Source organism: Tachypleus tridentatus, chromosome 12 (genome assembly GCF_004210375.1).
Source record: "Tachypleus tridentatus isolate NWPU-2018 chromosome 12, ASM421037v1, whole genome shotgun sequence".
Taxonomy (NCBI): domain Eukaryota; kingdom Metazoa; phylum Arthropoda; class Merostomata; order Xiphosura; family Limulidae; genus Tachypleus; species Tachypleus tridentatus.
The window spans coordinates 55,696,291-55,768,379 of record NC_134836.1 but is presented as its reverse complement, the minus strand read 5'-3'; the positions used below and the strand labels follow the sequence as shown (position 1 = coordinate 55,768,379).

The window sequence follows — 72,089 nt, the reverse complement described above, 5'->3', positions numbered from 1 at the left end:
AATGTACACTATTGATAGACAATAATTCAGGTATGGGGTACTCAGTACCTTTAATAACACAATCACAGAATGTACACTATTGATAGACAATAATTCAGGTATGGGGGTATGATAGACAATAATTCAGGTACTCACTACCTTTAATAACACAATCACAGAATGTACACTATTGATAGACAATAATTCAGGTATGGGGTACTCACATGTACCTTTAATAACACAATCACAGAATGTACACTATTGATAGACAATAATTCAGGTATGGGGTACTCAGTACCTTTAATAACACAATCACAGAATGTACACTATTGATAGACAATAATTCAGGTATGGGGTACTCACTACCTTTAATAACACAATCACAGAATGTACACTATTGATAGACAATAATTCAGGTATGGGGTACTCACTACCTTTAATAACACAATCACAGAATGTACACTATTGATAGACAATAATTCAGGTATGGGGTACTCAGTACCTTTAATAACACAATCACAGAATGTACACTATTGATAGACAATAATTCAGGTATGGGGTACTCACTACCTTTAATAACACAATCACAGAATGTACACTATTGATAGACAATAATTCAGGTATGGGGTACTCAGTACCTTTAATAACACAATCACAGAATGTACACTATTGATAGACAATAATTCAGGTATGGGGTACTCAGTACCTTTAATAACACAATCACAGAATGTACACTATTGATAGACAATAATTCAGGTATGGGGTACTCAGTACCTTTAATAACACAATCACAGAATGTACACTATTGATAGACAATAATTCAGGTATGGGGTACTCACTACCTTTAATAACACAATCACAGAATGTACACTATTGATAGACAATAATTCAGGTATGGGGTACTCAGTACCTTTAATAACACAATCACAGAATGTACACTATTGATAGACAATAATTCAGGTATGGGGTACTCACTACCTTTAATAACACAATCACAGAATGTACACTATTGATAGACAATAATTCAGGTATGGGGTACTCAGTACCTTTAATAACACAATCACAGAATGTACACTATTGATAGACAATAATTCAGGTATGGGGTACTCAGTACCTTTAATAACACAATCACAGAATGTACACTATTGATAGACAATAATTCAGGTATGGGGTACTCACTACCTTTAATAACACAATCACAGAATGTACACTATTGATAGACAATAATTCAGGTATGGGGTACTCAGTACCTTTAATAACACAATCACAGAATGTACACTATTGATAGACAATAATTCAGGTATGGGGTACTCACTACCTTTAATAACACAATCACAGAATGTACACTATTGATAGACAATAATTCAGGTATGGGGTACTCAGTACCTTTAATAACACAATCACAGTACAATGTACACTATATGGGGTACTCACTACCTTTAATAACACAATAGATTGATAGACAATAATTCAGGTATGGGGTACTCACTACCTTTAATAACACAATCACAGAATGTACACTATTGATAGACAATAATTCAGGTATGGGGTACTCACTACCTTTAATAACACAATCACAGAATGTACACTATTGATAGACAATAATTCAGGTATGGGGTACTCACTACCTTTAATAACACAATCACAGAATGTACACTATTGATAGACAATAATTCAGGTATGGGGTACTCAGTACCTTTAATAACACAATCACAGAATGTACACTATTGATAGACAATAATTCAGGTATGGGGTACTCAGTACCTTTAATAACACAATCACAGAATGTACACTATTGATAGACAATAATTCAGGTATGGGGTACTCAGTACCTTTAATAACACAATCACAGAATGTACACTATTGATAGACAATAATTCAGGTATGGGGTACTCAGTACCTTTAATAACACAATCACAGAATGTACACTATTGATAGACAATAATTCAGGTATGGGGTACTCAGTACCTTTAATAACACAATCACAGAATGTACACTATTGATAGACAATAATTCAGGTATGGGGTACTCAGTACCTTTAATAACACAATCACAGAATGTACACTATTGATAGACAATAATTCAGGTATGGGGTACTCAGTACCTTTAATAACACAATCACAGAATGTACACTATTGATAGACAATAATTCAGGTATGGGGTACTCAGTACCTTTAATAACACAATCACAGAATGTACACTATTGATAGACAATAATTCAGGTATGGGGTACTCAGTACCTTTAATAACACAATCACAGAATGTACACTATTGATAGACAATAATTCAGGTATGGGGTACTCACTACCTTTAATAACACAATCACAGAATGTACACTATTGATAGACAATAATTCAGGTATGGTACTCACTACCTTTAATAACACAATCACAGAATGTACACTATTGTACTCAGTACCTTTAATAACACAATCACAGAATGTACACTATTGATAGACAATAATTCAGGTATGGGGTACTCAGTACCTTTAATAACACAATCACAGAATGTACACTATTGATAGACAATAATTCAGGTATGGGGTACTCAGTACCTTTAATAACACAATCACAGAATGTACACTATTGATAGACAATAATTCAGGTATGGGGTACTCACTACCTTTAATAACACAATCACAGAATGTACACTATTGATAGACAATAATTCAGGTATGGGGTACTCAGTATCTTTAATAACACAATCACAGGATGTACACTATTGATAGACAATAATTCAGGTATGGGGTACTCAGTATCTTTAATAACACAATCACAGAATGTACACTATTGATAGACAATAATTCAGGTATGGGGTACTCAGTACCTTTAATAACACAATCACAGAATGTACACTATTGAAATAAATACAGTAAAATATATTCCAAGATGACAGTGTGTCGAAAAAAAAACAACTTAAAATATGAACCTATTTAATACAGATAGCCTTAACCCACCTGTTCATGCCGGACCTAGTTCCGAACTCTATTTGTTTGCATAGTAATTATTATTTAATATAACTTAGGAATTTCTCTGTTAAAACATCACAAACACTACTGTTGCTTCCAAACTCTCATTAAAGAACGCGAAAAATCAGCTCTTGTGAAACTACCATGAATTAAAATAAATAACTAAAGTTCCTAAATGATAAAGTCATGAGCGAATAATTTAATTACCGTATTCTATAATTAACTTTCCTAAACAACAAATATAAGTAAATATATAAGCATTAATAAAAGATTGCTAGATATTATGTTTATAGAACAACTCTTTTAACTACTTGTTTTTCAATGTAACCAATTTGTAAAATTGCTAATTATAAAGTTGGATACCTTAAATGTAAACCGTAATATATATTAAATACTATTTTCAGGAATCTTTGCGTACCAGTGGAAATAATCAGGCAATCTGCTACGTTTATCTATTGAAGTAGGCTTTTTAATTAGAAGTGTTTATAATTTCCATTATACTAAGTATTTTTTGAGAGGTTATTTGGATCTACGTTGAACTTAAAAAGTTACCGCACTTTGAACTAAACTTACCAGTTATAATTAATTGATTATGACTGAACTGTAGCTAAGAATTTAACACAGGCTTCTTCATTTGTTTGTGTTTGAATTTCGCCCAAAGCTACACGAGGGCTATCTGCGCTAGCCGTCCCTAACTTAACAGTGTAAGACTAGAGGGAAAACAGCTAGTCATTACCACCCGCCGCTAACTCTTGGGCTACTCTTTTACCAACGAATAGTAGGATTGCCCATAACATTATAACACCTCCACAGCTGAAAGGGCGAGCATATTTGGTGCGACGGGGATCCGAGCTTGCAACCCTCAGATTACGAGTCGAGTGCATTAACCACCTGGCCATGCCAGACCTAACACAGGCTTCAATGGCAAAACTATAGGGAAATAATTTATTGCTTTTCAAGATAACATAACAGTAATTTTTGCATTAAACAAGTTCATATTTTAATTATTTCATTTTTTTCGACAAATTGTCATCTTGAAATATTTTGTACAGTCCGTGATTCTGTTCTTAAAGGTAGGAGCTAATCTATTCCAACATAAAAGTATAAAAAGATTGATCCGTATTATAACCACGTATTTACACGAACACGTTAGTTATAGTGTACCCCATACCTAAGTTCTTCTGTACATTCTTCATACATCATACCATAAACTCATTTAATAACAATTTCATAGAAAACAATTCTCACAGTGCCAAGCTTATTTGTACATACCTATGTTTGTTATTTCGTTATATATCTACAGCCTACGTTAGATAGACCATGCCCGTCCTGGCCAGGTGGGTTAAGGCGTTCGACTCGTATTTTGAGGGTCGCGGGTTCGAATCCCCGTCACACCAAACATGCTCGCCCTTTCAGCCGTGGGGGCATTATAATGTGACGGTCAATCTCACTATTCGTTGGTAGAAGAGTAACCCAAGAGTTGGCGGTGGGTGGTGATGACTAGCTGCCTTCCCTCTAGTCTTACACTTCCAAATTAGGGACGGCTAGCGCAGATAGTCCTCGGGTAGCTTTGGTCGAAATTCAAAAAACAATTAGATAGACCTTGGAAAGTTTCAATAACCTTTCTCTATGATAGCATAAAATACTGAATTCACCTGGTAGTTTTACAGAGTATTTGAATGGAACATATAAGAGCTCTTTGTTGAAAGATCTGTATAGTTAACAGTAAATCGTATTTTTTCAGCGTAAAATTCACAAATATTCTTAATATATATATCGTTATAAGCAAAAACAAGCCCAAACAAAAGTAAAAAACGCTGTACCAATTGAAGGATTCCCAGGATATAGGCTACAATGTGGAATATAAAAAATATATCCTACGTTTTGTAGGTGACTGTGGAAGTAGGACCCACATTACTACTAGCACTTATAATGACATACCAATAAATATTACTTGACTTTATCTAAAGATATGTCATTAAACAGATACCATATACAATGTCAATATTTCATATTGCCAGGAAATAATTTTAATAAACTGTGTTTTGAACAATTTCCCTTCCTGTTTGAGTTGTTTTTTAAAATTTTCTTCAACAGTTGATTATATATAATATAATAATATATATAATATATATTATTTTGTTTTAATAATAATTAAACTTTCTCTTATTTACAAGATATTTCCTACTATTCTCTAGTTATTCATAATTCAAAACTAGGTTTCCTTATTCACACTGTGTGTGACACAATGAATTTAGAGACTCCCCAGTGCTAGTGAAACATTTGCGATTGTTGTTGATGTATATCTGTGTGCTTTAATTGAAATTTAAATTGTCTCACAGTAAATAGAGAATATAATAATTTATTAATACTTTTATGTCCTAAATGTTTCTAATTTGATCTTTAATATCTGAAGTTTATTGAACTGAAGGCGGGATGGAACATTAATTCTGACCAATTACGCCCTCTCAAATCTTTATTGTGAACCTGAGCTTACAATTTTTGTTTTTTATGTAATTACAATCTAAATAAAATAATGATCTTGTTCTAAATAAAATTCATTTTATCGCTTATGGAACCTTATCTTTTATTACATATACCTATTATAAAGTATCAAAGTAAAGTCGACCGTATAGTATGTAAACAACACCATATATCCAACACCTACAAGAACAGTGATCCAACAACAGAACTCATCAGACCAGTTAGGATGAAACCGACATAGAAGTGGTCGAAACGTTATTTCATTATCATTTATTTCACAAGAACTATTTGGAATGAACAACGTTAAGTTTGTGTATTGTTATTTTTTATCGAAAAAAGGAATATAACTCAGAAAGAAGAAAAAAAACTGTGACAAATTTAACACTTTATAGCTGACACTGATCTCTCCAAGTGACTTAAAAACCGGGTTTTGATACCCCTTGTGGACACAACACAGACAGTTATTGCGTGCCTTTGTCCTTAACATTAAAACAAACAAACAAAACCGAACAAGGAATTTATACAATTCGACCAACTTAATTACAAAGAATGTTTATTTATCGTATCTTCAGACCATATGATGTAGATTTATATTAATTTCAACAGGAGTTACCATTAGTATAAAATTTTAATAAGAAATATAAAAAAAAATTGCACATAAATCACATATGTAGATATATTGACAATGTTTTGTTGCACATACGTCACACCTGGAGATATGCTGGTAAAGTTCTTTTGCACATAAGTTACACTTCTAGATATATTGGTAATGTCTATTGCACATAAGTCACACTTGTAGATGTGTTGCTAATGTTCTATTACGCATACCTCACACTTGTGGATATGTTCGTAATGTAGTTTTACTAACTTATTAAGGTTTATATGATATTATCGAGCATTTTTAGCCATGAAGTTGTATTTTAGATAAAGAATCTATTTCTCTAAACACACAGAAAATTAGATAGTTTTATATACATATATTTTTAATCGAACACACGGACTCGTAATATTAGTCAACAAAACTGAAAACTTTTACTTTTAATCTGGAACATTTTCCGTTTCCTTCCGCTCCGGCATGGCCAGGTAGTTAAAGCACACAACGCGTAATCTGAAGGTCGCGAGTTCGAATCCCCGGCACACCAAACATGCTCGCCCTCTCAGCCATGGGGCATTATAATGTGACGGTGAAGCAAACTATTCGTTGGTGAAAGAGTAGCTCAAGAGTTGGCGGTGGGCGGTAATGACTAGCTGCTTTCCCTTACACTGCTAAATTATGGACGGCTAGCACAGATAGCCCTTGAATAGCTTTGCGCTAACTTCAGAACAAACGAAACCGTTTCCCGTTACTCCAAGTAATGCTAATAGATGTTTACAAATAACATCTTATTTGGTAGAAAATAATTTATTCAGTGTTGAAAGATTTCATGGACAAAGTGGGTTTCTCCAACCACATTTTATTCCATGGTGTGAGAGACCCAATAACTTTCCTTCTAACGATCTTACAGTGTCACGACCTTTACAAGCTATCATTTTAACACTTTAATGTTTTAAATATTTATAAGGTTTTCTTTAACATATTTAATACGACTACAGTGTTTTATTAGTTGGCCTCATCTGTTGGTTTCTCATTCTAATTAACACAATACGTATAACGGTTCCTTCTACAATATAACATTGCATCATTATTGAAGCTGCTTTAGCCTTTGTAGCTACTTTAATTGTTATATTTACCATTGTTGTCACTTTGTTTAAATCTTACCATTGTTGCTTTTCGTATATTTTTACAACTTATACATTTCGGCTATTTTTTAACAATTAGGGGCACTCGACTCGTTATCCGAGGGTTGCGGGTTCGGATCCCCGTCACACCAAACATGCTCGCCCTTTCAGCCGTGAAGGCGTTATAACATGACGGTCAATCAAACTATTTATTGGTAAAAGAGTAGTCCAAGAATTGGCGGGGAGTGGTGTTGACTAGCTGCCTTCCGTCTGGTCTTACACTACTAAATTAGGGAGGGCTAACGCAGATAGCCCTTGTGTAGCTTTGCACGAAATACGAAAACAAACAAAAAAAACAAGCACACTTAACATTCATCTCTATACGTTACTTCTCACACTGCCGTCAGTAAAATAAACATAATTACAGAATATTATTCAAGTGAAATTATTTGTGTTAAATAGAACTCATAGTATGATTACAAACTATTATTCTTTCTATTACAGTTAAATTACTTATTTTAGTTAAAGCATCATATTTTAATGTTTATTTTCCGATTTTGTTATTAATTTATTTTTAATTTTTTAAACGTCGGTGTTTTCGTTGTTAGAGATTTATACACAATTTGAAGTATACATTTCTGTAAGTGTTTTCAAGAGATAACCAACTGGTGATAGTTTATGAAGTCAATAACTAGTTTTTATGTGTTTTATAAGTCATTTACATTACATGCTTTCTTTAATATTAGTTTCTTTTTCGGTACTGGTTAAATCGTTTGATATAAATAACACAACTATTTCGTCAGTTTTGGTTTTCGTTATATGTTTTTGTTTTGCAGTGTTTACACAAGGACTTAGGACTAACTTGAAACTTCTAAGCTGGTCGAACCTTATGTGATTAAGGTTTGAAATATCGCTAACAGTGAGAATAAGTTCATTATAATCTCTTCAGGTAAAACTGTATGTTAAATTAGCCATACTTATTACTGGCTTAACTTTAAGCTCTAATGTACGTGTGTAGCTTGATTTGATCAGAAATTAGCGGTAGTAAACAATACACATCAATATTTTAACGGTCCTACGATTCAACTCTTTTGTCAAAATAATTGAGCTCTTCCGAAAGCTTCTGTGATTCCCCAACTGAATGTTTCAAGTTGTTTAATACCATTGATTTATCATCACATTTTCTTTTCATTTAACAACTATTGAGCACTTAAAATTGTGAGACTCAAATATAGAGCACAAATTATACATTTAACACTAACTATATGTTACATGACTGAATCGTCATATTCGAGAAATAAAAGTATCTGCTTTATTTTGTAAGCTTAATATATAATTTTTTTTAAAATATACAAATATTACATTTACAAACAAAAACATTGTTTAGCAGTTTTAACTTATTTATAGAACACTTAATACAAATATTACAATTCACAAAAAAATAAACAGGATCATAGTTTAACACTATTAACTTATTTATAGAACACTTAACTGTACACCATATGCTTGTTTTTTATTTAAAATCAACGAGTGTTATTGTTTAGAATTAAGCACAAAGCTACACAATGGGTTATCTGTGCTCTGCCCACCATAGGTATCGAAACCAGTTTTTAGCGTTGTAAATCCGCAGACGTATTGCTGAGCCACTGGGGTGCAAAACCAACGGTAAAAGTTCATTACATGTTATACAGTCAAATTGACTACCTCAATGAGTAGAAACACGTTAACACGTTCAACAGCCATATACGTGGCAACCATAACAATGATTTTACAAAACGTAATTTTAAATTCCAAGAAAACGTACTATTTATAAAGAAAATATAATTAGTATATATTGTTCTTTAATGTATTTGGTAACTAAAACATTCTACTCACGGTGTAAATCATACACAATATTTTAAACCGTATTCTTAAGGTACAAGGTAAAAAATGTAATTCAAACTCAGTATCCATCCACTGATGTACCTTCCTCTTTTTATAACAAAGCTAATGAAACTTTTTAAGATATTCGACATTTTATATGAAATTTTTGTATGCCAAAAGTTTCATAAGTTTTATAATTGCGATATAATAAAATCTTATTTTAATGCATCAAAAAACAAACGCTAAGTTGCACTATTAGTAATTATACCAGTCTTAATTTTTTTTAATTTGGTTTGCTTTGAATTTTGCGCAAAACTACACGAGGTCTAACTGCGCTAGCCGTACCTAATTTAGCAGTGTAAGACTAGAGGGAAGGCAGCTGTTGGGCTAGTCTTTTACTAACGAATAGTGCGATTGACCGTAAAATTATAACGTCTCTACGGCTGAAAGGGCGAGCATGTTTGGTGCAACGGGGATTCGAACCCGTGACCCTCAGATTACGAGTTGAACGCCTTAACCCACCTGGCCATGCCGGACCTACATTAAACGTACACTGAAGTACCAATGTTTGTTTGTTTTTTTGAATTTCGCACAAAACTATCTTCGTCAGCCGTCCCTTATTTAGCAGTGTAAGACTAGAGGGAAGGAAGCTATTCATCATCACTCACCGTCAACTGTTGGGCTACTCTTTTACTAAGGAGTACTGGAAGTGACCGTCACATAATAACGCCCCCACGACTGAAAGGACGAGTCGAATACCTTAGCTACCTGACCATGCCGGGCAAATTTTTTAAGACTTATATCAAATGCTTTATTCTCAATTTTCCTACAAGTCGATACAAAGAAATTGATCCGTATAAATGTAATAGAGTAACTACAGAAACATTAATAATTCGTGATTAGAAATTATTTTAATTAAAGTTTTTCATATTTGTTTTTTTCATTTTAATAAAAGTTTTAATACCATACCAGCCGTCTTGAGATACAATATTAATAATTAAAAAATACGTCATTATAAGATTTTTTCTTTCATGTACAGTTACATCAGTATACTTTCTAATTTCTTATCTACTTTCTTAAACCACTCTGTATAGCGCAGATAGCCCTCGAGTAGCTTTGCGCGAAATTCAAAAGAAAAAAAAAAAGTCCCGAACTATAGTCATTTGTACAGGGATATACAGAAAGAAAAAAAACACAGGGTCATTAAGGTTTGTATATTAGTATTTCGTATTTTTGGCGAGAACATTAATCTGATCTACTGGACACGGTCAGTCAGCAGTGTCATGGCGCTCACTAAGTGAATCCAACGGATGAACTGGTATACTTATTACACATCCAAAACACAACCGCAGGTCCAACCCATGCTTAGATCGTTAAACCTGTTTATTGTTTAATGAAAATATTGGTAGAAACAGAATTAGCAAAAGTGGGAAAACTAATAATGGGTCTTTATATATCATTAGAACTGAAACTTGGTTCTCGAACTAAGGTCTATTTTCATAACGAACAGCGTTATAATGTCACGGTCAATCCCACTATTCGTTGGTAAAAGAGAAGCCCAAGAGTTGGCGGTGGGTGGTGATGACTAGCTGCCTTCCCTCTAGTCTTACACTGATAAATTAGGGACGGCTAGCACAGATAGCCCTCGAGTAGCTCTGTGCGAAATTCCAAAAACAAACAAACAAATCATAACGAACAAACTAGCTCAAATAAGACGGGGACAGTCGCATCAAAGAAGAATATTTATTGAATTTGAGAATTGTAAATATGTAAGATAAACCAAGGTTATTATATTACCCACAATTATTTCCAAATGTTCATGACTTCAAATTCCGGCATTCATACTTATGTGGCCTGTTTGATCATTAAGGTACTAAAATGACGCTGTTAGTTTCCTTTGTCTATTAATTCAGATAAAAAAATTGTCATGTAACATACTGTGTATTAGATTTCATAAACATTTAGTGTGTTGAAAATACACTGTATGTCGAAACCGTTGCGAGACAGCAAGCCAAGACTTATTTTTTTAAACACAATAAACATTAATACTCTTTATTGTGTTGTGAGCCACAATCTAACCAAGTCACAATATTAAATATTTGAGACCGTGTCTGTGTATTTTTTCTTATACCAAAGCCACATCGGGCCATCTGCTGTTTCTACCAAGAAGAATCGAACCCCTGATTTTAGCGTTGTAAATCCACAGACTTACTGCTGTCCCAGGGGAGACCATTTGAGACGCTTGTTTATGTTATATATATATATATAAACATTTGTGGAACTAGATATCTTTTTCTAAGTCACTATAGCCGAAGAATAATAAAGAAATGCATTGCGTTACGATTTCCTTGTCTAAAAGCAAAGCCATATTGGACTATTTGATGCGTTCAATGAGAGGAATCGATCCCGGATTTTACCCTTATAAATACGCAGACGTACTGCTTAATTCATGGAGCGTGTTATTTCAATAACGGGGGTAATTTTATATTTAATTATTACAAATGTACTTCCAAAAGCTACGTGTAGTTGAAGTTCACACAAGTATTTCGATTTTCTATGATGACATATTTTACTCCCTGAATGGTTTTAGTTTTGTGAATCACTGTCTGTAGATTGGTATGCTGTTTTGAAATAACTAGGCTTTCGCAACAAGCGTGAAAAATGAACTTCGGGGTTTCTGTGATATTACACAATATTTCCCACGATACTGAAGCTTACGTACTATGACATTAACTATACATCTTAACTTTGACAGGACTAGCAGGGTGCCACTATATTTAAATACGGTTCGCAAAATATTCTCAGTTTTTAGATAGTTTGTCTTATTTTCAGGTTGCCTGGAAACCACATTCGTCATCCAGCCACTTTTTAAATGGTATTATATTTCTATACCATTCTTTTGCAGTAACTTAGACACCGCGGGCCACGAATGTAGGATAGGACTTGAAACCTCAGTGTCAGGCTAAGACCTGTCACTCCATTTCCATATTTTGAATGAAGGATTGGATTCAGTTGACTGGACAATAAGTCGCATTAAAACTTCCATATTTATCTCTGAATAAACTTCAGTTGCCTCTTTTCTCGAGACACCTTATTTGGAAAGAAAATACCGATTTTTGAGCTCGCTCACACAAACAAACAAACAAATATATGAAAACGATATTTTTTTACTCTTAAATTCGTGATTTTTTCCTCAGTTTCATTTTCAGTATTTTTTGTTTGAACCCTGGTTCTGTGGTTCTTTCTTTTCCTATGCATACGTACTAGTACTAAAATGATGCGCAAAAAAAAATGACCAAACCCTTTGGACACAGATATATTGCAAGTATTACAAATATGAAAATCGTAATAGAGACACAAAAAAAATTACATTTATATGAAGGTTTTATCTTGTTTTTTTTACAAAACTATACTGAACCCAATCTGCAAAGCATCCAAAGATGCCACGTAATATAGACATCAATGAATATGTAACGGACATATCAAAATATTCCTCTATTATGTCACTGGTTTGAAAAATGGCAGAATAATGAGGTTTGTTTTAACATCGAATATTAAAGTTTGAACTTAAAAGTAACACGTGCTTTAGATGGATGACCTCATTTTATTTCACATTATGTGTTTTCCAAAGACATTCATTGTATCTACCAAAGCTACTAACAAGTTCCACGTAACACTTTTCTGTCTCACCAGTTTTAAATACGAGACTCATTTCCTCACTATTTATCTTAATAAATATTTTAATATGAGTAAAACACGTGGAAAAAAGAATGGAAAGGGGGTACTTCTAATTCATATATATTTATCCTTCTATGTTTTCTAGAATGTTCATCTCTGGTTGTATCCTGTCATTATTATTAGCTTCGTCATAGATAATGTTGTTGTATTTCTTTATTTACCACACACGTTATAATTTCATCGTACTTTATATGTTTGAATAACTCGTCCAGAAGTCAACCTAAAGCACGAGAGTCATCAAACATTTCTGATCTAACAGACCAGTCTCATGTTGAGAAACGACTGTTATCTTGAACTAGTTTGGTATGATAAGTAATGTGATTTATAGCTCAACATAAACATTCATCAATAGAAGAATTACATGACTGATATACTATATCCCACTAAACAAAATGTAACATAATCTCAAAATAAACAGGACCAGTCTCATGTTGAGAAACGACTGTTATCTTAAACTAGTTTGGTATGATAAGTAATGTGATTTATAGCTCAACATAAACATTCATCAATAGAAGAATTACATGACTGATATACTATATCCCACTAAACAAAATGTAACATAATCTCAAGGTAAACAGGAAGTGTTTAATCAGTATATGTGACTCCTTCTGCTCAGTGTAAACAAGGAAAATAGTTTATTTGACGGTTGTTTTAGTTTCAGGTGTGATGAAGAAGTTTTTATTAAGTTTCTCTGTGGTTCTAACTTTATCCGATTCTATTATCGTTATTTAACGAAAGTGAAATCGTATAGACTCGTTATTATATTCGTGCTTATCTCAAAATAGGTCAAGATACAGTTTCCTGATAATAGTGAAGATTTGAAAACTCTACTATTTGACAGTATGTGAGTATCATAGAAAAGATGAATAAGGCAAATCTAGTTTTGGTTTGTTTTGAATTTCGTCAAAGCTAACGATGGCTATTTGCGCAAGCTGTCCCTAATTTAGCAGTATAAGACTGGAGGGTAGATGGTCAAGCCATCACCATCCAAGGGCAACTCTGAGGGTATTCTCTTACCAGTGGATAGTGGGATTGATCGTAAATATTGTAACGACCCTACGGCTGAAAGGGCGAGCATATTTGGTGTGACGAAAATTCGAACCCGCGACCCTCAGCCTGCGAGTCGAGCACATTAACCACTTAGCCATGCCAGACCAAAGCAAATGTAAAGCACACAAAATCGATAATACCAGCTATTTTTACCACACATGTAAGATTAAAAGGAAGTGTCTCGAAAAAGCTTGTAGTTCATGAATAAGGCCCGGTATGGACAGGTGGGTTAAGGCATTCGACTCGTAATTCGAGGGTCGCGGGTTCGAATCCTGGTCGCAACAAACATGCTTGCCCTTTCAGCCGTGGGGGCGTTATACTGTACGGTCAATCCCACTATTCGTTGGTAAAAGAGTAGCCCAAGAGTTGGCGGTGGGTGGTGCTGACTAGCTGCCTTCCCTCTAGTCTTACACTGCTAAATTAGGGACGGCTAGTGCAGGCAGCCCTCAAGTAGCTTTGCGCGAAATTCAAAAAAACGAACAAAGTGCGAGCAAGTCTAACTCACCAGCTCGTTCATGAACTTTGTTTGTTTTTTTGCTTCTCTCTGGGATATAAAAACTATCTTGTTGCAGAATTAAGTTTAACTAAGAATAATTAAGAATAACTTAGTTTCGCATTACTGCTTTCTCCTTCCTGACGCTTAGAGGGAAGATACTCCTTCCTCCTTCCTGCCTGTTTGTCGCTCAGAGGGAAGAGTGTAGATTCACAACCCCAAAAATCGGGTTTTGACATCCAGGTTGCACAATGTGTAGCTTTGCGTCTAATAGTATACAACGAAGCAGATAAATTATAAAACTATTAACACACACCCTTTACTTATTGTGAATAAAATCGGACGTGACACTTTATGTTTGTTGTTTCTGTTTCACAACACAGATCTATTTGCGTGTTCTATATGATAGCATAAATCAATGAAAACGACCTCTGATGTAAAAACAAGTTGAATCAAAATCATCAACGAATTTTCGTTTGAACTAAATCGCTTTAACATCTTAACCATTCGATATATGAAAACATCGATAATACAAGCAATGAAAACAATGTAGTTCGCACAATCAAAAGAATGAAGAACTCGATGTAGTCCTTCTATCGTATGTCCAAGACCGACAATTCATCAAAGTGAATCATCTGATCAATAGATCGTGTGGAGTTCATCCATACAAATCGGAATTGTTTCCTATTTCTCATAGTGTAAGAAAAACAAAGACTTCACGAATGGCCAGCTGGTTCCTCGGATAAATGTCCAAATGTGTTTATTTCTATGATCAACAAGTCGGAAACAAATAAATCATCGCTATGCTCGCCTCGCTTCCTCTATTTCGATCTAAAATGAGATTAATATTATGAATATTTATAAATTATTAAATATGTTGCTGGACTCATCCCCCTGGTACTGCACTTTATCTTAATCAAGAATGTTTTTTTGAACTGAGTGAAGAGATGGATCTATCTTTCAAAAGCACATTTCATTTTCTAACTACTAATCAAAATTAGCTTCACGGTCGTGCGATGGTTTTTATTGTCTTGAAATTATTACATGTTCTATAGTAATTTCTGTATGTTTTATTGTCTTGAAATTATTACATGTTCTACAGTAATTTCTGTACGTTTTATTGTCTTGAAATTATTACATGTTCTATAGTAATTTCTGTACGTTTTATTGTATTGAAATTATTACATGTTCTATAGTAATTTCTGTACGTTTTATTGTCTTGAAATTATTACATGTTCTATAGTAATTTCTGTACGTTTTATTGTCTTGAAATTATTACATGTTCTATAGTAATTTCTGTACGTTTTATTGGTTTTGTTAATTGTTATCAATGTTTGTTTTTATATTTTCTTGTGGCGTTAAATCCAAGTCTACAACAGCGAGATTGGGTATCAAATGAAAAGGATAATGTAAACCCATCAGAATTTTCATCATAATTGGGTCTGGCATGGCCAGGTGGGTTAAGATGTTCGAATCGTAATCCGAGGGTCGTTATAAGGTTACGGTCAATTTCACTATTCGTTGGTAAAATAGTAACCCAAGAGTTGGTGGTGGGTAGTGATGACTAGCTGCCTTTCCTCTCGTCTTACACTGCTAAATTAGGGACAGCGAGCGCAAATAGCCCTCCTATAGCTTTGCTGAATTCAAAACGAAACAAATTAAATAACTATACTTGATATATATACCATTCGATCTCAAGATTTGTTGTTCTGTTCAATAAACAGGGTTTAAGAGTTGATAAATATTTGCATCAATTTTTTTTTATGATATAGAATGGATTGGATTTCCATCCACATTGGTGACAACAAAATTGATACTGTAACGTTTGAAATATCATCAAAGATCCATTAAAGTCATCTTTATATACTCAGCCAATCACACGACGTGCTTGTACTTGTTTCAGAAACTCTTTGTCCATAGAATCATCCATGTTCCCCTGAGGCACCGAAAATACTTTGCACTCTATTCGTTTTGGAGAATATTTAGTTGTACCGTACACCAGGACTGATTTTGTTCTTTTAGCGAAAAAGGCTCGTGTTGAAAATCGATTATGGATCTAATTTCATCATTTTATTTTACATTTATTTCATAACAGCCGGAGCCTTAAGCTCACACCGTTAAGTAGAAACTTGTAATGAGAAATAGTTTTGAATGAATTATATAACCATAGCAAGACCCACATACTCCAGATATATATAAAATAATGCTTCAGTCGTTCGTTCTTGCTTCTGTATATACAAGTTTACATTGTCAAAACTTCAAGTTAATCCTTCTTTCACAGCTAAGTAATCTCTTTGCTTCAACTTTATAATAATTGAGAAAGTTTTCTTGACGTACAGTTTATAAGCATACAGCTGTGAGACGAAGTGATTAGTTTGTTGGTTTTTTTTTATTTTGGTTTCATTTTGGCGAATATATGCTTGAGTTAAAATAGGACTGAGAAATAATTTGACAGGAGGCGCTGTGTATTCTTCTTTTTCAATTTATTTTCCATCTGATTAAACAGTTTTTGCTTTCACATAAACGTGAATTTGTGTTAGCAGCCATATACCGTACTTGAAGTCCCAAGCTGCTAGCTTATCTTACGTTATTTTGTCTAACATCTATATTTGATCATATCCTGCGTTGGAGGAAGAAACAGAGAGAGAAAATGAAAGATATATTGCTGATATTCTGCAGTGAGAAGGCTTTTCGTAAGTGTTATGATTACCAGTTAAGTGTATTTGGGGAACAATGAAAACGGTTTCTGTTGCTTGCTTTGGGCGATCATAAGTGTTGGACAGTTCGTTATATTGACCAGTTTCGATCAGTTTAAATACTGGTCTCATCTCTAGCAATGATTTGTATTGTTCATTGCATAGACCATTATACAGTCCATTGTATAGACCATTGTACAGTCCATTGTATAGACCATTGTACAGTCCATTGTATAGATCATTGTAGAGTCCATTGCATAGACCATTGTACTTCTGCTACTCTTATTTTTTTAATTGAATGATATCAGAATATCTTTTAATAATAAAGCGAAATGCCTGATTTCCAACAGTTGTTTTTATTTAAATCTATATTTAACTAATAGTTTATCTCAGAGAAACTAGATGCTCAAAACAACACTAAATATATGACCAAACTGTCACAAACCTGCAAAATAATATAATATGGACCTTTCATGATTTTACAATTAAGTTTGACAACGAATATAACTTGTTACGATCACGAGTCTTTGTTCAAGGATATATCAGCACATGTTATCTTTCCTATTGATTTCAACAACCCGAAACCTTGTACGTAACGCTGTATCTTAAGTCTATTGAATGTTGTGTTCTCATCTCTAGCTTGAACTTAAATAATTCGTAACAACGGAACACTAACTACAGCAAGTTTACGACGTCACTATACATATAAAGTTAATTAAATCCACAGTTCATGTTAATACTATATGGGTCTAATGGAAATTTAGCAACATGAAGATTATTACAGAATCTTAATGAGAAATAAACCACCAGAGCAAATGGCATGGTGGAACTATCTCTCACCTGCACATTTAAATTTCTAATGACTAATTAAAATTAACTACAATGGCCTGAAGTGATTCCATTTGTCTAAAAGTTTTTATATGTTTTACGATAATTCATGTACACTGAATCCGAAAATGATATCCATTATTTTCGATCATGTACAGATATTTCACAAAACATAATAAGTATTTTTAATAAATGAATCATTTTTATTCAAATCTGGTCACATGTTTGTTATGCGTAAAGTTTTGATAACCACTGGCTATAGATTTCTCTAGACCAATCGCGACGTGAGTTTTATTGATCGTTTTAAAACCAGAACATGATAAATACAATAAGAAAAATATTCATTATTGTAAGAGAAATCATAAATTGAACTAAGTAAAAGTTTCTTTCTGCTGGTTCCTATAAATTAATCCTTACATGACAGAAGTAAATGAATACTATTTTCGAAATGTGCGTCGCCGAATTACGGAAAATCCGTCATTAAAACCAAAAGATTTTTTACGAAGTTTAAATTTGTTGGTCTGTGTTATTGCTGTTGTAATCGGCTTAAGAAAATTTTCTCTAATTTAAAATGGAGGATTCTGGTTGATCAGTTCGATCTTGTTGGAAATTGACTGACATGCAGAATACCCATTTCGCAACAAAGGATACATTCTACAATTGTTACTGGAGCAAAATCAAAATTCATACATTCTACAATTGTTACTGGAGCTATATCAAAATTCATACATTCTACAATTGTTACTGGAGCTATATCAAAATTCAACATCTTTTAGAAAATATGTATTAATAAGTTTGTCAGTGTGTTATTAAGAAAATGATTATTTTTGATGTATTAAGTACAACTGGTACGTGTTGACTTCAAAACTTTTGGTTGTTTCTATTTCACAGATAAATGTTTTAATTCATTATTTTTGATGTATTAAGTACAACTGGTATGTGTTGACTTCAAAACTGTTTGGTTGTTTCTATTTCACAGATAAATGTTTAATCATTATTTTTGATGTATTAAGTACAACTGGTACGTGTTGACTTCAAAACTGTTTGGTTGTTTCTATTTCACAGATAATTGTTTTAATTCATTATTTTTGATGTATTAAGTACAACTGGTACGTGTTAACTTCAAAACTGTTTGGTTGTTTCTATTTCACAGATAAATGTTTAATCATTATTTTTGATGTATTAAGTACAACTGGTACGTGTTAACTTCAACACTCTTTGGTTGTTTCTATTTCACAGATAAATGTTTAATCATTATTTTTGATGTATTAAGTACAACTGGTACGTGTTGACTTCAAAACTGTTTGGTTGTTTCTATTTCACAGATGAATGTTTAATCATTATTTTTGATGTATCAAGTACAACTGTTACGTGTTGACTTCAAAACTGATTGGTTGTTTCTATTTCACAAATAATCGTTTGTTGATACCAGAGTTTTAGTCTTTCTACATTTTCACATACACACCTTCTTCATCATTACCTCGATTCGTATTGATAGAATGTTCAACTTAAAACTTTTCAAGAAAATGTTTTTTTTATACGCAGGTGAATTTTGTTCAAGTTGTCTGTCAACACTAGAGACATCTATTGAGACCTCGCATAATTTCATTAATACACACTTATTCACTCTTATTAAACTTTATTTCTATGGTTAGTTTATGAAAAATCGTTAATATTTTAGTTTAATCACTGATTTTGTTATTGATTGGTTAAGCTTTGAGTACTATGAGGGTAAGTAAGGTTATGGGGCGCGACCATTCTCGGTGACACAGTTAACTTACAAAACGAGCTGTTTTGAGTAAATTAAGAACACACTTTAGTTTCAAACGTACGGTTCAATAGTTTCATAATATATCGTAAGACAGCAAATGTTTTGTTTCTGTATGAGTTTTAACACACTGAACGTCTTGTTTCAGTATGAATTGTAATTCGGCGAATGTCTTATTTCAATATAAGTTGTAACACACTGAATGTCTGTTTTCAGAGCTCAGGAAACAAAGACAACTGCACTTTTCATAGTTTATTAATTTCTTACTACCATGGTTACTCCCGTATAAACATCGTCAAGTACAGGTGAAACCATTGTATTAAATAACGTAATTTTCACACGTTCACTTTTCTTTCGCTTTTGTCTTAATTATTTAATTACAACTAGTAACGATTTAAAGTATTAAAGCATTGTTTGTCGGTGTAATGTTACGTTGTTCAGGTATTTAACAGTAAATTGAAATAGTCTAAAGCTTACATTGTTTCTGCTTTGATTTAAAATGCATTCGCAAGTTTGCACAAAAATGGTCATGTCTTATTATCTTTGAGCGGAACAATGCAAACGTAACTAAATAAGTTATACGTACAGAGGGAAAAAGACACGTACTTTGGTCATTATTTTTAAGTGGGTTTTAGCCGTCAACCAGATAAGCTTGCTACTGTCATCTAATGCTATCACAATCACCCTGTCTCAGGAATTTCATACCGTGTGGCTTTATAAAGCGTATAAATGTCGTCTTAACCAGTCTTTCGTTTGTTTTAGTTGGAAAGATTTATCTGACGTTTTGCTGCTTTGCAGAGTTACAGGATTATAACACACAAAACTCAGCGTTTTTCGAGTATGCCTCAGAAGAGTGACGTGAGCATTTTATTATTTTACTTTGACTTTTGATAAAATTTAATTGTTGTTTCTATGACCACCACAATGACCAATATTCATAAGGGCTCTTCTCACAATATTTAATCCAAAGAAAATAGAACATGTTAAGACAAGTAACACAAAGGATTGTTTTTGAATTTCGCGCAAAGCTACTAGAGGGCTATCTGCGCTAGCCGTCCCTAATTTAGTAGTGTAAGGATAGAGGGAAGGCAGCTATTCATCACCATCCACCGCCGACTCTTGGGCTACTCTTTTGCAAACAAATAGTGGGATTAACCGTCACGTTATAACGCTCCCACGGCTGAAAGGGCGAGAACGTTTCGTACGACCGGGATTCGAACCCGCGACCCTCTAATTACGAGGCGAACGCCTTAACACACTAGGCCATGCCGGGCCCGACACAAAGGAACAAACAACGTGTTTTTTGCGATAACTTATTGAAAGAAGTTCGTCTAGGTTCAATACTCAGTCTTTTAACCGACTACAAGCCGTATATCATACACATTGAATCTAACTTGTTGCTTTAAAGAGCTAACATATACTCTTCAAAAAAAGAAACGCAAAAGGCAAAATTTGAGACAAATTGTTAACAAGTTTATTGCGGGTAGTTCTGTGTGACATGTGTAAAACTTTGCACATTCACTGCTGAACATCCAAAGTCTGCAAAAGCGAAGTCCACGCTCACTAGTTGAAGTTTAACGTCACTCAACGTCAATAACGAGTAGGCCCCCCGTGAGCATCAATAACTGTTTGGCATCTCCTGCCCATAGAAGCGATGAGATAACGAATCACATCCTGTGGAATGGCTGTCCACTCAGCCTACAAAGCTGCAGCAAGCTGAGGTAGAGTCTGCGGTTGAGGTTGTCGCCGTCGCAGACGTCGGTCCAATTCGTCCCAAAGATGTTCGATGGGGTTTAAATCCGGTGATCTGGAGGGCCAGGGAAGAACGTTGATGTTGTGGTGTCTCAAGAAGACAGTGGTGAGTCGGGCTGTGTGAGGACGGGCGTTGTCATCTTGAAAAACGTCGTTGACGTTCACCATGATGGGTTGCACATGGGGCCTAAGAATCTCGTAGACGGTTGCGTACGGTACGGTCTGATCGGAAATTCTACGCAGCCTTGGTATGGTTGAGGCAGTATACGTCGCAGTGGTGGTCTTATATCGAAGATGACGTAACCGGATGTAGCGATCTTGTGCGGGCGTGGTCACACGAGGTCTGCCAGATCGTGGACGGTCACGAGTTGATCCATGTTGTTGGTGACGATTCCATAGCCTTGTGATGGTGCTTGGGTGAACATTCACAGCTCTGGCAACATCTGATCGAGATTCGCCTTTTTCCAAGAGACCAATGGCGTTGTTGCGTTGTGCTTCTGTCAAGTCTTGGCGTAACTGTATTGCGTGTCGGTGGCTTAACACTGAGCTATGGAAACCGAGAACCCGTCACTTTTATAGGGATTTTGCACATGTTGCATGTGCAGAACATGCAGATCTTCCAAACAAATTTATTGGACACGAATGCGTTTTGGCGAAAAATCCGATGTTTTCCTCCGTTTTCAAAGTGCACAACTTTTATTGTCATTTTGGTCTGACAATCAGTGCTTAACACGTGTAACATTACATACTCTGAGCTAATACGTTAATACATATATTTCTCTTTAAAATAACAAAAATATCCCTTTTGCGTTTCTTTTTTTGAAGAGTATATTACTTTGAACAATATTTTTTGTCAATAATCATTTGTTTTATACACAATAATTTACTAACGGATCAAAGTTGGTCCGGATCTTTTCCAACTAGAAGCCTTCCTCCTATTTAATAATCCCACACATGGCACAGTGGTATTTATGCGGACTTACAACACTAGAAACTGGGTTTTGATATCCGTGATAACCAGAATATATATAACTTATTGTGTAGCTTTGTGCTAAACTTCAAACAAACCAAACCGTTTTAATGATTCGAGGCACATTCATTACAATCACTAAAGTCAGTGAAGATGGTTAAACTCGAACTTTATTGAACTTCATTCTTTGATCCGGAAACATTTCATAATGTTGCCGTAATTGAATATTACTTTGTGGTCAATCTTATATCTTAAGGTAATTTATAATATTTTATCGTAGAGACTGTATAACCCAGCTTTTCACACTATTTTGATTCATAAACAGACTGTTGCATTTTTTTTTTAAAAAAAAAGATCAACCATGCGTTTTGCAAGTTCCATACGGAGTTTTTATTGGTGCATTTTCCGCTAAGATACTCAGTTAAAAAGAGAAATGGAAGCTATCAGTAAACGTAGAAATGATCCTTTCTGAGCGAATTAGTTTTGTTTTTATCAATTAATATATACTTAGCAGCTAACCCTTTCTATAACGACTTCTATTGTCATAGGCTTTGTTTTTATACATTTGTAATGGATACATAACCTTTAAGAATACTTAAAGTCATAATGACTAAATAAATATTGTTTGCTTTGATAAAAATCATCTCATGTCATGTAGAGAACGATATGGTTTATATATTTACACACTGCTCTGTATCTACTTAAATAACACACCTACACGTTTCCCACCACGATTGTTAGGCTGAAGTTAATGCTGTAAATTGATTATCGTGAAGTAATCCAGTCATTTCTCTTCCCAGAATGAGCTCTACCTTTCGTGTAGACTACCGTAAAGCTCTCTCTCAGTATGCTCTACTCACTCTATGGATAGGGACAGTCAATGTTTCCAATTTCCCAGGGGATATATGATGGAGGTTTGGAGTTACCCATTCACACTGGCGGTGATCTGTATTTAAAGATAATCATTGGAAAAAAAATTACTTAGACAAAATTCCATTTTTTTTTCCACTGGTTAAGCATTTCAATGGAGGATCTTTGACCACATAAAGCTCTTGTTACAGATAAAATATTTCGAGTTCTAGCACGATTGTAACCACGTTCATCAAAATATTTGATACGAGACTGGAACATCTGTATCAGTAATAAATGAATTTGTGACTTTTGAAACCGAATAATATATTTAGAATTTAAACACATGTTTTGTATTTATCTACCTCAGATGAAACTCGTTATGTGCAATATAAAACACTGATAAATTCAAGTGGGTCATAACGATGGAAAACAGCTGAGACACACGATTTTCTTGTTCACTGTTACTTATCATGTCGTCAATAATAGAAAGATTTAACTTATCAGACAGTAAGTGCTCAACAAAACCTTTACAGAAATATAATGTTGAGACTCAGCGATGTTATGTTTACGAAGGGTTAGAAATCCATACGGTACATTAAAAAAAATGACAGATAACATCACATTAATATGTCAAACCTTCGATAACAAACTGTATTTTACCGCTTCCTGTTGGGCCTAGTACTGAACGTGTAACTGACTGTTATAGATGACTACACATCTCAATAAACTACAACATCAGATGAAGATATTAAGCAGAACTCACGTTGGGTAAAACATAACATTTCCTTTCGATTCTTTGTGAACAAGAACAAAAACGATTCATTTTTAATCGGATTTGTCTTTAGGGCCTGATTCTTCGTTGTTAAGCGCAAACCTACACAATATGCTATCTACTTTTTTGTCCACTGCGGGTATCAAAACCAGATTTTAGCGTCGCAATAGGAGCACCTTCTACAACTTGACTTTGTCATTGCAATAAACAGTAGCTGTTTCTATCTTAGTATGCTCTTTCACATAAATTATGTTTCCTTTTTTGTTTTCAACCGTACTTCTATGGCTCCAAAATGAGTTTTGGCATATCAGTGATAACGAAAAAATATACTTGTAGAGAAACATATATATGTAAAAACGGCTGGTTTGGTTTGAGAACATTTTTATGTAGAGGAGCGAACAACGTTTCGACCTTCTTCGGTCATCGTCAGGTTCACATGACCGAAGATGGTCGAAACGTTGTTCGCTCCTCTACATAAAGAGTTTAAGCATATCTTAGCTACATATCATTGTTTCAAGGATTAGTATTATGTATGTATTGAGAACGTACGCGAACACATTTTCATGCTGTTTGTTTGTTTATGCACAAAGTTAGTCAAGAGACTATCTGTGGTCTGCCTACCATGAGTATCAAAACCCTGTTTCAAACGTTGTATATTTGCAGGTATACCGCCATGCCATTGAGGGGCTTCAGTACAACATCGACATGAACGTGAGCTCTTTGGGACCATGAATTTTACTTCTTTTTTTCAATTTTTGTGACATCTATATTACGCTGTATTTATATGACATCTCTCGTCCGATACAACTTGTCATGCCAAGTTTGATATATACATATAAAGGATACCAGGATATTACGTTAACAAAACTGGTTACTTGTATGTCAGACTGTAGCATTAAACCCATGATTCTTTCAACTGCGTGATTTCGCAGTGATGGACTTATACACTGCTTGTTTGTTTTGAATTTCGCACAAAGCTACACGAGGGCTATCTGTGCTAGCCGTCCCTAATTTAGCAGTGTAAGACTAGAGGGAAGGCAGCTAGTCAACACCATTCACCGCCAATTCATGGGCTACTCTTTTACCAACGAATAATGGGATTGACCGTAACATTATAACGCCCCCACGACTGAAAGGGCGCGACGGGGATTTGAACCCGCGACCCTCAGATTACGAGTCGAACGCCTTAACCCACCTGGCCATGCCAGGCCATTATAGACTGCAGACAGTATTATTGTAATTTTTCGCCAATTCCCAAATAGAAGATTGTTATTAGAAATGATTTCCGGAAACTTACACAGCGAAAACGTTTTGTTTTCAAATAACCAAATTGGATAACACAATTGCTACTATAAAATATTATGCAGTTTGCAGAGATGTGTTCAATTTTCTGTTTATTCATAGAACTTGCTTCACATTAATGGACTATAAATGTTGATGACAAAATTATTCGAAACTAAAAGTCCAGTAGAATAATCTAAGTTTTCAAATACAAGTAAAACTAATATCCTTTTATTAACTTGTTTAAAAGTAATAAGTTATATTTGAAATACTTGCTGATCGCCTGCAATGATTTTAGTGCACATAAATCAAGGTTTGTTTTAAAAATTATAGTTTTTTTATTGACTGTCGCCAATCCTCATGCGTTTAGTTATAATCTCTGAGTTTATCCCACATAGACTGTATATGTATCCACTTGTGATTTGCCTCTTCTAAGAATTCGTAACTGTGATCGTATTTACGTGCGATTCCTCCTTTTCATTTATGCACCTATGAATGTTGGGTCACATTGGAATACAGTCCTGTCTTAATCCTTTTATCTTGTTAGATTTTACAAGCTTTGGTCTGTGTTATTGGGAAATAGGTTTTTTATGGTTATTTTTCTTCGTATTCAGTATGCACGTTGGTATTGTTTTACAGCGGAATCTGAAGACATAGATATTTCAGTAAAGTTTTTAGGAGTCTGTATTATGTAAGAATGGTTGTAGTAGTTTCAATTTTGTATTCTAATCGTTTGGTTTGTTTTGAATTTTGCACAAAGCTACACGAGGGCTATTTGCGTTAGCCGTCCCTAATTTTTTAATGTAAGACTAGAGGGAAGGCAGTTATTCATCACCACCCACCGCCAACTCTTGGGATACATTTTTACCAACGAATAGGGGGATTGACCGCAAAAATTATAATGGCTGATAGGGCGAGCACGTCTGGTGTGACAGGCATTCGAACTCTAGACTCTCAGATTACGAGTCGAATGCCTTGATCTTTGGCCATGATTGGTCACAGCATTATAATGATGGTTTCTAACGGTTTTTATGATAGCCCTTCCTTAAGCTGTCTTTTTACAGCCTTATAATAATTAGTTACAGTGAGTTGTAGAATTTGTAATTCCATGTTTCTGTACACATAAAAAAACACGTGTTTTTGTCATTTAATATTTCATCAAATATTTATTTTATAACGTGGTTTTGGAAACGGCAAAAAAGTGTCCAATTCCGTTTGCTGGACTTTTTACACTATTTAATATCTTACTTTATTTAGAGACTGAAATCAAATTGATATATTTTCAAATAAAAGCAAATGTGGAACATCTGCCAAATAAGAGTCAACACAATGTCTTGAAAAGCAATTATTTTATTTAAATTTCAAAATGATTGTTTTTCTCGGTTATTACGCACAAAGCTGCATAAATGATGCTCCCTTCGTGGCACAGCGGTATGTCTGCGGACTTACAACGTTAAATTCCAGGTTTCTCTACCCCTAGTGGGCGTAGCACAGCTAGCTCTAAATGCAGTTTTGTGCTTAATTCAAAACAACAACTTAATGGGCACATTGTGTTGTGCACAGCACGGGTCTCGAAATCCGAAATTTACTATTATAAGCCTTCAGATTTACCTCTGAGCCATTAAGGAGGGGGTTGTTTAATTTCATAGAAGAGAATAACGATATTTTAAAGCTTTGCGTGTGTATTAAAATAAATAGAGGTACAAAAAATCGTATTTATGTATTATATAGACGGCTGGTATAGGTATTAAAAACTTTAATTAAAATAAAGTACGGAACAGCGATTCGACCCTCTTACATCATCTACAGGTTGACAAAGACAGTTAAAAGCTTCAAGTGACTTTCTCGTCATCATGAAAATCTCATTTAACAATCGGGAGTAATAAGTCTTCAATTAATATGCTTTAGTTGAACATTTCATTTTAATCTTATGCAATAAAAAACGATTTTTTTTTCTTCAAGAAAATGAGGTCAGCCCGAAGCAAGTATAATAAATCGCGTATCTTTAAAAGAAATTAATCAACTGGGTAATAAAACTCTCATGTTTGTTCATATTGAACGGTTTTAATACTAAAGTAGCTGAAGATCAAGTGGGCTTAAGTTTTCTTGAGCTCTGAATGACTGAATCAAGTGGGCTTAAGCTCTGAATGACTGAAGGATAGATGCCATAAAACAAGGTGAATTATGTGTATTCGACTACAATACGGCTGTTTTCTTTCATTTGATGACAAGGCGGTGATTATATCCTTTAGAACTATAGATCATCCTCTAAGCTTAAGTTGTAAGTTGTTTACTTACGGTATTAATACGAAAGTACCTTCAGACATATTTAGAAGGATCACTGTTCGGAAATGCCCAGCACCACTAAGTGGTTAGAGCTTTCTCGTCTCGTAATATGAAGGTCGCGGATTCGAATCCCGCCACACCAAACATGCTCGTCCTTTCAGCTGTGAGGTGTTATAATGTTTCGGTCAATCCCACTATTCGTTGATAAAAGAGTAGCCCAAAAGTTGGCGGTGGGTGGTGATGAATAGTTGCCTTCTCTCTAATCTTAGCCCCCGCTGGCACAGCGTGTAAGTCTAGGGACTTACAAAGTTAAAATCAGGGGTTCGATTCCCCTCAGTGGACTTAACAGATAGCTTGGTGCGGCCTTGTTATAAGAAAACACACACACACATAGTTTCCTTTTATGAAAATCACAGCTTCCAAAACAAAAGAATTTAAAAATTTTGAGAAAGTTTTATGAATTGTAAAAACATGAGGAAACAACAGTATAGAGTTTAAAATAATAATAAATAGATCTTTGAAATTTAAACATGTTTGTTCCCACACGCGTATAGTAACGATACTTGAGAACAAGTAATAAGCAACGTACCAGACTTTTAAGTTTCTAAAAATTTGATAAAGCTAACGCTATACGTACACTCAACACAAGAAAATCAATACATCAGAATGGTTCATTTTGCCTTAATAATACATCACAATGGTTCATTCTGCCTTAATAATACATCAGAATGGTGCATTTTGCCTTAATAATACACATTATGGAACTTGCATCATTTTACGAATGATGATTTAAATGAAAATCAAAATTATTTTACTTCGTTTTAAACATTTACATGGAAATTATAAAACAAAGCTAAAAATAAAGCATCTCGTTCTGAGAACACGCCTTTAACTGACATAATACTGATAGCAACAGAGGTATACTGTCAATCGACTATGAAATCTATTATTTTAAAAGTTATGTTTTTTTCAGAAATTAACTTTTAACGATAACTTTTATAAATTCCCTTTTATTTCCTTTTTGCTTCCTACTGGCAGAATTGTTTATCTTTAACACGTCATTTCTGATGACTTAAAGCGTGTTAGCTTTGTCTCTAACGCCATAACCTTTATTGATATTTACAGAACTATTTCGTTTCTAAGGCACGATACCACCGGAAACTGCTTTTCACTTTATCATACTCACTCAGTCGGTAAATAGGTTAGATAAGTTTTTAAATAGCATGTTACGTATTACGATTTCAAATAGCCGGATGTTTCGTTCTTAACACAAATATATTTTATTACACAGGCAATTTGAATTTAGAAGTTAAGTATTTATGATATTTGCTAAAAAACTGATACACACAATTTTTTCTTATTAACACAAATAAATTTTAATATACAAACAAAAATACAATTTTATACTAGCATTTACTACAAATAATAATTTATATACAAAAGTCTTACAAACAATACTGAATTTTCTATCTGGTCTGAACCGAATATTTTACCGACGGTTCACTATAAGTGAATTAATTCGGAGTTGATATTGTTGCACTTCATTTACTGGCTAGTTAGCTGGCTCTCTATTCGTGACTGGTCTCACGCCGTATACAAGCTGACTCTTCTCCGACAAAGATGTATAACGGTCTCGTACAAACACTAACGTCCGAAGTTAACTCACTGAAGTTAAACGGTTTAGTTCTTTACTCTGTATATTTTACGTACTTATAAGTATATAGTAAGTTCCGGTTGATAGCCTCTTTCGTTTACAATAACCCATTTCTTAGGTTCATAGCCTTCTACTTTGCTTCTTTGTAGCTGAGCGTAAAAGCTACATAATGGGCTATCTGTGCCCTGTTTACCATATGTATCAAAACCTGGTTTCTAACATTGTAAATCTGCAGACATACCTTTGTGCCACTGGGGTCATGGACTCTGCTTTATCAGTAACAATCGCTTCATTTGTTTCTACTGATGAACATGTTAACGTCAACTAAATTGTACAATAACTCGTTTTTGGAACAACTAGGCCTTTCTATATAATCTAAAAAAGAAAGGGCAGATGTAGCTGCTCAAGTCCATGACTTCTTACATCTTTACCACCTTTTCACTTCCTATTGGATGAAACAAAATGTTTTGTTTTTTAAATTAAAACAATAATTAGAGTAACATACAAAAATGGAAAGAGAATACAACAAAGCTATCTTTGTAGTTCACATCCCCGCTCACAACATAATGTTTGGACATAAACATCAAGTACAATTATACTAAATTCATTGTAGCTTGCATCCTCAACAATTTCATGTTATTATCTGGATCTCCTCAATAATAACTCTTAAATGTTCTAAAGAGTGTGTGTGTGTTTTATCATATAGCAAAGACACATTGGGCTACCTGCTGAGTCCACCGAGGGGAATCGAACCCCTGATTTTAGCGTTGTAAGTCCTTAGAGTTACCGCTGTACTAGCGGGGAACGTTCTAAAGAGATCCACACAGTAGCAAGGAAAGGTGATAGAACTGAATTTGTCCACTTATACCAGATGTAAATGTTCAAAAAACAACTCTAGCATTTTTAAAAAATTATTTTAATGTATATATTATAATTTCATTTCTGTCATTATATTGAAATCTATGTAAATATTATCTATATTTATTGGTTGGTACTTTGTTTTTGAGTTCCCTGCTAGCCTTTTCTAGTTTAGTAATATAAGACTTTGGAAAAGGCAGCTAGCTAGTCATGACCATCAACCGCCAATTGATTTATTAACGAATTTATCACTATTCCAAGAAAACAAGGCGTTGGGAGCTTGAGCACCCACTCTTACTCCTTTTTTTTTAAACATGTTAAACCGGTAGACAAGACCCCTTCCCTCCTCAACCCAATGTAGGCTTACTTCCGCTGATACCTCGAGAACCAGGGCATATTACGTGATGTTTGTTCTGTGGCTCCATGTTATATTTATATGTTTTCTTCTCTAAGAAATTTAAGATGACTTTTTATATCCCACACAATAATTTGTGAACTGGGTTGTGTTTTTTATTTATATAGCGTTTCTTTATTTCCTAGGGCTTGTTTTAATAATAATTTAAATGTTGTTTTTTTTGTAACCGGTTTCGTCTCGCTGTTATTAAACCAGTTGTTCCTTCTTATTTACATAACTCTTGGAATAATCTTTTTTACATAAACACGAATCCCCTCAGAATACTGAAGAAAATTATAAAAAAATACTGTTTGATAAGAAATACTAATAAATAATAAATAAATAAATGTATTACGATAAGGAAAATATCTTTGTTTTTGTTACAAGATTGGATTGCCGTGATAGAAAGATTAACTACAACTAGTTGTCTTGTCTCGGCTTTTCTGTGAAACACTTGAATAAATATTTAAGAGTTTGTTTGTTTATGAATTTCGTACAAAGCTACACGAAGGCTATCTGCGCTAGCCGTCCTTAATTTTGCAGTTTAAGACCAAAGGGAGGGCAGCTACTCATCACCACTCACCGCCAACTCTTGGACTACTCTTTGCCAACGAATAGTGGGATTGCCCGTAACTTTATAAGGCCACCAGGGCTGAAATAACAAGCATGTTTGGTGCGACGGAGAGTCGAACCCGCGACCGTCGGATTACGAATCGAACGTCTTAACCCACCTGGCCATGCAGAACTTAGGGGATGTAGAGACTCAAGTCCATACCCTTAATTTATTTTTCACGATTATTGGCTAGTTTAACAACTTTTGGATGGTGTCTAATAGATGGTATGTCTCTAATGTATTCAGTAGCTATTACAACAGACATTATCTGTTATGACTTTAAACTAGCAACTGCAAAAAGCTTCTTAGTACTTACTTTATATTAAGTTCATTATTGTTTTATTGTACTGATTTTATTGTAAGTTAGGGTATAGAAGCTTTTTATTTCATTATACATATACACATCATTTTTTTCTAGAGAACGCAAGCACTATTATCATTGCAGGTTTATTTACAAAATATAAAACAGGTTATTATTTTATTCCGTAATAAAATATATTTTGTTGCTGTTTAGAATTAGGCAAAAAGCTATCGAGGTTTCTAGTCCCCAGATGTACCACATTGCCACTGTCGGGCAAAAATGAATTTAAGGACTTCATTATAACCACATATCAGTTTAGTTCGTTTCCTTACAGATCCGTCAAAGGTTTATGATAATCTAAAGGCAAGCTTAATTCATTTAAAAATCAGTTTTTCATGTTGCAAACTGGGTTGTTTAATATTGTTTATGGTCAGTTTTTCTCTTTATGGTTATCAATTTCTATTTACATTACATTATTCATTAAACGCCTAAATATGAGATTTAGAAAAGTAAAATTTGTTAGAGCAATTTGCATTACAACTCTTGATAATGTGAACACAGGTATGACTTCTAAAGGACAGGCTTGAATGACTGTGTAGGGTATTTGGTTCGGCAAGAATGATAAAGTTTGTTTGTTTTTTGAATTACGTGCAAAGCTATTCGGGGTTACCTGCGCTAGCCGTCCCTAATTTAGCAGGATAAGACTAGAGGGAAGGCAGCTAGTCGTCACCGCCCACCGCCAGCTCTTGGGCTACTCTTTTACCAACGAATAGTTGGTTTGGCTGTCACATTATAACGCCCCCACGGCTAAAAAGGCGAGCATGTTTGGTGCGAAAGGGATTCGAACTCGCGATCCTCGGATTACGAGTCGAACGCCTTAACCCACCTGGCCATGCCGGGCCATGAAACACATCAAAGTCTGTGTTAGTAGTTAATGAGAAATTATATATATATATGTGTGTGTGTGTGTTTTCTTATACCAAAGCCACATCGGGTTATCTGTTGAGCCCACCGAGAGGAATCGAACCCCTGATTTTAGCGCTGTAAATCCGTAGACCTACCGATGTACTAGCGGGAGGCTTAAATGATAAAGAAAGCACATCAGTAATATAAAACTTGAAACATAATTCTGCTTGATGTTGTTTATATTTCATGCGTAAAGCTATACAAGAGCTATCTTTGCTAATCGTCCCTAATTTAGCAGTGTAAGGCTAGAGGGAATGCAGCTAGTCATCACCGCCAACCGCCAGCTCTTGGACTACTCTTTTACCAACGAATAATGGGATTGACCGTCACATTATAACGCGTCCACGGCTGAAAGAGCGAGCATATTTGTTGTAACGGGGATTCGAACCCGCGACCCTTGGATTACGAATTGAGCGTGTTAACCACCTGGCCATGCCGGGCTAAAATTTCTCGTGAAGAAAAATATACAGAATAATAAAGTTGATATTCCTAAATACGTTATGTGCATATAAAATATTTAGTATTTAAAATGCCCTTTGAAATAGTGTTAGACCTAACTTTATGTTTTTACTGCGAAAGTAATTCTAAACTTAGAATCAAACGAATAAAATCAGCACAGCATTTCATGACGCTGGATCATTGTAATTATCTTAGCATGTAGAAATTTGAAGGCATCACAAACTTGTAAGCAGTGACTACGCTGCAGAATGTAGCTAATTTAATTAGGAACCGTAGAATAAACAGATTTAAGTAACATAATAATTATTTCAGTGCATATTGGATTGATGAAACCAGTAAACACTCTGTACAAGGTGAAGTACTCGTATTGTATATACTCATTTATTTACGAAAATAATTTTCTTAATAATAATAACAATGAAGTTATCACTTTTCGACCTCCGTATTTTTATTAGCCTATAACAGTTAGTACATTGCTCTTGCATATATGATTTTAGAGCCTCCATATCTGTTCAAAAACATTAAAATAGAGGGACAACGTCTTATAAAATTATTGTGGCAATATATCATATTTGATCAAAAGTTAATAATGTCTTCCTCTAATTTAGGAAGCTATACTTGTCTATACATGAAATAAAAGTTCCTGAACTCACAAGACAGGTTTAACATGAAATGTTTCTGGAAGTAAATAAAAATTTAAACATTAACATAAAACTGTTTTGATATGATTTACAAAGTAAATAAAGAATCAGTGAAACAGCTTGACAAAATAGCTAAAATATTAATACCAGTTATAACTTAAAAAAACTCATGAAACCTGTGACAGAGATCAGAAGTTAACTATTTCTTGTTTTTGTTATTATGTAAATAAAATTTAATTTTTTTTCATATAATAAAAGGTTTTATATTAATTTGAAATTCACAGTGAGAAACCATTTGGCACAAACCTTAAATGTATTAGAGACGTGATAGAATCTTTGAAACGGGCCCCGGCATGGCCAAGCGTGTTAAGGCGTTCGACTCGTAATCCGAGAGTCGTGGGTTCAAATCCCGGTCGCACCAAACATATTCGCCCTTTCAGCCGTGGGGCGTTATAAAGTTACGGTCAATCCCACTATTCGTTGGTAAAAGAGTAGCCCAAGAGTTGGCGGTGGGTGGTGATAACTAGCTGCCTTTTCTCTAGTCTTACACTGCTAAATTAGGGACGGCTAGCGCAGATAGTCCTCAAAAAGCTTTTTGCGAAATTCAAAAACAAACAAACAAAACAAAGAATATTTGAAAAACAGAACAGTAAAGATATTTGAGATCTAATTAATTAATTAAAACAAACTAGTTTTATCCATAATTAGGAGAGAGAAAGCGAAAAAACTAATTTACTCGTAATAATTTTTGACTAAATATTGTATTTATCAGAAACACTAAACCAGAATAAACCGAAAGAAATTTTCCAATTTACGAAAGTGAATTTATATTTCTTGTAAAAGCATTTCCTACTGAAAATTATTGTTTAAGAAAAGTCAAGTTTAAATAACAAAAACAATCTATACAAAATTGAACACATTCGGCCACTACGCTTGTCTTTAAGATACCCAAGAATAGAACTACTAAATTCAAAATGAATTTATGTGTGTTGAAATGGAAATTGCTTGTTCGCATAACCCCGTGGGATGCTCTGGAAAAGACTTGTTATATATATATATATATTAGTTACAATGACAACAAGAATGGATATTCTTTGCATCAGTCAGTCTACAGCACGGAATCCACTTATTCCCAAAGAACAAAAGATGCTACATTGCCTAACAAAGGCATAGATTCTTAAGGGAATATAACTTTACTCGTATGTGACTTTGACTCCACCGCTTTTAACTTTGGTGGCTAATTAACTTAGTTCCGATCCATTTGCATTTATAAGGTACCTGGGGGCATTTGCTTGTGGATATAGAAACACGTACTATCTCATTAACAGCACCTCAGAGTACTGGCGGAAATATACATCTTTAAAAGTGTTAATAAAATTTAAAATGGGCTATTGTTCATTGTCCCCTAAACGATTAAAATGAATGATTTACATACATCATTGTTTGTGAAGTTCTCAATTAAATTAGCATTGTTTGAAAGTCTTACAATTAAAAAGTCTATAACGGGGTGTAATTTAGCAAAGGTAGCAAAAAACAAGGATCCTTTTTTTATTTTTACCCTCTTTATTATTCAAAACATTTGTGGATGTTTACGTTTTTAATTTGAGAGCAATCGTTTGTTACTGGGATGTTTCAACTATTTTTGATTGAACACAGGCAATATAATGATTTCGTGAAACGAATGTTATATGTGTAAATGTGAAGTCACTTGTCAAACATGGTCACCAAAAAATTACCAACTGTTCAAGAAAGTGATTTGTTTGGTTTGGTTTTGCTCTGAATTTCGCGCAAAACTTCAAGAAGGATACATGAACTAGCCGCCCCTAATTTAGCAGTGTAAGACTAATGAGAAGGCAGCTAGTTATCACCACACACTGTCTTCTATTGGGCTAATATTTTACCAATGACTAGTGGTATTGACCTTCACATTATAACGCTCTCATGGCTGAAAGAGCAAGCATGTTTGGTGTAAAGGGGATTCGATCCATCGATCATCGGATTACGAGTCGAGTGCCTTATCCACCTCGCAATGTCGGGCCAAATGAAGAAAGCGTATCAGGTAGGCGGTAGTTAACACTGCCTACGTAGGGATGGCTCGACTTGTTCTTCGAAATTATATGTTAAATATTTCCTTAATAAATTATCAGAAGCTTACAATACTGCACATTGTTTCCTTTTGACTGAGTCACAGGTTCTGGTAATGTCTGTAAATATCATAGTTAAAAGTTTGAATTTCTTGTTATTCTTTCTTTTTAGTTTTTAATTACATAATAACTCCAAGACCAAACAATCATTTCAATCAATTTCACTGATGTGACAGTTTCAAACGGAGTAATTAATTTGTGTAATTATTATTAATAACTACAAGTAATCAAATAATAATAATTATAGTGTAAACGGTGCTGTCATTATCCCTTGAAGTTAGGTTTTATAAAGAAATTGGTGTTCCTTTAATTAAAAAAAAACACAACTTAAATACGGATGACACAGAAATTACAATGGAGAACAGAAATTAAAATCAAAACTCTGTATTTAAAATTTGGTTATAAATATAACATTCCTTTGTCTGTTTAAAAACTGCAAGTAACAGGCAAGAATTCACATGTAACAACATATATAATTATTCTATTGACCTCGATTACCTGTCTGCCTGTGTTATTACACCATGATGGTGTGAACTTCAGCCTAACATCTATTTTATTTTTTGAAACGTTCTTTTCTTCACTTGTTTTAAAAAAAATAACATCGTAGGTAAAATATTTTGATGCGAAAAATGACACTACATATTCACTAAACACGATACCACATTCATAATACATAACATCTAAATACGTTTGTGTTTAAGAAATTAAACGTATAATAGTCATAGTAACAATTATAGTTTATTACAGTTTTAACTGCCCTATAAGAACAGAATTTACCCTTTATTTAATGTTAAACTTCGAGTTTAAGTACAGTTATTTATCAATAGTCTAAATGCGAATTGTATAGTTTTTGACATCCAATATAACGTAATATAATTTGTTTTTGTCTCATCTTTATGTTGCAACGTATAAGTTTCTAAATACAAGAGTCACATATATCTGTGTGTTAAGCCTTTTCAACTATATTAAAATACAACAAATTTTACTTGTGAAAGGTGATAAAAACAGTATTTTGAAGGTTATTATATTTAAGCTATTTAAGAGAATGAAACTAACATGAATTTATTACTTTTTATGATAGTGTGTGTGCGTTTCGTTATAGCAAAGCTACATCGGGCAATCTGCTGAGTCCACAGAAAGGAATTGAACCCCTAATTTTATGATAGAAACATACTAAAATTTTTTTCATCTATTAGTTATTCATATGAATTTTATATTTTAATAAACATTTCATTCTAAGAAAAACACTCAGTCAACATTAATTTGAATTTGGAGTGAAATGAGATGATCTTACTATATTAATATGCAATACACAAAACGTTTTCACTACGTTGTTCGTAAAAGTAAATTAAATTATTTTATCTAATTAAATACAACTAGAACAAATTATTACAACAGATGTGTTTGTTTGTAGTTAAGCACAATGCTATACAATGGTCCATGTATGTTTTCGAAATCCTGTTTATAGCGTTATAAGTCTGCACACTTGTCGCTATGCCTGTCACTAGGTATGTATGATTGGGATTCAAACGATAAAGTTTTGCTGTGTTTTCTGGCATTAATCGTAAGGATGCTTATTACATTTGGTGTAGTTCATTGTTAAATATACTTTTTTCACGATTTATTGGATTGTACTTTGCTAATATAAAACATTTTCGTATGTATTAACATCTTCAGCAACCCCGCTAGTACAGCGGTATGTCTCCAGATTTACAAACCTAAGATCAGCGGTTAGCTTCCCTTCGGTGGGCTCAGCAGATAGCTCGATGTGGCTTTGCTACAAGAAAACATACACATTAATACTTTCTGCTCTAACTGTTTGCTTGTATTGATGATGAACATTTAAAAATGGTGAGATTGAAACAAAACAATATTTTAAAATTAATACAGATGAAAACTGAACTTCTAAAGAGCATTTCTAATTCTAGTAAAATAAATTTTAAACGTAATCTAAACAATTTCGATTGGTTTGCTCCTTCTAAATAAATGTGAACTGTTACAAGTGTAGACAGTAAGCTATTTTAATCTCGACGTTTTGGTTTATGCTCTATTGTTAAGATCCACTTTGGCATACACCATCTAGATACATTGTTAGGACGTGCATATAATATTCGGTTTGACCACTCTTTGCACATTAATAGTTTTCACTCAATAAGGATTAGGCATTTTCATGTAGTATAATCTGTAAATGACATATACATGCTAGAGAAAATCGCATGCAGAATAAGACATATAAGTGAATCCCAAACATACTCTGTTAGAGATATTTTAGTTGGTTTCCAGTTTTGAGCAAAGCTACACGAGAGCTATCTGTGCTAGCCGTTTCTAATTTAACGGTGTAAGACCAGAGGTAAGGCTGCTAGTCATCACTAGACACTTAAAGAGATAACTTGTACAAGCACTTTGTGTGGCACTTTCTCAAATTCTTTTTGAAGATTCAGATTTACCAAATTTGCACTCTTATCTTTTTCCAAATAATAAGTGATTTAAAAAAAAAAAGTAGATATATCTGTAAGGCAAAATATTCCCTTAGTGAAACCATATTGATTATGTAAAAACAAAACAATGAAAGTCAGTTTGCTGACGTAGTTTTCTAGGAGATTTCTTTTATTTTAAAAATTACAAATCTCAGGAAATGTTATCCCCACATTAAACCATAGTGTACATTTAAATACTGTTGTTGTTATCAACCACATTATTACATTTTTATAAAGTATTCACTAACTGGCAGGTTAAGATAGTATTGAACTCGTAGAAAAACAAGAAACCTACAAATTTATATTTCCGAAATGAAATTGCACTTAAAATAGTTATGTAATAAATAACCGAGACTTAGTTAAAATTATTTTCTTCATTGAAAGTTACATAATGTCTCGGCCTGGCATGGCCAAGCGCGTAAGGCGTGCGACTCGTAATCCGAGGGTCGCGGGTTCGAGCCCGCGTCGCGCTAAACATGCTCGCCCTCCCAGCCGTGGGGGTTATAATGTGACGGTCAATCCCACTATTCGTTGGTAACAAGAGTAGCCCAAGAGTTGGCGGTGGGTGGTGATGACTAGCTGCCTTCCCTCTAGTCTTACACTGCTAAATTAGGGACGGCTAGTACAGATAGCCCTCGAGTAGCTTTGTGCGAAATTCCAAAACAAACAAACAAATACATAATGCTATAGGAATATAAATCTAATTGGAAGTCTGAATGACAAAATAAGTTTGTGAGGGTTTTAGTCTGTCAATGGTTATTATACATATATTATAAGATAAAATAATAATAATTGGTATTTAACGAAAAAACTGAACTTACAACGTACGTGGGTATTTCGACAAACAAGAAGGAGCTTTGAATCTGAACAAAGAAGCCAAGCTAAATATAAGTTACTAATTATGAAATGTAATGAACGAAATCATAGAGAAACAGAAGCGATATATTAGAGATAATTGACAATTTTCTTGGCTTTGTCAAAGGATCTGTAAAATAAGACAAGACCCATAACACAAAAACCGAACTCTCTAATCTTGCACAGCAGCACCAGGTTTTTATTGTTGTTGTTATGTTTTAACGTTAGCAACATTAACGATTCATGAATGTAATACAATAGAAACTTCTCTGTGGATTGTGTGCAAAGATAATTGGGATTCTCTTTCTTCCTCTGGTCTAGAGGTAATTATTGTAACAACAAAAAACTACGGGAAGAATATTTAGTAGACTCGTGGATACTCTATCGTATTATCTGTGTATATAAATACTAGTCTTAAGGTTATTGCTCTGTTCGCTATGTTTTGACAAACGTTCTATTTCATGTGTATAATAGAAAGAAAAACAACCCACTGATCTAAATTATGTAGTACTAGAAACCATAATGTTTTATAAACTTAATTATTACTAATTGTATTATTTGTTACCAAAAACTGTGTACATGTTGGAATTATATTTTTCCCATTCTACCCCATAAAATGATTAAAATTTCATGAATATTGATAATAATGTATTTCATCTTACAAATATTTTATTTCTATGAATGTTATGTTAAACACACAATTTAAGAAAGATGTAATTTTGGAAATAGCCCAGTGCCAGTTATTAAGTTTTCCTGTAACAGAACTTTGTTATTTATTTGTTAACGAAATAAATTCATTTTGATATCTTAAAAGAGACTACATGTTTCTGTTTCGTTAAAACAATACAGACCAATGTAAAGCAAGATGTGCTGTTACTGATTACTGGGTATTTTGTTTTCCATTTCGAAAAATTATATTATTCATCAATACACGATGTAACGTTCCTGGAATTTGGTCTTTTGATAGTGTTATTTATCACCCCATTTAATACAAATACAGAAGCCAGCTAGAGTTCAAGGATACGTACTATAGCTTTTGTGATTTTTATTGATAGTAAACCCAAGATAAACACTTCATTTTACGCAGATGTTTCCTTTCCCATAATGCACCAGTGTTTATCGACTGTTACTTTGTAATTTTCAAGGGAATTCAACACGTCGACTGGAGATGAATAAGTTATAAACATAGATAAAAAATGGAAAACTTTATCAACGTCTGTCCCAGTTAAACATTGTTTGACAGTATAACAATAGAGAACATTATCACATGAATGGCATTGAGAATTTTGAACACAAAGAATAATTAATATTTTCACATCTTTATGTACTAAACTCAATAAACAGTAAGATACATAGTGTTTTAAACTTTATGAATAGTCCTAGGTTTCACTGACTAATGTTTATTAAAAAAATCTGAAAATATCTAAGAGGAATATTTTAAAAGAACAAGACGTTTTTTGAGGTTTCGACCTGTTGCTTTATATTTTCGAGTTTATTTTGAATTTCGCGCAAAGATTCGCGAGGGTCATCTGCGCTCGTTGTCCCTAACTTTGCAGTGTAAGACTAGAGGGAAGGAAGCTAGTCATCACCACCCATCCCCATCTCTTGGGTTACTTTTTTTTTTACCAACGAATAGTTTTTTGACCGTAACTTTATAAAGCCCCCAGGGCTTAAAGGGCAAGCATACTTGGTGTGACAGGGACTCGAACCCACGACCCTCAGATTACGAGTCGAGTGCCTTGACCACCTAGCCATACTAAGCCAGATGTGAGTGTGAGCACAGATATATAAGAATACCAATAGCATACAGTAGCACCAGAAGCAAGAACTTCTGACTGATTTCCCTCCATCTGACCAGAAATTCAGAATCAGAAATATCTTCAACTGATCATTTCACCTTTCCTGGGTTTATTGGTACTAAAATACTTTTGTCTTTTTTCTGAATATGACCTGAGTAGGTCAAAACGTTGTTCTCTCCTTTATTAGTAAAAGTGTTAATACCCTTACCAACCGTCTTGAGATACATTTTCACTTCAAGTGGGTTTTACGTCATCACGAAGTAAACGTAGTTTCTTCTATCTGGTTATCGTATTTTAGACGAATCAATGTACGTAGTATTTTTTTTTCTTGTATTTACCTCCATCAGGATGATAATATTTAGTTAAGAAGCATAATTTACTATTTCGGGATGTCCTTCCTTAACTGAAGCATATTTTTCTTTCAAACGCAGTTACAAATTTTTCTACTCATTCATAACTTTTGAAACTTCTGATCTGTTACGTATTTAATTACCGTTTCGAACTTAAACTATAATAAAATAATACGGAAACATAAGATTTCATCGCCTCGTTCGATACGAGAAGAGAGGAGCAGTCCCAGCGGTAACTGTCCTCGGTAACTTTCCAACTATCGTTTCAAGCAGCAGTTAAACCTATACGAGATCTTACCTTCTGATTCCGAAGTAAAGAGATTTCCTCTGAGAATCACGGGTAATGTAAGTTAATGCACCTAGGTTTTCGCTAAGGTAAAAAGGAAATTCCTTTGGTATCATACATTCAATCCACGTTCCCCATTTCCGTATCCAAAAGAAACAAAACAAATAAAAAGGAAGTGTATTTGTTACTTTTAAACAGCAAAAAATAAATAAATAACTCAGTATATCCTTGAAATTATCGTCATCAGTAGAGGCTTAGGTACTTTAGAAAAGTAAAGGTATTTTAGCAACTATTGTGATGCTAAAATAAATCGTCATGGTTACCTTACATTCTTTATGTAACCAGATACTAAAAATAGCATTGACGTTTCAAATTTCACGAAGCTCAAAAGTAAGTATTAACGTTAACGTGCCCACCAGTGGCACAGCGGTATGTCTGCGCACTTACAGTGCTAAAATCCGGGTTTCGATACCCATGGTGGGCAGAACACAGATAACCCATTGTGTAGCTTTGTACTTAATTCAAAACAATAACAGAAACAGCAGTAACGTTAACGTAACTGAATGTGTTAATAAGGTTACATGTTAGCCTAATATTAACACACGTTAAAACCAAAGAGTAAAAGTATTAACATTCATAACTGGAACACTAAAGCTAACCCAACCTTTGTATCATTTCTCAGTGGTTTCAGTTCTGAGGTTGTTTACCATTACATGGGCAGATTGGATCTTAATTAATCATCGGTGATTGTCGGGTATGTTTCCTGGCGTCCAACATCTTCTGTCCTTATTGAATGTCTGTAATTCAGCATTGAAAGAAGGCAGCTTGTCAAAATCACTCACCAACAACTCTTGGGCTACTCTTTTACTAAGGAGTAGTGAGGCTCACCGTCACATTATAACGTCCCCACGGCTGAAGGGGAGGGAGTGTTCGACGACAGGGATTTAATGCTGAGGCGCGCTGAATGCGAGTCGAACGCCCTAACCACCGGGCCGTGCCAGGTCTGTAACAAAATGACTGTTGTTAGAAACAGAGAACGGACCTGAAATGACGATGCATGTTTTGGCAGCCCTCTACGCCGTCTTGAACTCAAACATAAGTCTTGCAAATCTGTTTAAAAATGGTTTAATATAGGGTAGCGTCAATTGAAAGTGATGTAGGTATATATTAATATAACGAAATCTCTGGAGTGTCATTTTCTAAAATATCCGATAATAAGAAAGTGGTAAATCCATGGTTCTATCCCCGCTAAGAACAACACAGATATTCCGATGTCAATTTCGTCTAAAGAACGAAAAGTAAACATTTTTATAAATCATGTTCGTGTATGTGATTTTAATTGTCGTCCTTGTCTTAACGCAAACCTAAACAAAAGAAAATGTCTGCTAACCATCGTTGGCCCACGACAAAAATGAGACTTGAACACTTGGTAAATAATAGTTGAACAATATGCATGCATTACGTTTCAGTAAAGTTAGGGGCTCCTCAAGACCAGTTGGGCACATACCTCAAGTTGTTACAAAACAATTCCAATTAAAGTTGCCAACATTCTTGGAGTACGCAACACGTGTTCGCCACTCAAGGCGTGTGTGGTCAATTTTCACAATACAAAAGTGTCTGTATAAATGCTTTCCCTGTGAGGAGATACCTTTACACCATTTTCCATGAAAGATGTTTGACTTACACATCAATAGCTCACGTTCACTTCAAACTATGTTTCTCTCGCTAAAAAATTGAGCAAAAAACTAAAATTTTAAAACTGTTATAATCTTAATTTTGGACCTGTACAAAAAAAAATATTTGTGCCAAATCCTATGTAAGCTGGCAGACTAACTCTCAAAAATCTCTGATGGTTTTTGTGGCGTCTCGGTCCCCAATAACTAACAAAACCGTTTTTGTTTGTCAATGTTTGTTTCCTGTGGAAAGGTTTGTTTGTACCAAATTTCGTGTAATTGACTCAATCCATAAAATTATGGATTTAATTAACATCTTTGGTCATGTTAAAATGACCAAAAATGAGCATATATCATATTTTTCTATGTATATATTATGAGGATTATAAAAATGTTTATTTGTTCCAAATTCCATACAGAGGAGAATTCGTCAAAAACCAACGAAAACAAACTCAAATCGTGTTTTTTGTGAGTTGTGACTCTCCTAAGTTCATCATCTTTGGAAGTCAATATGTTTGTTTGTTTTGTTTTTAAATTTCGCGCAAAGCTACTCAAGAGGTATCTGCACTAGCTGTCCCTAATTTAGTAGTGTAAGACTAGAGGGAAGGCAGCTAGTCATCACCACCCACCACCAACGCTTGGCCTACTCTTTTACCAACTAATAGTGGGATTGACCGTAACATTAACGCGACCCACGGCTGAAAGGGCGAGCATGTTTGGAGCGACGAAATCGATATGTAGGAAGCATATATTTACATTTATAACAGTTTCATCTTAACTGCTGTAAGTATGACCGAAAGGAAGGCCCAAAATACACATTTTTTGTGTTTCTGTCACGTTTGAGACCGTAATATTATTAAAAACACTTAACTCAGACAAATTAAAAAACGAGTCTGGGCGTATTGGAACTGGGTACAATCCATTCAAGGAATAGTAAATTCTACAATGTTAAAACTTTTCTTTTATTTAATATTTTTGCACAGATGTTTAATACTGTACTTAAGAATTCTGCTTTATTTTTATTTATTCTATAATTTTGCTCATATATCTGTATATCAAAGAAAGTACCAGTGGTCTGAAAGAACCATTACTATCTCCTTAGCACATATGAGGAAACCAAGTTATTTGCAGCTGACAACGTAATTTCTAAATTACCTCTGAAAATATCATTTGGCATTATGAATTCAATTTACCTTACGTGCGTTTACTTGAAACAAAAATTCGATTCTTCTTTATAAATATCACAAAACGTAGCCAGGCTGAGCGCATACTTTTAAATAAGATTTTGTTCTGTGAAGATGTTTCTTGCGGTGCTACGTGAGAAATTCTCTAAGTAGCTATAGTAGCAAAGCTCTAGTGTTTCTTGTAGGAACTACGATATAAGAATGTGTGTGTTTTCTTAGAACAAAGCCACATCGAGTTATCTGCTGAGCGCACTGAGGGGAAGCGAATACCAGACTTTAGGGGTGTAAATCCGGAGACATACCGCTGTACTAGCGGGAAACCGATATTAAGAATGATAATTAATCTCTTAAGGGACTCGGTGTGGCCAAGAAGATAGAGCGCAAGACACGCAATTTGAGGATCGCGGGTTCAAATCTCTATCCCTCCAAACATGCTTTCAGTTGTGAGGGCATTTAATGTTACAATCATTCCCACCATTTGTTGGTAAAAGAGTAGCTCCAGAAATGGCGGAGGGTGACGATGACTATATGTCCTCCCTCTAAGACTACAATCTTGCACTGCTAAATTCAAGACGAATAGCAAAGATAACTCTCTTTTTTTAAGATTAAGATTAATTTCAGCCTTTATAGTTTTGAACATATCAACGTTCCTCTATTCACAGAGTAGCTGTTAAAACAAGAGAAACGGTACAAAACAAACCGAAACAATTAGTCCACTGTTCTTTTCCATTCGCAGTCTGTTCACGTTGTCCAACTACTAAATGCTCTTCACGATCTGCTTGCAGAAGGTGATATTACTCTATATAATGGATTTATGGGATTACGAAATGTCCACAATGAGTTTAGTGATTGACGTCTAACTAAGCTTCTAGAACTTGGTATCCACTACATGCAAGTAAAGGGCAAACTCTAATTTATAGATATATCTCGCCGTACAAAAAGTTAAAAACTGAACTAAACAATGTGAACCTTCGTTTAAAAAAATAACCTGGGAACACTTAATGTTTCTTTCCAAGCTAGCGTAATAAATGCGTTCTAAAAATACGACCTGGAAAACAGTATAATACCGTGAAATGTAGCATCCCTTTAGAAATGGTTGAATAATGTTATTCGTTTTTGCTCTAAAGTCAACACAGTTTTAAACTTATCTAACGTTTACTTTAAATGCTTCCTGCGTTATCGATTGTCATAAACATTTTTGACGATCTTCTAATGTAAATAAAGTTCATATTATGGTGTTAACTGCATTTTATTTGCAACGAGAATAAGAGGATGGAATTGAAAAGGAAAGCATTGTTTATGAAGCAATAAAATACATACTATTTTGAAAACTCCTTGTTTCCATAGGCATAAGTACATCAGGCAACAATGGATACACGCGGTTAGGAAGAGAATTACATTATAAGACTCATGAGGATAGCTGCTTTCAGGTTGAAGTTTGTTACTGTGATACTGATATTCTAATCAAATAAAAAACATGAAGGCTATGGTCGTCTGATTTAAAGTGTACACAAGAAACTTAGTAGTAGGCACCGCAACTGTTTCCATAGTAAATCGAATAATTTAATAATGCTAGATCAAATAAAGAAAACAATAGTATTACTAGTTCAACAAAACTATACTTATGTCATTGTATCTGGAACTCCTTCCCTTTATCTGGGGATTATGCGTACAGAGTGTCCTTCCAAAGTTTGTTAGTATTATCACCATGATGGGTTCGCACAGCTGCTTTTTATGTTATAAAATGTTAATATTTTCGTTAAAATAAAGTAGAACCAAATAGGTTATATATACTTTACGCACTGATATCAAAATACATAATTATATATATATAACAGATAAATACTTCATACCGTAGATTACGAAGTAACTCATGAATAACTTTATCATCTCACGTTCTTTACTATGACAACCTATAAACAATCGATAAAGCTTCCTCAAGTTTCATCGCAGGAAGAACGTTCACAATCGATGAAAAGTTTCATTGTTTACTCTTCTTGAAGAAGTCCATGATTCTGTGTAAGTAAATAGATCTTGAGCAAGGATCAATCACTAGAGGTCTCTGTAAGCGAACAAAAAAGATATTCTCTAAAACGTACAACACGAGTTGTATCACCTGTCATGGCTCAAATGAATACGAGGTTTTGCCTATCTCCAATTGTTATGTGTCATTCCGTCTCTCGTAATGAAGCTAAAAAAACCAAATAAGCGAATTACCACTGTATTTATAATTGAAAAAAATATGACGAAAATAATAGAACATAACCTTGGAACAGTGACTTAAAATAGTCATTAGTCATTACTGTTAATGACCAAGAAAGTATGAATCGAATGTGCCCACATTTTGATCTGCGATAAAAATAAATATGCTCCAAGTTACTTCATGTTTATAGTATTATCCTACGTGGAAAAAAACACGTTAAACAGAGCAGTTGGATGAAGACCAAGCAATTTTACCCAAACTATCAGTAGTGCCCCATCCGACTAAAAGCAATCAAGTGTTCCTAAGCCAGATATAGAAATCTTAGAGTGCATCAGAACTAGCCTTCTGTATATTGATTGTCATCCTCCACGTTCTTACTGTTATATGACTGATCAAGCTAAAACGTTCTTAAGATCAAGACCCTATTTAAGTCGTGAAGAAAAGAGATAAGTAAAAAGGTTCGAGGCGCAGTAGTTAGCTGTTCTACATAACTGTGTCGTTTTAAACACTTGAGAAAACCAGATTATAAATCACTTAATAATTTTGCAAAATTGTAAGTGGCTTCATCCGGATTCTTGTTTGCAAGTTGTACATAAAATTACACATTTGTAGTATTCCCCATATCTGCTTATTAAGTTTCTATGTGACTCTCATGTTAATATCTAAACATTTGTTATGCTGGACCATTTTATCTTTTGGTTTTCCGTGAATCTCATTTCATATGACAGTTTAATTAACCTGTTTAATTAACCCTTTGCAATTATCAAACGTTTGTTTTCACTCATACACAAAGATAAAAAAAATGTTCATAAATTTTTATATTTAGAAAGAAATCCGTCAGAAGCTCAGCGGAAAGTTTGTGATTCGTTTTGGTGAACTGAGCACAAGATAACTCATTGGGTAGTTTTGCACACTGAAAATGAACAATAACTTTAGAAACCCGCACCCCTCAGCTTACGAGTCGCACGTCTTAACCCACCTGGCCATGCTGGGCCTCTTGATAATGTTACGAACTGGTTAATATCACCTATATTTGAACAATTAAGACACTAATCCGTCACAGGATAATGAAAAACGTTAGGGACTCAATGATTTATTAAGAACTCAGCAACAAACAAGGAATATCTACCATCAAACTAATCCTTTACAGCGAAATATTTTGTTTGTGTTCAATCAATTTGATAACCTGAGATATTACTGTTTTAAGACATTTTTAAAATGGATAAGTTAAACTGGTTTAATCTCTGTGGATGTTTTTTTCTTATAGCAAAGCCACATCGGGTTATCTGTTTTGTCCACCGACAGGAATCGAACCGCTGAATTTAGCGTTGTAAATCAGAAGACTTACCGCTGTCTCGCCAGGTGACGGTGTAATACCTTTTTATTTATTTATTTTTATATATAAATCCATTCACTATTTACATTTTTCACGTCGGTATTTTGAATAAAAAATCGAAACAGGTAAAACCATGACCAAGTTTCACTTAACACTTTTTTGGTAAGTTTGTTAGTTTTTGAATTTCGCGCAATGCTACACAAGGGCTATCTGCGCTAGCCTTCCCTAATTTAACAGTGTGAAACAGCTAGTCATCACCATCCACGACAGCTCTTGAGCTACTTGTTTTACCAATGAATAGTGGGACTGACCTTCACGTTATAGCGTCCCCACGGCTGAAAGAGTGAGCATATCTGGTGTGATGGCGATTCGAACCCTCAGATTAGGAGTCAAGTACAACACCTGGTTGTACCGGGCCATAAACAGTGTATTATCCTATATAATGTTGTTAATTATATAGAATGACATGAGTAAACGAAACGCCTTCCAGAGTATTGCCCATTCTATATGACAACAGAAGTAAACAATACACCTTAAAAATATTGTTGATTCTATATGATAAAAGAGGTGTACAATATACCTTCAGAAATGTCGATTCTATACCATAAAAGAAGTAAACCGTACCTTCAGAAATATTATTTATTCAGTACAATAAAAGTATTATACAATATACCTTTAAAAATATTGTTGATTCTATACAGTAAGAGACGTTGAATGTTTTCCTCTGTGGACACAAAAATACAATAAACGTAAGAATAAAAGTGAATCATAATATTATTTTTCCCAAATGCTAGAATATTGCTTTTTTAATGTAATAAATTTTTATATGCAGTTTCTATTAAAAGTTCTGTAATTGTTGTTATGTTCATCCAGTAATATATTTAGAGTATATTTAGAAATGTATTCATTGCATACATGTTTACATTAAGTCCAATATTTATACTTGCATAACAGAAAAATAACGTTTCTTTCTCTCTATGTGTAACGTTAGTTTGTAACAATTATGTACGTTTATTTCCAGTATCAATTCATAGATAACCATAAGGCATTATTATATAAACTTCCGAGAATAACTGCCATCAAAACTGACATTTGAAATAACAGGAATGTTTTTAGACTGCGTACAAGATACTGTAAACATATAATACACAAATACATACGCGTACAAACAAATGTACGAATGAATTCATACAATACGGCAAGAATAAATAATTATTCTATGCATTCTCGCCATAACAAGTATTCTTCTGAAGAATGCTTTGTACAAATAATGTTCTGATCGATACTGTGCTTGTTATATTCCACTAAGCCTAATTTTCTGTATTGCTCGTCAGTGATACAGTAGTATGATTATGGATTTACACCGCTAAAAACAAGTTTTTGATACCTGTGCTGAGAAGAGTACAGATATCCTATTGTTTAATTTTGTGCTTAAATTCACACAAGCTATCAAACCAAAAGGTTCCATAATGAGCGAAATGTATCGTTTACAATGGATATGGTGAACATAGTGTGGTTGAAATACTAGTATACAGTCTAAGAGCCTGAATACGTGTTTTCAAAATACATATCATGGTCTAATACTTATGGCATATGTAGTTAATTACGATTAATGTTAACGAGCTTAGGAAAGCTGTTCTCGCTACAACACATTGTGCAATGAATTATTTGAAAATACTTATATACCTATATATTTAATTATTTGTGTGTGTGTTTGTTTATCATCTTTTTCCGTGTGTTGTGCAGAAAAACCGAACTATCAGTGACATGAAGAATGTTTGTTTTGAATTAAGCACAAAGCTACACAATGAGCTATCTGTGCTCTGTCCATACCCACGGGTATCGAAACTCGGATTTTAGTGTGAAATTCCGCAAACTGTACCACTGGGGGGAGGGCACATGAATAATGTCCATTTGAGATGAATATCTCTCCCCCTAGACGTTAAACTAATTCGAGCATCCTTCCTTCAGCATTTTTTTTTGTTTCATCATCTGAGTGAAATTTTCACGGGGCGACGAATCACAATCAAAATAATTTAAGTTGCCAATGAAAAAGAATTAAAAAAAAACTTCAAACGACAGACAGAAAGTTATATATTAAGATTACGGCGATTTCCCGATAATAAGACCATGCAACGCCACCCAGGCTCTATTGTGACTGGAGTGTATACAACATACATCACTATCATTTCTCAAATTGATATTCCTGTAACACAATCACCAGACGGGTTAGAACCAAATTAAAAAATTTTGAAGAAGAGAATCTTCGTTGTCCTTGTGAAAGGGATAAAAATTTCTTTGGGTTGACAGTGAAACTCGAAAATACTCGCTAACTAAGTTTGAGCAAAATGTTAATGTGTGAGGTGAAGACTATTAGTAAAACAAGTGAACTTCAAAGCCAAGGAAGTCTTTGTGACGTCATCAGTGATATCTTCCGGTCTGGGTAGCGAGAAAATAAACAAAGCTAACAAGTTAGAAGTTTGAAAGTTTTCCAACCACACCTTGAAATAAATTATTGGTTTCTTGATAAACTATCTGAATAAACTGGAATCACACCAAAACCGTGTAACCACATACCTGCACGCTCCCATACAACTTCAATGGACATTAGTGCCTTTTTTCAACTTAAACATTGTATTTGAAGCCAAAATAGAGTGGAAAGTTTATCAAGATATGTGATCCTAACTGAACTCGCTGTCCCTTGCAGAAAGGTATGGTAATTAAATTGCGTTGCTATTCATGGAAGCATTATAATAGTAATCAGATAGGCAAGTAAAAACAGTGCTATCAGAAGTTTCAGATTAAGATATACGTAATCTAATGATGCAACGAAAGAACCAATTATATTTTTCCATGAATTTTTCGATAATCCCTTGCATCAGTTCTGATGGAAATTATATACCGAATGCACGTAAACCTCACATCTTTTACCTAAGGAAAGTAATGAGGCCATAATTTTAATGGATTGGAAAAATATTAAAATACTGCAGCATTAATGACTTTTAGAAAAAAAATAAGAACATTGATTAATCTTGACAATGGCCCGGCATGGCCAGGTACGTTAAGGCATTCGATTCGTAAGCTGAGGGTCTCGGGTTCGAATCCCGGTTGCATCAAACATGTTCGCCTTTTCAGCCGTGGGGGCGTTACAATGTCACGGTTAATCCCACTATTCGTTGGTAAAAGAGGAGCCCAAGAGTTAGCGGTGGGTGGTGATGACTAGCTGCCTTCCCTCTCGTCTTACACTGCTAAATTAGGGACGGCTAGCACAGATAGCCCTCGAGTAGCTCGGCTGAAATGGTGAGCATATTTGGTGCGAAGGGGATTCTAACCTGTGAATTACGAGACGAATGCCTTAACCATCTATCCAGCTATGGTTTTCAAACTTTGTTATTGAGATGTTTAAAGAAGTGTTATGTATTTGTATTTTTTTTAAAAAAATGAAACAAGTGGACTCGTAATTTATCACAAAAAATAAAACCAGTGTGTACCGTACTGTTTGTTTGTTATTAATTACAATGGTACACAAAGTTCTATCTATGCTCTACCCCCCACTGCTATTGAAACCTAGTCTTCTAATAGTATGTAACTCCGAAGATAAACCACCCTGCCACTGAGTACTACACTGACAAAAACAATATAGTTAAACAAACTAGTTATTACGTCATTAATTGGTTATTAATACTCGTTACAATAAACGATCACATAATGACTTAGTCGACATTGTATGATTAGTATTTGATATAGCTGCCACAGTTAACCTTATATATTATTTAATTTTATACTATTGGCATTATATTGTGTTAACATATCATTATAACCCAGCAGATAATTGTCGTCTTTTTACAAGTCTACAAGAAAAACGTTACAAACCAATTCAAAGTATTCTGCTCCGGGTTGTATTTATCATACACGCACATCAATTTATATTTATTTTCCATTATAAGCGAAAAATTAGCAAAGTATATACAACTATAACAGTATCTCCGACCACATTATTGATTTAATATCAGTTGGTAATGACTCCATAGCGTGAAATACAACTGAAATTTTCCCTTCTGAGTTTAACATTACAAGAAATACAGCAACGCCTTTTGTTAAATCGCAATATCTCAATTTAGATATCAGGCAGCAGAATTACAAATCATTGTTAGTTTAAAAAATCATTAAATATTTCTTATTTATTTAAGAACATACAGCTTTATTGAAACAAAGTTATTTTGTTTCGCAATATTACAGATTATTCTAAGGCATAAATATATCATCAAACCACTTTCACTGATGTCTTTTCTATAATTAACTAAATATCTCTGAGAAGACAGTATTTTATTATAAAGTAAAGTAAAAGTTTTCTCTATTGAAGGAGAAACGTCATATTCACTTCAACCTTTAAGAGGTCAGCTATATTTGTTCGAATAAATGGGAGTTTGAACATTTCGATTTTGGGTTATTTTGACAGTGTTTATAGACTATATAACTTACAATTATACTGTAGTTATATTCGTTGAGTCTAACTACAGTACTTGTTAGTAAAACTCTTACGAGGAATCTGATTAACTGTGCTAAGTCAATCACCTTATCGCGCAAGTGATAATCGAATTTTGAAAAGGTACTTGAAACTTTAATTTTATGTATTTGGTTTGTTTTGAATATCACGCAAAGCTACTCGAGGGCTACCTGCGCTAGCCGTCCATAATTTAGCAGTGTAAGACTAGAGGGAAGACAACTAGTCATCACCACCCACCGCCAACTCTTGGGCTACTCTTTTACCAACGAATAGTGGGATCGACCGTAACATTATAACGCCCTCACGGCTGAAAGGGCGAGCATGTTTGATGCGATGGGGATGCGAACCCGCGACCCTCAGATTACGAGCCGCACGCCTTAACACGCTTGGCCATGCCGGGCCACTACTTGAAACAAAGCCATATAACAGCTATTTTTGATGCAAAATATTTTTACAGACAGACTATAAAGATGCGATCAAATAAATGATTTGGAATTGCCAATTCAGATATATCCTTTGTACTTGATGGCATTGTAAAATAAAATAGACATGGCTCGACCTTCGGTAAACTTGTTCATCCAGAAAGAGTCCGGTAATAGATTGTATTCCACAAGTAACCTCACAAGTGAGGTGAGAATCCATAAATACAAAGATAATTTGTTAACACCGGCCACTTGTTACAGGTAATGCTACACTGCATAACCAAGACGGATTCTATCTGGAACACAAACACAGATAACGGATGAACAACTATTTCCGTGAAATTTCGTTTAATTGTTGCGTGTTTCTAGCATCTAGAGATATCCTAGAGATATCATTTGATATTCCTGCACTTCCATTCGACGATTTACTACTAAAGTTGCCTGATATAGAAACTATGAACTTCGGGACAGTCACACTATTAAAATGGGTAATGTAAAATCGCCGTTCTCGTGACAAGATGACTGATGAAAAGCTAGCAAAGAAGAAGTGTGTGCTTTGGACATTACAGCCTTACAATGGAACCTTTAACAATATAATTTGTTTTTAAAGGGTTATTCAAACGGTAGTTGTCAATTAGTGCATGACTGGATGCAGTAACCTAGACTGTAACCACGTAATGTGGCTGGAAAGTTATTTAAAAAAAAACACGTACTAAACCAGTTTATCTTAGAGACATATAATTTATCATTACCATTTAAAATGATGCAATTATTACTATTATATTTTACTTCTGAATAGATAGAAACTGTCATCGTGACAAAATGTGGTTTATAGTGTCTTGTACTATGTTACTATAGTTACTTTAAATCTCTGTTCTTTCGCTAGATAATTCCTTTTATCTACAGGGATATTTTAATGTGTATTTTAAACCAGGAGCTGGAATATCTTTTGGCGATCGAACCTCGACGATGTTTAAATTTGCTCGCTGAGAAATGCTATCAGAGAGGAAAGGTCACGAGATATACAACGTGAGATAGACAAAGAAGACACCATAATGTTCGATACTTGGATACACCGTCTGTAACCAGTTCTCTCTTAGCTTGTTCACAGTAGAGACCTGTCTCTGTTTAGGAACGAAATATTGTGGTTTCAAAGACTTTTACACAAGTTAGGAAGGTATTCCAACCCTAATTAAAGAATCTGATAGTTTCCTTAAAATGTGTCGAACGTATTTACTTACGCATCTAAAGGAACAACCACTTAAGGTATATTACAAACAAGTTAATGTGGGAACTTTATCAGATAATTTTAAGGTAGTTTGAGCTAAAAGTACAATAGTTGTTTAAACAGTGAAACACAATTCTTGTCATCATGATTACAACACAGTTCCTATAATTATTATTACAACAGTTTCTGTCATCATGATTACAACACAGTTCCTATAATTATTATTACAACAGTTTCTGTCATCATGATTACAACACAGTTCCTATAATTATTATTACAACAGTTTCTGTCATCGTGATTACAACACAGTTCCTATAATTATTATTACAACAGTTTCTGTCATCGTGATTACAACACAGTTCTTATAATTATCATTACAACAGTTTCTGTCATCATGATTACAACACAGTTCCTATAATTATTATTACAACAGTTTCTGTCATCATGATTATAACACAGTTCCTGTTATCATAATTACAATACAGTTTAAATGCACACTATTGTAGTTTGTGTTTTATATCTTAAGTACAGATACTCACCTTTATGAAAATTTCCAATAGAAAACACAAAAACAATAGTTTTTTCAAGAAACGCTTAGTTTTTCCGTGCACAGTAAGCAATATATACACATTCTACCTTAAATTCGTCATTTAATTAGATCTTTTCTAAGCTGATTTCAAAGTTTAGGATAACGTAGGAAACCTCATGTTTCACAATGTAAACTTTTTGTCAAATTTTAATCTAATAGTATGAAAAAAAAAGACTAAAGGTTTTGTGATAAATGTCCTTTGAAGTTATTTATGATAGTATATTGTTGTCAGTACCAAGTTACTCACTTTTATAACAAAAAGTGAAAAGTTATGGAATCTCATAATTGATTTAGTTTGTTTTTGAAATCCACGCAAAGATACACAAGGGTTATCTGCGCTATCTGTCCCTAATTTAGCAGTGTAAGACTAGAGGGGAAGCAGCTAGTCATTACCACCTACTGCTAATTTTTTGAAATACTCTTTTGCCAACGACTTACAGGATTGACTGTGATATTATAACGCACCCATGGTATAAAGGCAAACATGTTTGGTGTTAGGGGTATTCGAACCATTGACCCTCATATTACGAGTCGAGTGTCCTACCCACCTGGCCATGCCGGCGCCAAACACTTACTAAAACACCTTGTAAGCGGAGCTAAAATTATCCATCGTTTATGAAATCTACATATTCCTTGCATTCGTTCAACTGGTAATTATCACGTTTCAATATTCTTTTGTTGCTTTGTACAAAATAAGAATAGATTATTAAAATACATTATTTATCTCTCATTTGCTTTAATTCTGTATTGTTGGAAAAGTTTAAAAAAAATATTTATTCCTTCAATGCCAAAATGATAGTGTTTATTAGTTTAAAAAATTCTTCCTGTAAATATTTTCAAATATTCCAACCAAATATAAACCCACAAATAACGTTATAAAAGACGTTCTCTGTTGGGCCCGGCCTGGCCAAGCGTGTTAAGGTGGGCGACTCGTAATCTGAGGGTCGCGGGTTCGCATCCCTCTCTCGCCAAACATGCTCGCCCTTTCTGCCGTGGGGTGTTATAATGTGACGGTCAATCCCACTATTCGTTGATAAAAAGAGTAATCGAAGAGTTGGCGGTGGGTGGTGATGACTAGCTGCCTTCCCTCTAGTCTTACACTGCTAAATTATGGACGGCTAGGCCTCGAGTAGCTTTGTGCGAAATTCAAAAACAAACAAACAAACCTTCGCTGTACTTTGTCCAACAATGTTCTTGCTTTTGAAAGTCATTCTTTTTTCCTTATTACAATCCACAAACGCATGCGATCTGTAATAATCCAATTTTTCATGAACAGCGTTAACTGTGTAAGCTTACAGCTCATTCATTCTGAAATGTCACACATTTTCTTTCATATTCTCTATTCTTTTATTATTCTGACCTTAAAATACGTACAGGTTACTTTGATGTTCTTATATGTTTTAGCATGCAATTTAAATAACTCTACTTTTTGTCACTTTGAATATGTAGCTGCCGGTGGTAAAATGGAAGTGCAGAAAAAAGAAAACACACTTCTGCATCGAGAAAAGACATTTGTAAGTCTTATAATACAGAGAATGTCTTCAATTCTGAAATGTTGTCTCCAAAATAGTATCACGTGTAAACTTCTACGCCTTTCGGACAAATGCACAGAATTTTAGAAAACTAAGCCTATAAAGAACAACATATACCTAATGCCATGTATAAGATAAAACTGTATTACTTCTGTTTCGAAAAAACTTAGTTCACCAGTTTTTTTAATAAATCCTACATATGGTCATATATAGTATTATTACCTTTGCATTGGTTACAATTTTTAGACAGAAATAAAAAACTCAATGTTTGAAGTTAGTGAGTTACATAACAACAGCTCGTTCATAAAATCCCTTTCAATAAAATGTTACCTACACATACAAACAGACGCAAGGTTGTTGTTTTTCTTCGAATGAGTCTTATACGTTATGTAAAATAACAGTTATGCCAAACAACATATTTAAGAAAGCGATTTAGAAGACATTGGTCCTGGCATGATCTGATGGACTTATAACTCTTGACTTGTGTAACGGATTTTGTATTATATATTTATTTTAATATCTATGTTTGTTTCATTTCAATATATATTTAGAAATTCACGTAACTTGTAAAGTTAAATTTGTGTTGCGAAATTCCAACCTATTATTTAAGCCATTAGAAGATTCCCGTATCTAAGAAACAGCAGTTTACTTTGTGTGAAAGTAAAATATTGTTTCCAACTGAACTCTCTAGAACCTAGCGTAAAACGTATAAATCGACGCGCCAAGAGGCAGTTTTGAAAGTACTGTTGATTTCTTACTGTTGTTATGCTATAAACATCGGAAGTTATAACTGTAATGAGAGGTTATTAACCGGAAAAATACGGATGTCTGACCAGGAACTTTTATATATTTCGAACATTACGAACAGTTTAACTTCAGTGTATTAACTTTGGATGGTAGTATTTCTACGAGGAAAGTAGATATTTTCGTTGGAAAAGAATTTCACCTGTGAAGAAGTCGCTAGATTCCCAGCAAGTGAAACATATCTGTGTATCAACACAAAATTAATTCACTCATCGTGAACTCTCGATAAAATATTCAATTCCAGATCAGTTGAACGACTTAATATTGCTTGTAAGTTTGTAAAACTTTCGTATATAGATCATTGTTTGTAATAATAATTATTATAAATTGTACTGTTGTTTGTTTATTAAAATACATTTGTGTTAATAAAGAAACGTGTGTATTAATCTCGTTGGTAAATATAAATTTGAAACATATCGATTTTTAATTAATTTATCAATTAAAATAAAACGTTCCGGCTATTTGAAATCGTAATACATAACACAACAAATTGGAGACTCATTCGAAATAAGTTGTAGCATGTAATGATCTGCGGATGGTGAGATTGAAACCCTTCATCGAACCTGCTCGCTCCTTGCAGTAGCTGGCGTGTCATAATCCACCGATAAATCTTGTAAAGATTAGCTAAAGATATGGTTAGTGCTAAGTATCTGCCTTTCCTCTAGTCCATCATTTCAAATCAGATACAACTAGCCTAGATAGCCCTAATCAGATACAAATAGCGCAGATAGCTCTTGAGTAAGTTTGCGAGATATTTAGCATAAATAAAACAAATAAAATAGAAGATGCTAAATTAGGAGAATTGAAATACAACTTGCAATATACTTGAAAACAGAAACTCCACTACTGCTATACTCAGACATACTTTAAATATGTTATTTTAAATTTTCCATTTGAAAATAAATTGCTAATGTTAATAACAAAAAAATATAGTGAACATTTTTTACTTCTCTTTCCTTAAGGTCAGAAATTGTTTAAAATTTGGTTCCATCACGCAATTTTTAAGCGAATAAAACATGTTTTTATAACTGTCGTATTTTCCCCAAACAATTTAACGTTAGTTCTTATGTCGCATATCCGTTTTACAGTGCACGTTATGTTTTCCACGTGAAATCGTTAGATGTTACGTATAATGTCATACAGTGGTAAAAATACCAGTCATTAGCTCCGAATGTAACAAACTTACATAATGTTTCAAGTTTCTGGCAATTCAAAATATAAAGTATATAATTAAAACAAAATTAATTAATTAATTTGTATTATAAATATATAATATATATATAAATGTATATAGTTGCATAGACTTCTAACAAAGAACTTACTTTAAATATTTATTATTATTGTGGCTTTTGTTACATCATTAAGTGTTTTTTCTACCTTTTATTTTATTTAGTCGCTTAACAGTATCTATCTGTCATGAACTAGATTTCCAACGAGTTGTTTATATCTCATACTAAGAATTGTCGTCACTTTCTAACCGTAATATTTTTTATTTATAGAATGTAGATAAAAGAGATTAAACACGCAGAATCCAAGATAGCGACTCTTGTTTTTTCCCAGTAACTGAAATCCAGTGAAGAACATTAGCAACCATAGAGCAATGAAAAATGTGAACTCACCGTAAGATTTTATGAAATCATAATTCCTTAAACTCAAGCGTCGTGTCACTTTTCGTTATATCATAACCATCAAGTTTTTTTAAGTACATGAAGGGGGAAAACTTTTACCGTAACTGTGCTTTGCCATTCAAGTAATATTTTGTTTTAAAAAAAAAACAACTTCGAACATATACACACATGTATATATATATATATTACGTCTTGAGGCAAAGATAATTTGTTTTTGTTTTGTTTTTGAATTTCGCGCAAAGCTACTCGAGGGCTATCTGCGCTAGCAGTCCCTAATTTAGCAGTGTAAGGCTAGATGAAAGGTAGGTAGCCATTACCACACACCGCCAACTCTTGGGCTACTCTTTTGCCAACGAATAGTGGGATTGACGGTCACATTACAACGCCTCACAGCTGAAAGAGCGAGCATGTTTGATGCGACTGGGATTCGAACCTGCGACCCTCGGATTACGAGTCGAACGCCTTAATCCACATGGCCATGCCGGACCAACTTCATTGAAAAAAATCATAGAATTTACTGCTCAAGTTTCTTTTCGCTAAAGCTTGAAAATCAAGTAAAAGATATAAACAAAAATTAGAAATAAAGCAAATATTGAACAATATTCGGTGCTTGTTAGAAACGCCATGTTTCTTGGTACATTCTTCATTAACTCAGAAAATAAGCTTCTGGTGGTTGTAACACTACTGTAGAAGTACAGATGTATGGAGAATGTAATCTCGTTTAATCGCTCACACGAAGACTGGGATAAAGTTAATGATGTGAAAGGTTTCATTGCGGCTGGTATCTCTTACACTTCATCAGCAATCGTAATATCTTTGTGACTTAAAGACACAGATACAATAACATAAAATTAATAACTTATTCTGATTGATTTGGTCTGTTTTGAATTTCGTGCAAAGCTACATGATAGCTATCTGTGCTAGTCGTTCTCAAGACTAGAAGGGAAAGCAGCTAGTCGTCACCACCCACCACCAACTATTGGGCTACTCTATTACAAACGAATAGTGGGATTGACCGATACATTATAACGCCCACAAGACTGAAAGGGTGAGCGTGATTGGTGTGACAAAGATTCGAACCCGGGAAGTTTAATTGCAACATATTTTTTACAGTTATCACCACGGGACCTTAAGTCAGTTGAGAGTAGTTGATACAAAGCAGTACACCCTTTGTGATACTTAGATCACGTGCTGCTATCTATGAAACGATTTCCTCATTCTTGTGAAACGTCATGTCCATGCTGCACATTATCGTGGCTAAAACTGGTCCAATTCGACATTATATGTAACACAAAAAAATGACCAATCAGTTTTAATAACCGTTATAAAAACGACATACTGTGAAACTGTGCTGCGGCTAAGCTGTACTGTTACGGTGTTGATGTGTTGGTGTTTCTGTTTTATAGCAAAGCCACATCGGGCTGTATGCTGAGCCCACCGAGGGGAATCGAATCCCTGATTTTAACATCATAAATCCGCTGTACTGGCGGGAATGTACTGTTACGAAAATAATTTCAAATGTTAGTGTACACCTCATAATGCAAACAGCGATGAAATAAGCTTATTTATGTAAATATAGAGGGTGTGCTCTCTCTATTTCTATATATACAGGTGTGTGTGTGTTTGTAATATAAACATAAACATTACCTAAATAGTTAATTTAATATTCACGTCACAAAACTAAAGGCTGCCTTGCCAAAAATAGTAGGACCAAAACAATGATGAAATAAAACATATTTATAACAGAAAACTGGCCTTATATAGAAACACTGCTTGTTTGTTTGTTTTGGAATTTCGCACAAAGCTACTTGAGGGCTATCTGTGCTAGCCGTCCCTAACTTTGCAGTGTAAGACTAGAGGGAAGGCAGCTAGTCATCACCACCCACCGCCAACTCTTGGGCTACTCTTTTATCAACGAATAGTGGGATTGACCGTCACATTATACACCCCTACGGCTGGGAGGGCAAGCATGTTTAGCGCGACGCGGGCGCGAACCTGCGACCCTCGGATTACAAATCGCACGCCTTACGCGCTTGGCCATGCCAGGCCTATAGAAACACTGCACGACAGGAGTAGGTGTGTGTCTTTACCATCTATGGGTATAAAACTGACGTGCTTCATTATTTTGATGCGAGACAACATTAAGTTGTGGTAGAAGTAAAACATATCATATTAAATACCTATCTGGAAACGATGTCAAGTGTTTATTAGATGAACAGGAAATCCTAAATTATCCACAATAAAAAGTAAAAATGTCACTTTACCTGGATGTCAGAATAATAAAACAATGGGTCCTTTGGAAACGCTACAAAAATTCACGGAACACCAAAACTAATAACCAGAACAGTACAGCTGTGAGAAGGTTTTGCTTAATAATATCTCAATATCTATGCAAAAAGAAAAGACTGAGGAAATAGAAAAAACAAATAAAGCAATTCAAGTAAGACAAAGAGAAACTTCTAGGTTATACTGTATCTGACAAAGTAGGATTTGGTATTATGTAAGCGAATAGTCTGTTTTTCTCCTTTTTTTGTCCAGTACATCCCTTCTTTAGTATGTAAAATTTAGTTATTCAATATTTCAGCATGGCGCGCAGTGTCCTTCTGTTTGCTACGTCTACTTATAATAGAACCTGGATAGGGGATTCGAACCCGTGACCTAAGGGTAACTAGTCGAGTGCCTTAATCACCTGGCCATACCGGACCAAAATGTTAGGAAATGAGATGTTTTTTGTTTTACATCGTTTTAATGTTATGGATCGATAGAGTGAAGGGGTTTGAAATCTCGTTGCACCAAGCATGCTCGACCTTTCAAAGTGGGGGCGTTATAATGTGATGATCAATCCCACTATTCGCTGGTAAAAGAGTGGACAAAAAGTTGACGGTGGGTGGTGATAACTAGCTGCCTTCCCTTTAGTCTTACATTGCTAAATTAGGGACAGTTATTGCAGATAGCTCTCGAGTAGCTTTGCGCGAAATTCGAAAACAAACAAACAATCGATAGAGTGAAGGTAAGAAAGCGGTAAGCTTTTAATAAGTCTATATTAAATTAAACGGTGATAATATTCTAGTTTAATGCAAACCGATGGGAGTTTGCTAGTGTAGCGGTTGCCTTTCTAAGTTGGTTCAATATGGAGACTCCAAGGTCCTAGCTGGTTACGAAAGATAATAATCAGATGTACGGGAACAAGGTGCAAAGCCTTAAGCACTGGGAGCAGAGTGATGTGTATTTCAGAAAGGGTTATATCAGCAGAAGTTCAATAATAGAAGAAAGGAAGGTGAAATATAGGTTTGTCTTGTGGAGCTCGTGCACTAAACTATCCTAATTTTGAAATGTTAGAATAAAGGAAAGACATCTAGACAACCAGATACAATGACCTTTGTACTAAAAAACAGTAGGATTGATCATATTATTATAAAACGCCGTGACCCGGTATGGCCATGTTGGTTAAGGTGTACCACTCGTAATCTGACGGTCAGGGGTTCGCGAAATTCAAAAAGAAACTCCTATTATTTTACCATAACTTTGCAATATAATTTTAAATTAGAAAGCAAATGTTTTTGATAAGGACAACTTGTCACACCAACCATGCTCACCTTTTCAGTCGTGGGGGCGTTATAATGTAACGGTCAATCCCACTATTCGTTTTTAAAAGAGTAGCCCAATAGTTGGTGGTGGGTGGTGACGACTAGCTGCATTCCCTCTAGTCTTGAGAACGGCTAGCACAGATAGCTCTCATGTAGCGTTGCGCGAAATTTAAAAACAAACAAACAATACCTGTTACTTTACCATAACTTTGCAACATAATTACAATTGCAAATCAAATGTTTTTGATAAAGACAACTGTTTGATTCTAAAGCTTTGCAAGATTGTTCAATCTTTCTGTTAATTTTACGACAATTTTAACCAAATAATCAACCAAGAAACAAAACATGAATAGTGCAAAATCGAACACGAAATTTTAAAGATCACTTTTAAATAATACTTCCAGTAACTATTTAATCTGTCTCTGTCGTCATTAGGTTTGTTGTATATGGACTCTAAAAGATGTAATATATTTGTATATGGTGTATAACTCATGTTCGTATTCATATCATACTCAGAGTACATTACACATAAACGTTTATTGTTTTGTTTTTTCTTAGTGCACCTTTATATGGAAATTTAAAATTACTTGTGAATGTAAAATTAATAGCTACATTACCGTTATAATCCGTTGTTATGACTTATGACCTTATTAACAACGTATAATTTTTTCAGCAACAAAGAAACAAACAAAATAAGTTAAAAATTCATACATCTCTAGAATGCTATGTACTCACAAAGACCAAAAGAGACCGAGAAATAAGATTTAACAATAATTCAGACAGACACCCACACAGGCAAAGAAATAAATAGATTTTGATATATTTTATTGAGAAATATTCTCAATAATACGAAAGTGTGTGTGGGATTAGATTTTTATGTCGTTTTCCTGCGAACACTTCAACGTCTTTCGCATCTAAATTTAGTAACTCGTACAGAAATGTTATGCGCAGTGCTCAACGAAAAACATTATTCTGTTGGTACTTTGTCTAATTTATACACAAAATAGAAGTGGGAGGATATTATTTGAAATGTCGTTGAAATGTGTGTGTGTGTGTGTGTACGTGACCTTTTCATAAACGTAATCAAAACTTTTTGTCACTTTTTTATTCTGGTATTTCGGAAACTATTAAGATGAAACTAGAACTAATAAGTGAATGCGAGACATTATTTATCTGAAACACGAAACATAATATTATTCTGCTCACGAAAAATAATAATATTATACATATGCGGGATAAAAATATCATTTTATTTACGTGTGTTGTTGTTTTGAATTAAGCACAGAGCTACACAATGGGATATCTGTGCTCTGCCCACCACAGGTATCCAAACCCGGTTTTTAGCGTTCTAAGTCCGCAGACATACCGCTGAGCCACTAGAGGGCGTTTACGTGTGTTTTATAAGTCTTAAAGATATTACTACAGTAAGTTAAAATATAGGCCACAGATCGTATCCTGCTTATTTTGAAATTAAGATTTTTTTAACTTATAAAACGTGTAGCCTTTATTCAAAACTAAACAAGCAGTTTATTTTATTTCAAAAGTTCACTTTAAACACGTCTAATTTCCTTTAAGGTAATGGCAATATTAATAAAAGTAAAATTTGAAATTCTTTTTAATTGTATTTAGTAATTAGAAGAGCATATAACTAAATGTCATCTTCATGGTTATGGTAAAAATTTGAAAATTAATGAGCATCCACTTTTATTTCTCACGAAAATATATGCTAATCTCATCATGTGTCTTAAAATGTTAAATTAAATTTGCTTGTTTTTCATGTTTTATATTTCATTAGATCAGGCATCTTTGATGAAGTTGTGAAAGTTCTTATTATCGAAAGTTTGCCCTTAAAAGCTTTTTTTCCATAAAATTTGGAATATCGTATATTCGTATATCAGCGATTGAATATTGACTAACAGACAGCTTATTCATGTCGTGTCTCTATCATTTTTTCTTTCTCTCTATTTTAATTTTTCATTTCAGCTAGGCCCAGCATGGTTAGGTGGTTAGAGAGCTCTTGTAATCCGAGGGTCACGGGTTCGAATCCCTGTCACACCAAACATACTCGCTCTTTTAGCCGTGGGAGCGTTAAAATGTTTCGATCAATCCTACTATTTGTTGATAAAAGAGTAGCCCAAGAGTTGGCGGGGGATGGTGATGAGTAGCTGCCTTTCCTCTAGTCTTACACTACTAAATTAGGGACGGCTAGCGCAGATAGCCTTCGTGTAGCTTTACGTGAAATTCAGAAAACAAACGAGTATTTCGGCTATGTGTTTATATAAACATAGAAAACAATTTTGTCAAAATATACTTTTACGATCTTTTGTTACACTGAATATTATTATTAAAAATATTCTAAAAAGCACGTGATTAAAAGATATGTATTTATTTGTATAAAACTGGTAAAATCGTTGGTTCTGGGCCATGTTAATATTTTTCGAGCTCATCAGATAACTTTCGAGGAGCTTTGCGTAAAATACAACAAAACATCCTGAGATTATTTTTACTAATTCGATAAAGTTGGCATTAGGTAGTATTGACTAGTCAGATGATTTGCAAAACTCAAAAACAAACGTCATGGGGGAGATGGTTAGACTCCACCTAATCAATATAAATAAACGTCAATATATGTGTGTGTGTCTTTTTCTTATACGTGCCTTTCCATATATCCGGTGCAACTGTGTCAGGTGTGGACTCCCTATCTAATTTTAAAATAAAAACTATCAAATCGTCACAACTTGACACAGAGGTACAGAGTGACGTCTGGAAGGTTATATGGGGGCCTGACCCCATGTAATTTTCTGTATAATTTTTGAAAATTTTCAAATAATCAGAACTTGACAAAGTGATACAGGCTGATATCAGGAAGGTCATAAGGGGGATAGATCCTCATCTAATTTTGAAAAAAAATCTACCAAATAAGCGCAACTTGACACAGTGATACAGGCTGATCACAAGGGGGTCACAAGGGGGTTGGATCCTTATTTGATCTATACATATATATAAACAAAATTGCATGTTTGTTTATCCGCTAAATCCCCTCAAACTATATGAGCAATTTTCACCAAATTTGGCATAATAAGTACTACTGTCTCCAGAAGGAACATGAATGGATCAGAATTCCCAATAGATTTCCCGCATAAAAGGGCAATTTTGATTTTGCCAAACAACTTATTTCTGTATTTTTTTTTATAACGTTATAACACAATCTGATCCTTTTCTTTAAACGGTGAGAAAATCTACTATATCAAAAGAACAACTTCAAAGCTAATGAAACTTTGTTGTGGCACAACTACTTTTTTAGGTTAACTTTGCTAATTATCATATGTGTCACTCTTTTTTCAATGTGAGGCTGATTTTATGGTTCACTTTAGTGTTTTAATTTTTATGTTTAAATATACCGAAAAAAGACTCTTCGTATAACACTACAACCCACAAGTAAATATCTTCTAATAAAAAACAACAACACATAAAACAAGTATGACCTCGGGTGATTCTTAAAGTTTAAGGTTTACGTTAAATATATCATTAAAATAAGGAAATGTTTTGTGGTTAAACACAGAATGGGTAAGACTAGCCTCATGACATTTATCTATATGTATCAGTACTCTGACTTTTTTCGCCGCAGTTTGGAATAATTTCACATTTAGTAGTTATGGTGGGTGTTTAGAGGGCTTTGCATTTCAGTGATATTACTTTAAAAATTACATAAATAAACTGTGGAAAAGGGTTTTTTATTTTAGGAGATAAAGAAACTTTGGTTATTAAAAATTTTCATTTGAAATATAATACAGTAAAATATGGTTATGTTGTTTTTAAAAGTGTACTTATAATGAACATGGTACATCAAAGAAATACTTTTTTAAAACAAGGATATCTGTACTTAATTATTCTGTAGCAAGAAACTGTACAGGGAGTTAATATAAAGAACTACTCATTTTCCTTTGTATAAAACTCGAAGATAGTGATTTAAATTTTGATCATTTACCCCTCAGAAGAAAGGTAATATGTAGCCTTAAACTTTAAAATATAAGAAAATTCGCATAGAAATCCTTAACTTTCCTTTAGACAACAAATTTATATCACTGATACTCTAGTTTTACCCTCACAGTTGTGACGACTTAAAAATAACATATTCACACATGAACCATAGTTACACCATGAGAAGTAAAAAACTTAACAACATAGTTGCGACTGTTAATACATACATATGTTTATTGTAAGTTTATATTATGCTAAAACATGTATGCAAGTTGTATTTATGAGACAAAGTTATCTTTGCTAATGTTTGTGAGGCTCTAAGTGTATGATATTAGTTTTGTCCAGTTATGTATCTCAAAACGGCTGGTATGGGTATTAACATTTTTATTGATTAGGAGAGAACAACGTTTTGACCTTCCTAGGTCATTTTAACCTGAAGATAACCTAGAAAGGTCGAAAAGTTGTTCTCTGCTTATCAGTAAAAGTGTTAATACCAATACCAGCCGTTCTGAGATACATTTTTTATTCAAGTGGGTTTCTCGTCATCAAGAATTTTGTCAAGTTAGTTATAACATCGTGTTCATCCTTAACTACATGAGCAGCTAACTAAAATATATCTTATTGTGTGACGACGTAACGTTAAAAAGAAGTCTTAATACCTCGTGGTACATACACAATGGTCCGTGCGTACGATTCTCACCACGTGGTACATACACAATGGTCCGTGCGTACGATTCTCACCACGGGGTATTGAGACTTCTTTTTAATGTTAAAAACAAACTCTTACGTGAAACTATAAGACAACTAAGCATTAATAAACGAGTTATAATCAGTTAATGAGAACTGATGAAGGAAATAAAGATTTATTTAGTCTCTTAATCAGAGCTGGTCTGAGCAAGAGTTACCCAGAAGTTAAACATCTAACTAGTGTTTCTTAAGTTTCGTATACTTTAGCGTTTCTTTCAAAGTATTTAATTTTCATTTACAGAATTTATTTTACATTGATTATATCGATTTAAGACTGATTTGTAAATCTCTTACTCTATTACTGGATTTAGAAATATTGTTAATGGTGCGAAATCTTAGTAAACAGTGAAGTTTACTCTTCATAAGGAAAACAAATGTAAAAATAGTACTCCAAGTTATACGTTTGATCAAAATCGACTTTTATTTTTTTAGTCTAAACGGATAGCTTAGTTTAAAGTTAACTTAGTCTACAGACGTGAGGTGAGTTCAAATGTCGTGGTTTTACTTGTTAATTAACTTATTTTTATATCAATATTTCTTCATTATTATACCAATTTAGTTGTTCCTTGTTCTATGTGTGTCCTTTTTTATAGCAAAGCCAAATAGATCCATCTGCTGTGTCCATCAAGGGGAAATGAACCGCTGATTTTAGCATTGTAAATCTGAAAACTTACTGCTTTCCCATCAGGGTGGATAGTTGTTTCAGTCTCAAACTAATACTATAAATTAGAACTACTCAGATATATGTCTTATCCGCATCATTTGGTAACAAAATTACTTTTTATAGTTCTATAAAACAATTTTATCAAAATACTATTTATTTTAATTAATAATTAATTAATTATTCTAATAAATTTAATATGATTGTAAATGTGAAATATTGTTTGGTTCATTTGTATCCATTGTTTTTCAACGAATGTGACCTTGTTTAGTGGTCAATATACCGGACTGCACACATCGGGGTCCAACACTCCTATCACTTTCCCAAAAAAGTGCCTTCCACATTTTAGGGCCGGAGGTGCGTTGCTAAGACAAATCTATTCCATTAAAAATAGTCTTGTGTGACGAGGTTTCTTTCAAATCATCAGTGCAAAGCTATTGATGGTTAGTTCACGTAGATATGATTTAGTTTCGCTCGGATATCCCAAACATACAAACTCGTATAATGTATTGTTTTACGATTTTTTCTGTTTTTGATAATATATCCAGATACTTGATATCAATAAGTTATTTGTTTTTTTTAATTTCGTGCAAAGCTACACCAAGGCTATCCGAGTTAGCCGTCCCTAATTTAACAGTTTAAGACTAGAGGGAAGGCAGCTAGTCATCACCACTCACCGCCAACTATTGAGCTACTCTTTAACCATCGAATAACGGGATTGACCGAAACTTATAACGCCCCCACTGCTGTAAGGACGAGCATGTTTGGTGTGCCAGGGATTCGAACTCGCGATCCTCAGATTACAGGTCGAGCACCACCTGACCAGGCCGGGCCTTATTGTTTGTTACAATTTCTTCATTGAAACGACCTGATAATTAACTACTGTAGTTAAAGTAAACTATTTATCCCATATTTTGAAACAAAACCGTAAAAAAAGGTTAAAATTGATATCAATCATGTAATTTCGTAGCTTCTTATTAAAAACTAGCGAAAGTGCCCGGTTTGTTCGGGTTATTAGATTGATTTATTCTAGATAGCTATGTCAGTGTGTATTTAGAGCCAAGTATATAGGTTATACTTTTTTCTCCTTTACGGGATGTGGTCTGTTTATAGAGGTAACTTTGTAGCTGTGTGTCCAGGCGTTCGACTCGTAATCCGAGGTTTGCGGGTTCGAATCGCGGTCGCACCAAACATGCTCGCTCTTTCAGACATGGGAGCGTTATAATGTTACGGTCAATCCCACTATTCGTTGATAAAACAGTAGTCCAAGAGTTGGCGGTGTGTGGTGATGACTAGATGCCTTCCCTTTAGTCTTACACTGCTAAATTAGGTACGGCTAGCGCAGATAGCCCTCGTGTAGCTTTGCGCAAAATTCAAAACAAACAAACAAACTTATAAAAATGATGCGCGTATACAAGCAATAATAAACAAGTGCAGACCCTCAGAGTCCATCTAATGTCCACCTTATGACTTTTGCATTTTGCGTTGTTAGAATAAACCATTTATTTCAGTGGAAAGATGAAAATAATGAAAAGGGAAAATAAAAATAAAACAAATTAGCATTTATTAGGGAAAATGTGAACACTATGAAATTTTCTTTAATACTAGCTGGTCAAAATTTTAAGACCATACTGAAACGAAGTGTTAATCGGTAAATACGTAACGAAATTTAGTTATTTGTGTTCAAGCATTAGTGTTGTCAACGTCTCCCACTGACATCTCCTGTGTTACATTGAATAAAAACATGGCAAAGGCTAAAAAGTTGACAGAGTTAGAACGAGGCAGAATTGTCGAGCTGCAAAAGCAACGTCTCTCTCAACGTGCCATCGCTGGTGAGATTTGGCGAAGTAAAACTGTTTAAAAGACCCTGATGGATACGGAACAAGAATTTCAAGTTGTCAGCCAAGAAAATTTCGCCGGCGTTGAGCAGGAGGATTCGATGGGTTGTCCGGCAAGACACCAGCCGATCGTCGAACCAGATTAAGGCCCTTACGAACGCAGAATGTAGCTCAAGAACAATGACACGGCATCTACGAGAGAAAGGCTTTAAAAACCGTAAACGTCTTCAACACCACGTCTCCTTCCACACCACGAAACAGCTCGGTTAAACTTTGCTGAGAAGCACCAAACATGGGACGTAGAAAAGTGGAAGAAGGTTTTGTTCTCTGATGAGAAAAAATTAATCTCGAACATCCAGATGGCTTCCAACGTTACTGGCACGATAAGGATATTCCACCGGAGACATTTTCTAATGTCTAACGACAAAATGGAGGAGGTTCCATCATGATATGGGGTGCTTTCTCCTTTCATGGAACAATAAAGCTTCAGGTTATAAAGGGGCGTCAAACAGCAGCTGGTTACATTGGCATGTTAGAGAGAGCATCCTTGTTGACTGAAGGCCCTCGCTTGTGTAAAATGACTGGATCTTTCAGCAGAACAACGCTGCAATCCACAATTCCCGCAGGAAGGACTTTTTATGGCGAATAACGTGATTCTTTTGGACCATTCAGCGTGTTCGCCCGAACTGAACCCCATCGAAAATATTTGGGGGTGGATGGCGAAGGAAGTCTATAGAAATGGACGACAATTCCAAAGAGTGCAATATCTTCGTGAAGCTATCTTCACCACTTAGAATAATATTCCAGCCAGCGTTCTACAAACGCTTATATCTACCATGCTAAAGCAAATGTTTGCAGTTATTTGCAATGACGACCGTGCAACTCACTACTGAGACTCTTGTTGGGCATTACCTACTCTGTTTAGGACTTCTTTTTGGTATGGTCTTAAACTTTTGACCAGCTAGTATTTAGGCTAATTTCATAGTTTTCACATTTTTCCTATTAAATGCTAAAAAGATTTTTTATTTTTATTTTTATTTTCTCTTTTCTTATTTTCATCTTTCAAAGCTCTAAACAACGCAAAATGCATATTTTTTCTTTATGTTTATTGGCCTTAAGATTTTAGCTAGCAGTGTATGGTGGTTTCCCAGACAAGTACGCAAACGTCCGTACTGTCCGTCATTTCTATTTGGTATGTAAAGAACTATTTCTTTTCTAAATATTGTTTTCAATTTTGTCTCATTAATAAGATATGTGCACGTACGTAGATGAGCAATAATACCCAGGTGCCCGCACTTAGGGTCCAATGAATACGGGTACAAAATTTCAGGTTTTAAGGTTTTTTGCTCTTGGCACCATGATGTTCCTAGTTTCTATATTGATTTTCGTTTGCTTATCTCTCAAAACGTAGCGCAAGCATATAGAAGCAAACATATCTACAGAACACACACTTAATTTAATTTTCAATCACATTAACTCTACACATCCCAACATCAACTTCACATGTGAACGGTAAGAAAGCAATCAAATAACATTTCTTAATCTCAAAATTACAAGAACCGATACACAATTTAATACAGAAATCTACCGAAAAATCACCTATACTGGATTATACATTTCTTGGGACTCAGCACATGAAACAAAACAAAAACTCAACAAAACTCAACTAAGAAAACAAATAAACAGAGTCATAAAACTATGATCACCAGATAAAATTAACGATGAATTACACAAAATAAAACAATGCTTCATCAACATCAATAAGATTCCTCCACAAACCGTAGAAACATTATACACACACACCTAGACAGAAAGTAAAATAAACTAACAAAAGTAAATATATCTCACGAATCAAAAAATCACGAAACCATATACTGCTGCATACCATATATTCCTGACATCAGCAAAAAATAACCAACATTTGGCAAAAATTAGTAACAAAATATGACATTCCAGTTAATACCAAATTTATTCAAAAAACAGGCACAAAACTGAGGTCTATACTATGTAAAAACTACACTGACAAACACCACACCAACATTATTTATAAAATACAATGTGATAACTGCCACGACTTCTATATTGGAGAAACAAGTAAAAAATGGAAACCAGATTCAAAGAACATAAAAAGTCACCTTCACACGTTTTCGAACACTGTAAGTCAAATAAACACAACATAACCATAGAAAACACTCAAATATTGAATAAAGAAACAAACATAAACAAACGCAAAATTAAAGAAGCCTTACTTATACAACAACTTAAGCCCAAAATAAACCAATACAAAGGAACACCTTTATATCTATATTAAAATATAATATAATAAATAATAATACTAAAAAATAAAATAAAATAAATAACATAAAATTGTGTATTCAACATCTAATCACGCCATCTACATTCTGACACTCATTACACAATCCCTTTCAAACATGTGGTCAGCTTCCGGTCAATTACCTCTCTCTTTCTTTGTGAACCTGACGATGACCGAAGAAGGTCAAAACGTTGTTCACTCCTCTACGTAAAAAATTTTCTTAACCCAAACGAGCAGTTTTTACACATATATTTCTTTAAAAGTGGGTTTTCTCGACATCACTGACTAAAAAGCGTTATAGCCAGTTTAACCTTTACATGTAAAGAAATTGAGAGAGAGTTTATCGTTCGTTTAATGAGATTCATACGTATACCAGAATAAATCGTAAAGTAAATGTATCTGTTAAGATCGTGATATTTCTGGATATAACTTGTTACTTTCATAGCACTGAAAAATCTCTATAACATCAGAATGAAGGTTTCTATTTCATGCAAAACAGTGAAGTTCGTTAACATCAAATTTAACGTTTTGAAAGAGGAACCATTTGATTAGAATCTTT

The 72,089-nt window shown here is 34.2% G+C and overlaps 1 long non-coding RNA gene across 1 annotated transcript; it reads left to right on the top strand.

Moving 5' to 3' along the window:
- Positions 1-13,401: 13,401 nt before the first annotated feature.
- On the top strand, positions 13,402-57,057 carry LOC143235123 (uncharacterized). Its single transcript, XR_013018928.1, has 3 exons — positions 13,402-13,595; positions 47,624-47,724; positions 55,888-57,057. It is a non-coding gene; the product is annotated as an uncharacterized LOC143235123 (long non-coding RNA).
- Positions 57,058-72,089: the final 15,032 nt, after the last annotated feature.